Genomic DNA, 65,700 nt, shown 5'->3' on the forward strand with positions numbered 1-65,700 from the left:
TGGAACAAGTGATGACATGTGATTTCTGAGGGTTGGTTATGAAAATAATACGCGCTTCTTTCTTATTCTCTTGCTGAGATGTCTTCTCTTGGAACCCAGACACCACGCTGCAAGGAAGCCAAGACCACTTGAAGAAACCGTGTGACATTATTCTGGCTTTGAGTGAAGTTGCCTTCATGTGACATTAGCTCCGACCGACATTGTACTGCAAACTCATGAGGTCCCAAGAGGGAACCACTTAGCAGAGTCCAGTCTACTCTCATAACTCTGAGAGGAAATAATAAAATGATTCTTTTTGTTCTAAGCTACCTACTTTTGGAATGAGTTTGCTATGCAGTCAGACAGCCAGAATATACTTAGTACACTGAAGTAGGGTGCTAACAAAAACTGAAAACGTGTGGCTTTGCCTGTGGGAGCAGGTGGCAGGCAGAAAAGAGGAAGGTCCCTATGTAGAGTGTTAGCGAAAGCCTACAAATGGTGACAGTGAGGGATTAAAGGAAAGTGAAAAAAAAGTGGAAGTTGGTGGTAAAGGGTCCTTGTTATGCAGTGCCAGAAATTGGTGACACTGTTATCTGTGCTAACATGACCTAAATGATCTTGGTCAGGAGTTGTCAAATTTGTTCTGTAAAGGGCCTAACAGTAAATATTTTGTTTCTGAGCTGTAACTCCTCACGTCTGCCATAATGGCCTGAAATTAGCATATAGATGTGGGTATGTTCTAATGAGAATGTTTATAAAAAATAGAAACCTGTCCATCAGCAGTACTTTTCTGACCCCTGCTCTAGCTAAGGAGATGAAGGTAGAATATTAGGAAGGCCATCTGGTTTCTTCTTACTGCCTTTGACAAAATGCAAGAAAAGAGAGATAAACTGAAGAAATGATCCCCTGAATATACAGGAGTTAGAACACGCTGCATTTGAAAAAGAAATTGTTTTTCTCATCCAAGCCTCTCCAGATGGTAAACAAGGTTAAAATTAAGAAATGGCTCTGGGAAAAGATTCAATATCAGGCATTGCTCAACACACATGGCCTTTTACAGGTCTTACTGGTATGTCTTGAAAAACTTCTCTGCTAAACAATTGGATACCCAAGAGTCTTAAGGGTCTTGTTCCACAGGAAATGCAAAGAAGCTGTGGCAGAAAAGGGCTTATCTCATGAAGAACTGTGGTTGTGGCTTTTGTCTGATAGAGTGAATTATGTACTGACTTGCCAAAAGCCTGAAACATTGTTAAAGTATTATGTCAACTGAAACTGAAGGGCACAGAGACAGCACAATATGGTAACAGGTCTTTGGACCCCTCAAAGATTACTGGAAGGAAGAAGGCTTTGGAAACTACTCAGCCACAAACATGGATTTACTGTTGAAAGAAACCAGATTATGTCCCCCAGATATGCCTCTTGGACATAGAAATTATATTGAGCTGAAGGCAATTAAGAAGCAACAAATAGAGAAAAAGCTCTCTCCACCCTCTTCTTCTTTTTAAAAAAATATATTTTATTGATTATGCCATTACAGTTGTCCTATTCCCCCCCTCCATTCCCCTCCACCATGCACACCCCCTCCCTCACCATTCCCCCTCTTTAGTTTATGTCCATGAGTCACAAGTTCTTTAGATTCTATATTTCCCCTACTATTCTTACCCTCCCCCCTATCTATTTTCTACCTACCATCTATGCTACTTATTTTCTGTACCTTCTCCCCCCTTCTCCTTCTCCCACTCCCCTGTTGCTAACCCTCCATGTGATCTTCATTTCTATGGTTCTGCTCCTGATCTAGCTGTCCTCTTAGATTACTTTTGTTTTAGGTGTGGTTGTTAATAACTGTGAGTTTGCTGTCCTTTCACTGTTTATATTTTTTATCTTCTTTTTCTTAGATAAGTCCCTTTAACATTTCATATAATAAGGGCTTGATGATGAACTCTTTGAACTTGACCTTATCCGAGAAGCACTTTATCTGCTCTTCCATTCTAAATGAAAGCTTTGCTGGATAGAGCAATCTTGGATGTAGGTCCTTGCCTTTCATGACTTGGAATACTTTTTTCCAGCCCCTTCTTGCCTGTAAGGCTTCTTTTGAGAAATCCACTGACAGTCTGATGGGAACTCCTTTGTAGGTGACTGTCCTCTTATCTCTTGCTGCTTCTCCGATTCTTCCCTTCATTTTAATCTTGGCTAATGTAATAATGATGTGCCTTGGTGTGGTCCAACTTCTTTGGGACTCTCTGAGCTTCCTGGATTTCCTGGAAGTCTATTGCCTTTGCCGGATTGGGGAAATTCTCCTTTATTATTTGTTCAAATAAGTTTTCCACTTGTCGCTGTTCCTCTTCCCCTCTGGTACCCCTATATATCAGATGTTGGAGCGTTTAAAGATGTCCTGGAGGTTCCTGAGCCTCTCCTCATTTTTTTGAATTCTTGTTTCTTCATCCTTTTCTGTTTGGTCATTTTTTTCTTCCTTCTGGTTCACTCCATTGATTTGAGTCCCAGTTTCCTTTCCATCACTGTTGGTTTCCTGTGCATTTCCCTTTATTTCAATTAGTTTAGCCTTCATATGTTCCTCTAATCTGTGACTAAAATCAACCAGTTCTGTGAGCATCCTGTTCACCAGTGTTTTAAACTGTGCGTCTGAGAGTTTTGCTATTTCTTCATCACTTAGATTTATAGGCTCTGGGGCTTTGAGATCTTCTTGAGCCATTTTTGGTCTGTTCTTGCCCCTTAAATATGAGTAGTGGAGCCTTGAACTCTCAGGTCGCTGGGTTGTGATGCTATATGTGGGGGCATGGTCAGAGTGGGGAAATGGCGACCTATCTCTGCTGTTTCTCGCCGCTGGGTGAGGAGCAGTGCCTTATGTGGTTCACCAGGGCGGGGCCACTCAGGTCGCTGGGTTATGACGCTATATGTGGAGGCGGGGTTAGAGCAGGGAAATGGCGGTGCCCTGTGCTGCCGCTGGCCGTGGGGCCTGCTCAGTCCCGTAGTCTCACTCCCTTGCTTGTCGATCTGAGCAGGAAAGCACGACCACAGTCAACCCGCAGCCCTGCTCCCTCGCTGTTTCTCCGTGGTCGCTCGCTGAGTCGCTTACTAGGTCCAACCCTGCGCCTGGGTTCCACGCGCCCGAGTCCGTCTGACAGAGTTTTCCTGTGCAACCTCACTCTGACAGATGCTCGTTTAGCCCCTCTTACTGGTCAGGCTGAAGAATTTGTTGTTATCAGACTTTCGAAAAGTTCAATTTTCTGTGTTCTGGCTGTGTTTTCTGTTGCTAATATTTAGTTGTCTCTAAACTTGGTTGTGAGAGAAGGCACAGCATTTCCACCTATGCCTCCATCTTGGCGGAAGGCCCCCATCCTCAGCATTTTGATGACGTCTCCCTCTCAGGCTCTTACTTCATGGCTACAAGATGGCTGCATCAACTCCTCCCATCACATTGTAACGCCACAGTATCCAAAAGCAAGACAAAAGGTAAGAAGACAAAAAAGGTTTATTTTTATGTGCCTTTCTTTACTAAGGAAATGCATATTTTTAACACCCCCTCCCAGATTTTCCCTTCTGTTTCATTGGCTAGAAATTGATCACATGCTCTCTGACTTGAGAAATTATTACTAAGGGGGGAAGGGATTGTTGTGATTGGCTAAGGCCATCCTGATTCATCCTCTGGAACTGAACACATTGGTGCCCAAACCAGGTCAGCAAAAGAGGGAAGACAGCTGGCAACAAAGTGTCTGCCACAACAAACATGAACAGAAACAAGGAAGAGCTTCTGGATGGCAGTGTCCATAAGCTTTTTGAAGGGCATGGGTCTAAGATAACTCCTTCAAATATAACTTCAGTACTTTCACCCACAACCCCATCCATAACGGATACTTAGGTTGTTTCTAGTCCTTGGCTATTTGAATAACGCTGCAAAGAACATGCAAGTGCAGATATCTCTTCGAGATAGTGATTTCATCTCTTTTGGACATTCACCCAGAAGCGGACTTGCTAGACCATGTGGTAGTTCTATTTCTAGTTACTTTAAGAACTTCTACACTATTTTTTATAGCGGCTGTACCAGTTTACATTCCCACCAGCGTCCATTGTCTCTTGCCTTTTGGTTGTAGAGATCACAAGTCGTGAGGGAATAGCTCACTGTGGTTCTGGTTTGCACTTCACTGGCGATCAGTGATGTCCGTTGCCTTTTTCTGTACTTGACCATTTGCTTGTCTTCTTTGGGAAAATCTCTGCTTGGATCTATTGGCCCTTAATTAGATATGTGGTTTGCAACTATTTTCTTCCTTTCCATCACTTGCCTTTCCTCTGAAGTTTAATCTGATTTCACTTGTTCATTTTTGCTTTTGGTGTCAAATCCCCCCAAATCTGGCTCACTCTCCATTATGTGACAACACAGTCAGAAGGCGGCCAGAAACCCAAACGTGCCGGCTGCCTCCCAAGCTCACACTTCCGGCTTCCAGAACTGTGTGAAAATACATTTCTATTGTTTAAGCCACCAAGTAGGTGGTATTTACTATGGCAGCTCAAGCTACTCTAGTACTGATCTGATTATAGGATGAGAACAGTTCACATGGAATTATCAATGGTCAGGTTGTTTTTTGTTTGTTTGCTTTTTGTGTGTTTTTTTTTTGCAGGGACATTTGCATTTTAAAAGAGAAGGTGGTTAAAATAATGGACTCATTAATTGGCAGGTGGTGCGATACATACAATATTTGTTCCTCTTTACCAAGAAACTGAACTTTCCTAAGCCTCAGTAATTGGGTACAGTGATACCCATGTTCCAGAGCTGTGAGGATTGTTCCCATTCTTTTTTGGTGATGTGCTTTCTGGTGCTTTCAGAAAGCTCTGGTTCTTTTTCTTCTCGCCATCACCTCTCTCCCACTACTTCCTGTGTTATTTGGCTTGGGGGCCCATACAGAGAATTGCTACTGAAACGATCACTGCTGCACGTACATTTCACTTGCTCAACATCTCCAGGGTGATGAAACAGAGAGTGGAGACTTGGCTTAGGGAGAGAGTATAGGCTGACACAGCACCAAAGGTATTAGAAGCCCAGGAACCATAGACACCCAATGCAGAGGAATGCCTGAATCGAAACATACCAAAGGAGATCGCAACATCTTTCTTTGAAGGTGGGTGGGAGGGTAAGGAAACGTCCAGGATGACTTGGTTCAGGTGCTAATGGAGAGCCAAGGGGATCAACAGAGCACAGTCTAGAGTGTGCTTCTCTGCTGTTAGCTTGGTGTGGCACTTTCCTGATTCATATTAAATGCTCGATATTCTAAACTGTGTCAGCAGGTGGCTCCAAAGGCAGCTATTTGGTGAGATTGCAGCAAAATGTAAATTACGCTGCAGAGAAACCCAACCTTGTATTCTGATCGAAACGAATCATGAAGCAAACATGAAGTGATATTGTACCCATTCGATTTGACAAGAACAAACCTGGGTATCATAGAGGATTATGAGCATGAATACTCTGTAACTTGAACCATTTGGAATTAATTACTAGAGAAAGAGAAAAAACAAAAACAAAAAACAGAGGCTATTGTCCCAAGTGCCACACCAGCCTCCAGAATGTTAGGAGTCCGTTTTCTGCCGGGCCACAGATTTTCTCTGAGCTTAGTTGTCTCCAGATGTTCTCATTTTGGTACCCACCAAGGTGCAAGCCAATCTTCCTCCAGAAGACAAGAGGTAAAGTTTACGCAGGCTTCATTCCCGGCTACACTGTGGGAGAGTTCTAGTCCTTGGAGACACAAGCTGCAGAAACCTATAAAACCGGTCTGAAGTTTAGAAACCTAGAAGGGGGGGGATACTGTTTGGAGATGGGAGGTCTCAGTACGTGTCATGAAGCATGACGTGCTTCGAAGCGAACAAAGGGCCCTCACCTGACTTGTAAATCTGCCAAATGCTGGAAAGAAGGGTGCTTACCAGCCAAAACTGAAAACAGCAAAATTTCTCTAGGACATCTTTCCAATTCCTCTTTTGGATTCCAACCCTCTGCCTCTGCCCTGCCCTCCAGTTTCAGACCCATCTATCATCAGTGAGCCCCTACCAATTGTTACCTCTTTCTGTCCCTACATTTTATCCTCTGTCTCTTTTGTTATTGAATTTATTGGGTGACATTGGTTAATAAAATTATGTAGTTTTCAGGTGTACAATTCCACAACACATCATCTGTATATTGTATTGTGTGTTCACCGCCCCAAGTCAAGTCTCCTTCCATCACCATGTATCCCCCCCTTTACTCTCTCCTACCTGCCCCCTACCCCAATCCTTTGTCTCTTGACCCATGCTTGTGGGTACTGGTATTCTGTAGAATCAGGGTGCACAGTATCTGTGGAATCACAGACCAAGAGTAGACGGGGGAAGGAAGGTAAAGAAGAGTAGCCTTGGTCAGTGCCTTAAACGGCCCAGACACTGTCATGTCTGTCCTCTCACCTCATCCTTACAACCATCCCCAAGCGTCTGAAGGAATTCCTCTACTCGCAGAGGAAATCCTAAGAACTGGCTTCATAAAGCTGCATCCTGAAAGACCTAAGGATAGGCGCATCTCTGACTTAGTGTCCGTTGTTCTGCACTTTGTGTTTGCTTCCTTTGTATTCGTTTGCAAAATTTATGGTGTGACAGATGACTTCTGTAATGGCACAGAGCCACTAATTGTTCAGGAAGGTACACAGGGAAAATAGAGAGGATGACCTGGGCACTTGCCTGCTTCTGGCAAGTAAACCTCATAATGTTTTCCATGAATGGTGACCCCCTTCCCAGCAGTGGGACCTCATGGGTATTAGGTCTGGGTGGAGCCGAGCAGAGAAGGATGTCATGTCCCTGAAGGAAGTCACACCTACTGGTCCATCATCTCTGTGTGAAAAGGTGGAGATAAGATTCTGCATTAGAAAACAATTCTATCGGGAAATTCTGTGCATTCAGAACACTGAGTTTTGGCGATTGGTATTGGGACTTTTCTTTGCCACAAAAGAATAAATGTCCCAGGAAACACCAGGTTCAGGGATCAAGAATGTACATGTTCACAAAGGATGGGGACCATCAAGTTCTTTGTTTATTAATATCCAGAAAGATCAACCATGTTCCTTTGGGGTGAATTCCATGGTGACTCATTACTAGGGTGGGAAAGGGGAGGGAGGAGGGAGAATCCACAATGGGTGTGGCACCTTACAGTGTGGCATCTGCTTAAGGCCAAGTTCACTTGCAGAACGAGTCATTTATTCCATTTGACAGTCCCTGTTATAAAATGGACTCTCCTCACCTGCATAAAAGAGAAGCCTCCTTATAAGCTATTGGTCATAGGACAAAACAATGAGCTCCTGATCTACACTGTCATCGCAAAAACCCACTTTCATCTGTTTAGTGATGCAAAGGTGGTTGAGTACTTTCACACAGTCTGCCACATGCTCCTCGGAACAAGTCTGTGAAGAGAACAGAGCAGGAGCCATGTCCATTTTGCAGACAGGGAGACTGAGGATATGAGGGAGGTAGTGAGTTGCCTAAGCCCTTGGAGCTGGGGGAGGAACCAGCCTAGGGTCCTGGCCTCCCAGCCACGCCGTAGTAGTGTGTCTTCTACTACCCCTGGGTGCAGCCCTCCCCCATGGCTCATAAGTGCTGTGACCATATGACCTGTCACGCACTTTGAACAGTGAAAGAGGCTCCGCAAATAATTGTTCTGAGACAACAGCTGGAAACCAGGGCTAGCTACGGGATATTTGGATGAATGGTCTCCTCCATCACTGGGCAGAAGCAGAGGAGACAGGTCCCCTGCATACTGCCCTGTTCACCTCTTTTCTTTGGCAGGAGACATATTTTTATCTTATTTGTTTGGAAGGGAGTGACTTTTGAGTCCTGAGAATAGGGGTCAATGAACAGATTCAACTGGGTCAAGTAGGGAAGAACGAGTTCTTTGTTTTATGTCACCGTATCTGACCAGTTTGAACCACAAAGCTCCAGAAATATGACCAGTGCTGGGAAGACACCCTCAAGAATAAATGAAGGAAAGTGATGTTTTTTCTGCAGGACACTGAGTAAGAGGCTGATGAGAAGAGTCAAAAGGACACCCTGGGCAACTTATGGTCTGCCGGCTGGGCAGCGAGCAGTGTGGGTGTTATTATCAGTGTCCGTGAGTTTCTGCTGGAAAAGGCAAATTCTACCAAATGGATAAGATCGTGAGGGCTTCATAGTGTGGCCATAGACTGCCCCTCCTGGCTGGCTAGTTCGTTTATTTGCTGGTCACTGTTACTATCTCACTGGTGATTACAATATCTACTTTGGCAAACACCTGCTTCTGGGGATAGTCTCTCAGGCAAAAGTGCATGATAGCAATCATTAGAATTATGCTTCTAATAATACCACCTAATCTTTGCAGAATGCTTTTATAGTTCTTAATGTTTTCTCCACTGTTATGTGTTCATACATGTAAAGTGCTTAAGACAGTGCCTGGCACAAAGTAAGTGCAATATATTTTCTGTTATTATTATTGTTATGATTTCCTGTGACTCTCATAAAACTCCACACAGTAAGTTAAACAGAGATGACAAAGAAGAAAACGAATCCCAGGTTGGCTAGCTTTATTTCCACTGTTACTCAGCCTGTTTCAACAGCATGACCCTGGTCGGAATTCTCTGCGATCTGCTAAGAACAATGTCTTCAATGCTATGATCCCATAATTTCAGCACGTCGGAATTCTCTGCGATCTGCTAAGAACAATGTCTTCAATGCTATGATCCCATAATTTCAGCACGTCTGTCCAGACTTGCTCCTGGCCCATGTCACAAGGTAACAGATACTCTGGGAACCCTTAAATATTTGGAATCTTGAAGCAGGTCTGCATACCCCTGAAAGCTCATTTACATCCTCCGGCTGCAGTGCGGCTGGGGGATTGGCTGTGTCAGTGAGCGCTGGGTCCTGTCTGACTCACTCTCCATCACCAGCTCAGGAGAGCCGGTCGTGGCACAGGCACAGTCTCCTGGAGCCCACTCTGCATGGCTGTGCCTGCAAAGGCACTGAGGGACCCAAAGGCAATCTGTCACAAAACGTTTCTGCTGCTTTTCAAAAAAACCACTCATCAGTCTACGGACTAGGCAAGAGTTGTCCTCTCTCAACCACACAGCAGGGCATTGCTGATCTCTATCAGCTCCTCACCCGAAAGTGGAGAAGTGAAGTCAACACAAAGGCAAGTTCAAGTCGTTTCTAGGTTATCCACACACACATATATGAATATACACACATATATGAATATATATACATATATGAATGCATATGAATATCGATATTCAAATTGTGCCCTTACAGTAAAAGAAGAAGCTAAGGGAAAGGTCACTGTGGGTTTACCTGTTGAGAAAGGTCATAGCTGAGTAAGGATAAGCAACAGGGTGGGTCAGCCCAAGGTCAAAGCTATTTGAGAATTAGGTGTGGAAACGAGAGTGGTTGGTCCTTGTGTTTGATTCTGTTGAATTTACAAGGCTAGTGACATCTTACTCTGGACCTGGACATCTTAATCTGGAAAATTCCAGTCCTTGGGCCTAGAGGTTAACCTTTGCTGGTATATTTTCCAGAGAAAAAGAACCAACAGGATGTGTGTGTGTGTGTGTGTGTGTCTGTGTATTACAAATAAACAGGATAAAATAGATACACAGTTGTGAATACATGAAATAGAGCTTGTTGTATTATTATTTATTGATTATTGTATTATTTTCCATACAAACAACTGTAAACCAACTTTTGTCCCACCCTGTATATATATATATATATATATATATATATACATATGTGTGTATGTATGTGTATACATATATATCCTATCAGTTCTATTTCTCTATATAAATAGACTTATTACAAGGAATTGGCTCCTATGGTTATGGTGACTGGCAAGTTCAAAGGTCTGCAGAATAAGTTGGCAAGAAGGATAGACACACCCAGGTGAGCCAATGGTTGAGTTTCAGTCCAAGTCCAAAGCCATGAGACACAGTAAGAGCCCATGTTTCACTTCTAGTCCAAAGGCAAGATAAATGCCAATGTCCACGGACAAAGTTGTGGGGCAGGAAAATTCTGTTCTAGGCAGGCGACAGTCAGCTGTTCTGTTCTATTCGGGCCTTCAATGGATTGGATGAGGCCGACATAGTATGGAGGGCAATCTCCTTTTCTCAGTGTGGTGAGTTCCAAATATTAATCTCATCCCCAAAACACCCTCACAGAAACACCCAGACTAACATTGTCCAAATTTTGGGCACTGCATGGCCCAGTCAACTTGACACATAAAGTTGACCATCAAGGCTGTATCAACGTTGTATTAAAATTACACAGAGAGTCATCTGGGAACTGTTATAGGAAGAAGTCAGTGATCTTTGACACATACCTGTAGGGAGACGTACAGCCGGCAGAGGCCTGTTTGTGGGGTGCTAGGTATCAGGGGAGACATACAGGAAATTGCCCCTGACATCAGCCCACCGGGGGACATGGCAGTACCAGAGAGCACTGCTGGTATTCCTGGGCTGAGAGCCGTTCCTATACCTGACTCTTTAGAAAGCACATCTCTAAAAAGGGCGTGCTGACTGCTAAAACCACTAGAAAATCTGAGAATGGAAACTGCAACCAAAATTTCACCGATAATCAAAGAAAGTGCTGTTTCCTCATTGTGTTTTTTAATTTTTATCTGTGTGTATACAGCTTTTTATATAGTTGTAGTCACACTATGTATGGAATATTGTGTTACGTGTTAAACAAGTGTTATCCTTGACCAAAGGGCAAATTCACCCCCCAGGGGACATTTGGCAATGTGTGGGGACATTCTTGGTTGTTAAATCTGCAGGGGGTGTGCTACTGGCCAGCTGGTAGAGGCCAAGGTTGCCTCCAAACATCCTGCAGTGCCCAGAACCAACTCCTACTCCCAGACACAGAATGATCTGATCCAAAATGTCAGCAGTTGAGAAACATTTTATACTTTTTACAATGAATTTTATTTCATCTGCAGTGTTCAGTATTACTGCATTGTCTTTGAATTGTAATTCAGTCTATGTGTTAGGTTGTTGGAACATTTGTAGATACTGATGAAATGTATTAGTGAATGCGTAATGTCCCATTGAGTTAATATAAAGAAATTTTCATAACTGTACCCCTATCGTTAGACATTAAGGCGAAGAGATTTTGCTACTGAAAATAGCACTGCAATGAACATGGTGCACATTTTTTAATTTGGAATACTTCTTTTGGATTAATTCCCAATTGTGAAGTTGAAAATCTACTGCAGAAAAGGCAAATGATGATGCTTTGTGAGTAATAGTGTATGTTTTAGGTCCTTCAGAGTAGGGACTTACCTTATTTAGTGTTCTAATCCCTCAAACTTAATATAGTACCTTGCATATGCTATATCTCAATTAGAGTTCGTTTAACATAAATCTTAATGTTAATAAAGTATCTCTCCAGATCCAGTTTACTAAATTTTTTTTAAAAACTAGGATGGTTCTGGCTGCTGTGGGTCAGTGGATTGAGTGCCAGCCTGCAAACCAAAGGGTCACCAGTTTAACTCCTGGTCAGGGCATATGCCTGGGTTGCAGGCCAGGTCCCCAGTAGGGGGTGTGCGAGAGGTAACCACACATCGATGTTTCTCTCACTCCCTTTCTTCCTCCCTCCTCTTCTCTCTAAAAATAAATAAAATATTTTTTAAAAACCTAGAATGATAATATTTTTCTTTTGACCTGTGAAGCATAGTTTATTAATATTAATTTCCTAATATTATTTTACCATTATAATCTTAAAATTAATATTACTTGATCGTGAGTATTATTCTTTTTTATGAGTGTTATTCTTATTATATACATTGCTTAATTTGAGCTGTTGATATTTCATCTAAGTTTCATTTGCAAAAGAGCTTAGATTATAAATTTATTTTTTGTGTTACCTTTGTCTAGGCAGACATAAAAAGGAAAAAGATGGGAAAATGTCTACATAGCTAAAGTGGAGAAGTTACAGAAGGAAGCAGAGGAGAAAATCACACAGAGGGATAAATGTATGGGGTGGAAAGGCAATAAGTCATTGGAAATAGAGTATGATGCCAGACCAACATAAATCTCTCTAATAAATGAATGAATAAATAAATAGCCTTTCATCCTTGGAAAATGTATTCAATGTTCTTCCATACATCAATAATTCGGCAAATATTAAGCACCTATTAAGCACCTACAACATCCAGCCATTGTGTTGGATACAATGGGTAGCACAATAAATACTTTATTCTGTCCAGAGAATACAGCCATATCTTGGGATGTACACTCTAGGCGATTGTACCCTTCACCCAAAGTGCTGGGGAAAAAGAAATGATTTCTTTAATTACAAACTTAACGTATGCTTAATGCAAAAAAAAAAAACCAAACCACTAAGAAGCTTATGTATATCCATATACAGCTGCTGTTCTCGCTGTATATAAATGTGTAACAAAGGTCCCCAAAACTTAGTCATTCAAACAACAGTTTGTTATTATATTTCAGAATTCTGGGTCTGATGGGCTCAGTGGGGCAGTTCTTACTTGCGGAGCCTCAGACAGTGACAGCCAAAAGACATCGGCCTCTCCAAGTGGCGGCTTGAGCTTCCTCCCAGAGTGGTGGCTCTAGGGTGCTGAGCCTTCTTGCAAAGCGGTTGCTTTCCCTCTTCGGTACGTGTTCTAACAGACATAGTCAGCTGCCGGTCTTCTTAGGACCTAGCCTCAGCAGTTGCCCAGCATGACGCTGGTAGTATTCTGTTGATCAAAGCCATCATAAGCCAGGTCACACTCAAGGGAGCAATTGAACAGATGGCAACTTTGGTTTGTGTGTGTAGGGGAGTAGGAATCCATGGTGCCCAGCCATCTTGGAGACAAGCTACCACGATTGCTTATCTGTGTCAATATGACTTTTTCTGATACTAATTTTTCTACATAACCAAGATTTAGCCCTTAAAATAAAAAAATTAACATTGACAATCACTACTATCTAATCCTTAGAACTCGTTCAAGTGTCAGTGATTCCAACAGTGATTCCAGTTCAAAATCACACATTGCATTTAGTTGTCAATTTAGTCTTTCTTAGCTTGGCACAATTCTTCAGTACTTTGTGTTTTTCACTTGTGTGACCTTGACATCCTTGAAGAGTGCAGGCCAGTTCATACACAGAATGCCCCTTAGTGTGCATTTTATATGATATTTCTCCATGATTAGATACCTTGGGTAAAAATATCCTGTGTTCTTCTGTCAATTTATTTATTTTTTTAAAAGATTTTACTTATTTATCTTTAGAGGGGAAGGGAAGGAGAGAGGGAGAGAAACATCAATGTATGGCTGCCTTTCATGCGCCCCCTGCTGGGAACTGGCCTGCAACCCAGGCATGTGCACTGACTGGGAATTGAACCGAGATTGTCTGGTTCGCGGGCCCGCGCTCAATCCACTGAGCTACACCAGCCAGGTCTCTTCTGTCAGTTTAAATCAGTGGTTGACAATAAATCCCTCCAATAAATTTTTCAGTTCAGTTGTACTTTTCAACTCCACATTTTCTTCTTGGTTCTTTATAATAATTTCTATCTATTAATAGTTTCTATTTGATGTGACGTTGACATCACACCTTCCTTTACTTCTTTAATCATAGTTTCGGTTACTTCTTTGAAAGTGTTTTTAATGGCTACTTCAAAGTCTTTGTTGAATCTAACATCTGGTCCCTCTCATAGACAATTTCTGCTGCTTTGCCTTTTCCCCTGGGCATGGGTCACACTTTATTTCTCTATGTCTCATGATTCTTTGTTGATAAATGGCCATTTCAGAATGTGTACTGTAGCAGTTCTGAATCTGCCCCTCTCCTGAGCTGTCTATTGTTTGCTTATGACTGGTTGCTCTGACTTAGTGAATTCTATTTCCCCCTAAGTATGGAGGCTTTTCAAGGGACTCAGCCTTGGGCATGTGCACTGCCATCCCGGGTGAGTAACTTGTTGTTCAGATCGCTCTTTGATTGTCTCTTTCTCTGACCACACCCAGCTTTTAGGCTCCACTGGTAGCCAGTTGAGTGCTCTGTTTGTTTGTTTTTTGGCATTGTCCTCAGGTGTAATTGCTCCACAATTATCCAATTATCCAGTTCAACTTGGGCTCTCTTGGTGGGGGTGGTAGGTCATTGTTGAATTTGTTCTGATCCCAGGTAGGCCCTTTTTAGCTATGGCTTCCCCAGGTTTTCTCTGATAAACTAGCTGGCCTGTGCTTTGTTTTGCTTGTATCTCTCAGGAAGCTACCAGCCTCCTCTGTCGGGGTCCAGCCTCACCAGGGTTCAGAGTCCCTGAAGGATGGACGGCACAGGTGACGAATGAAGAGTCAGATACCCAGTTGGATGCTGGAGAACAGCCAGCCTCTGTGGGTCTGACCAAACTCGCAGAGTTTGGTTTAAGCTTTATTTTTTATAGAGATTGATACATAACATTAAGGGAGCAGGTGCATGGCATGAAGTTATGTTAAACAAAGGTTATTTTGACCAGGAGAGTCATTAGTCAGACAATTAGAACTAGCTGTATGAACAGAGCTTTTGATGTCCTGTTTTTCTTATCTAATTCTATTCCTAGAATTAGGAATAGAATAGAATTCTATTCCTAGGAATAGGAATAGAATTCTAGGAATAGAATTCCTAGAATTAGGAATAGAATTAGACAGATAGAGGAGGGTAGAGGAGGGGCTGTTACTCTAACAACTTTCAGATATTCAGGGGCTACCTCATTAGGGGGGAATTTGTTCTCTGGCCAAGAAATTATTTTGTGCAACTTCATTGGAATTATGTGGATCATTGACCCTGAAATACAGGTGTCTAAAAATCTCAGCACCTACTAATCACAAAGACAAACATGCAAGGAAAATAGACAAAAAATCCAGCCACAGTTGCCTCTGCTGTGCAGATGCGTCTCATCCCTCCCGACTGTGTCAAGGGACAGCTGCTGGTTGGCTCTGGACACTCCTCTTAATTGCTTTCCACCGAAACATCATTGTTTTTGAGCATGCCCTTGGGCTTCAACTTCCTCGCACTCTGTTTCACATCAATCCTGGTAGACTAGCTTTGGATCTCTCTGATGGCCTACCTTCCTGCCTGAGAAAAATCTCTGTGCCATGGCTACAGAATTAGAGGTGGGAACAATGGTGCTAGTCTTTCTAAATGGCACCTGTGTTTTTAAGCAGGTGCTGGGTGGAGGTGGCCGCCTCTGTTCTTCTTGGCTTGCCAGGTGGAATAGAATCTCTATTCTGTGACTGAGCCGTGGAGGACACTGTGCCCCCAGTGTCCCCAGCATGCTGCACCTGAGGTAAAGCCTCTGCTATGACTGCAGCCAGGTGGAAGCAGGGAGCACCAGACCTCTCCATTGCACTCACCTGGAATTCAGCCTTTGCAACAGGTAGCTTGGAGGAGTAACAAAATGCTGGTGGGCTGCCTCCTCAGGGAATATACCAAAGCCCTTGACTGGGAGCATCATCAATATCCTCTTGATTGTCCACAGTGTACATATGTCCACCTTCACCTCCACCCAGTCCTGACCCCACCTTCTACTTGGACCATTACAGTAGTCTCCTACCTTTGTTCCTGCTGATTCTTCGCTAGCAATGAGTTTACTTCCTTCAAAAATCTCCATCGAGGGTCTTCCAGAAGGTATGCACACTGTCTTCATTTATCGCTCCTCAACCCCATTAATGTTTCACGTCCATTGTTACACAGTCCAATCCTCTGTGTGTGGCAGCATGGAGGAGGGCATACTACACAACAGGCCATGTAGTAATTGCTCCTGATGTCACAGCTCATTTACTGCTCATAAAATTCCTATAAATTTGATACTTTCCTCATTTTACAGATGATAAAATGGAAACTTAGTAAAGTAACTAGACCACTGTCTTACAGCTAGAAAGTGGGAGACTGGATTAAATAAAAATAAAATACAGGGTCTTCAACCTTGAACTTGGCATGTGATTGTGTCGAGACCAACACATATGAAACGATTAGCAAATAAAATAAGATCCTGTGTTTAACTGGTTTGTCCTCCTCGTTTTATTGCAGCATATACTCTCCCTTCCCAAATTATAATTGCATCCAGAGCAAAGATTCCATTGCCCACTAAGTGTATCTTTTAGGACACTTAGTAGTGCAATGCCAGGCATAAAGCGAGCACCCAGGAAATTGGTGTTAGGGGACAGTGAGTGTAAAGACTGAATAATTACGTAATAAGTGGAAAGTCTGAAACATTCAGAGAAGTTCAGATTTCACCAAATGGCAGCCAGAGAAAATCCGAAACTCAGAGTGGAGGTGACCCAATCAAGATCACTCAGAGAGAGACTAGGCAGAAACCAGTTCCCCCAGCTCCCTGCCCTGCAGTCCTTCCCCAGAGCCCATTGCCCGCTCAGAGCAGCTCAGCACACGTGGTGTCCACACCCTAGTTTGCTAGTTCAAGGCACTAAATGGCCCCACCTTCTTCATCCCCCCACACATGCCTTTTTGCCTGACTCTTGCCTATAGAAACCTAGCTCAAGAGTCATTTCTTGGAAGCCTCGCCAGATTTTGACGCCCCTCTAATCTGTCCCTGGCACTTGGGGTATTCCTCTATCATAGCATCTCGGCAGGGATGGCCCTCATGCATTTACCTGCCTGTTCTCCCATTGGATTTGTAACTTTCTGAAGACAGGGACCATTCCTCCTTTGACTTGTGAAACCACTGCCCAACACAGCATCTGATACATGGCCTTCTAATGGAGACAGTGGATGAGTGAAGGTCATGGTCAATGATGGCTTCTTGGAGCAGGATACAATTGACCCAAAATGATGGATGAGTCCTGTTAACCAGATAGTGGCAGGTGAAATAATGCAACATATTCCTTTGCTTTAGAAATATTTGAAGGCATCCATGTGAAAGCTTGCTTCTGGGGGAAAAAAATAGCTGTAAAGACATACACAATCTTTGTCCTCATGTGGACCCTGCAGTTTAGCAACAAACATAGACAAGAGGCAAAACATGGGAATAAGATAACTTCTGGTAGTGGTCAAGTGCTTTGAAGAAAATAAATAAGGGAAATGTGATAGAGAATGGCTGGGCTGAGGGTCTCTTCAGATAAAGTGATCAAAAGGGCCTCTGTGAGGAGGGAACATTTTAGCTGAGACCCACAAGATGAGAAGGAGCCGGCCTTCTAGGTGGGACAGACACTTGGAGACATACAAAGCGAGGGGACCAGATGGGGCTGCAGCAGAGGATGAGGAAGAGAGCGGGAGAGATAAGGCTGGAGAAGCAAAGATCTGATCGTGGGAGACCTAGAGGCCCAAGTAAGGAGCCTGGAGGTTCCTCTAAGTACTATGGGAAGCCAGGAGAGGGTTTTGGGTGGGGGAGGTGATGTGCTCAGATTTGTATGTTGAAAAGTGAGCCAGGGTGTCAGTCAAGGGATGAGAGAGGAGAACGGGTTAGCTCCACCTTCAGAGCTGAGTCCTGGTACCCAGTGGCGCCTCCAATCAACATTGCAGAGGGATCCAGGGGTTAAGGACAAGGAGCTATGTCTGTAAGAAATTTGTAGGCTTTTTATCTTCCTTATGTTTGCTGTTTTTGTAACCTTATGTTCTGTAAAATTCTTAAGCCTCATGGATCGGGCGGAGCTGAGGATAAGCAACCCCCAGGTGTAGAGTAGGAGGAGGCAGCTGGCTGAGGAGAAGAACTCCAGCCAAGTTCCCAGGGCCTGCAGCAAAAAATGGAAACGCCAGAACCAGCAGGTTTGGACTTGAGAACAGAAAGAGAGTGAGCAAGGGAGCTCTTACATCTAATTATATTATTTAGTTATATAGGCAGCCCCTTTATCACATAGAATGTTATAGCCAGTTCTTTTGACAGTATCTAATTACTTTGTCTAATTAACACCTACGTCACTTACCAGCGTTGAACTTGCTCTTCCCCTGACTTCCGCAGCCAGACCCTGCATGGGCGGTGGGTTTTGTTGGTAATAAGAAACCAACCTTAAGTACCTAAGATGTGATGATGAAAAGCAGGAGGGAGAGTTTTACCCTATTAGGTCGTAGAAATTTCTGGATGTAGAGAAACCAGCTGGAAAGTTGGTCCAGCCATCTGGGCCCCAATTGCCAGTGATTTAGAGCAGCTGTTGTGTAAAGGCAACCGGAAGGCAGGGAAAGGGCAGGTCTGAGACTCTGCTTAACTTTCTTTCTGGTCTTTCTGCCTAGATCACAAATAATGCTCTGCACAATTTGAAGGGGCATTTTTTTTTTTCATCTCCAAGTTCATGAATGCTGTGCTCAGCATGTGATAGTTATTCGGCACAGCTATGAAATAATTCTTCAGGAAAGAAATAGGCCATTGAGCTAACTGGGTGAGCAAAAATAGGTCATGGCATGAGCATAGAAGGGCTGCGGGCCAAGGCTGGAGCCAGAAGGGGGCCACCTGCACGGACACCTCAGTGCCCAGCCTCACTGGACAGGTTTATTTCCACTTCCTGCCACGAGCCCGTGCTGGCTCCATTGTACTGCAAACAACCACTGCTTCTTATCTTCCTCTGTTTAGCCACTTTCAAAGGTGGAATTCCATCTCAGCATTCAAATCCTGGCCTACCAGCTCTGCGGCATTGGTAAGTCACTTCAGGTTTTTTTTTTGTTTTTTTTTTGAGTCCCGGTTTTCTGGCCTGTAAAATAGGAGGTGATAATACTCCTATTACAGTGAGTAAAACTTTGAGGGTTTTTGAGAGTCCCACTAGAGAACTAAGTACCTAAGTACTCAATGAATATTACTTTCCATATAGCAAATGATACTCAGCTGTGCTACTTTGCAACCATCTGGCAAACTTGCCACTTGAGAAAACATTTTAACACCTATGCGTTTCAGTTTCCTCATCAGCAAAATGAAGGTGATGATAATAAAACTTATCTCATGGGCTTGCTGGAGAATGAAAAGAGTTACTCTGTGGAAAGTGCTGGGTACAGAGTCTAGCACACAGTACACGTATCAGGTTTGCTTCTTCCTGTGCACAGAGTGCCAGACACATGCAGCATGCACGTTGGGACTTCTCCGTGTTTCTAAGAACTAAATCACTCGAAAATGTTCAAGCAGAAACAAGTCATGGAGTTCCCTTTCTTAGAACTGCCTTTTGCATTTGTGTTTTCGTTTTCTCAGAAAAACCCTGCCATGAATCAACATTTCCAATGAAGTCACTGGAAATTTAAGTTGAGCAAGCTTTATAAAAACAGACTTGTGTTAGGCCACCAGCCCTACCTCTTGTGCTCTCTTAGGCTTCTCCATCCCATTCCCCCCCCTGCCCCCACCACTTCCCAATCTGTGGCATGACTCCCCACAGCTTCTTAAATGGGGACGGGGGAGGTATTCACTGAAAAGGCAGTGAACCTCTTACCCAGCTGGAAGTCACAGGGAATGTCCACATGGATATGACCATTGGGAGGATGTCAAGACAGAGCTAGAGGATGAGGTTCCAGTATGGGGCAACCTATAAGGTACCTTGTAGGAAGAGCTTCCTCATACACTGGAAACTTGGTGGAACCACCTCAGGGAAGGAGTCAAGTCTGAGGATCTTAATGCCAACTTTAGGTTATGATGTCAAACCATGGAGAACACCTTGGCACTGTGCTGTTTGGGTACATCATTTCATGTATGTCATGTCAACAACAGTCCTCGGAGGAAGGAAATGGTTGAGTCCAAAGATGGCTATGACTTAGAACAAAGATCAATAGGAGAAAAAGGTGCTGAAACTTGACCATTCTGAGGCAAGGAAGAAAAGGATGAAGTGAGTGATAACTTCTGCTTCCCTAGGAACCACAGACACAGTTGTACAGGTCATGGTGGGTGCCAAGGATAAAAAGTTTCTGATGACTCTGAAGGACTTTTATGATCTAGCAGGTGACCGATGACATATCCTGACAGTTTCAGGTCAGGTTTTTCATGGCAGATTCTGGAAAAATGCATTGGTCTCTTGTCAGAGCTGAAAGAGGAGCAAGAGGAGAAGGCTCATGCTAGAGTTTGAATTTGTCAATTCTAGCTCTGGGGCCGTGGGCTAGCCTGTTTCCTGAGCTCAGGGTCACAGCCAACATGCTGCTCTTCAGAAAAGCTGGACGTGTGACTAGGGGTTTAGAGAGGAGAAAAGGGTTCAAGAAATGGCTCTTTCTGCACTAGCCTGCATCTAATGCCTGACTGTTGTGAGGGATAGGAAGTCCTGGTCATCTCAACTTGGGACGATAGTGAAGGACCATTCTAATCCTAGAGTTCCTCGTGGTATCAATGCCATGTGAGTAGTGTCATCAAGATTTGATCAAGATTTTTCTGACTCTGGAGAGTGTACTCTTAACTACTGTGTCACTTGTGCTAGAATAAAACCATACAGAAAATAGCAGGAGGTCAAAGAAGGAAGAGCCATCACAGTATCTTCTTGGCAAACACTTGGACCACCAGCTGTTGTCTGCATCTGCCTTTCTCCGCTCCTAAGAGCATAGTGGGTGGGAGAGTGGGCCATATTTATTGATTGGGGACAGGGCAGAAAGCTATTGTGTTTTTCCTATTGAGTTTTCCCTGTTAGTCAACAGATGTTGCTGACTGGTAGAGACACAAATACTAAGACCCAGACACGATGTTTTAGAAAGTGTGCATTTCAGTGGTGGGTAATAGAATATTACTATGTGAGGTAATCAGCCATGTCCTACATGATTATTTGGATAGCAGTGAAATTGATAAAATTTGGAAAAGAGTGGTATCCATGTGAGCTTTACCAGTGCATGGTTCTAAAAATTTATGCTCCATTTTGAACTCATAGTATCATTCTAAGATCCTGCTGGTCTTCCCTTCCTCCTTCCATCCATCCAGAGAGCCACTGAGGATTCATTTGTTACCTATTGTACGCCAGGGATTCTGTGAAGTTCTGGGATTAAGAGATAGTTAAAGAAGGGTACCTGCTCGTGTGAGCTTCATGTCCTATGGAGTTGCCAAATGTTTTCAATACAATCGCATGGTTGCTTGAATCTGTTGGCTTAGGATAAGTTATGTTGCAATAACAAATGATCTCCAAAATCTGAGTGGCTTTATAACAATGAAGATTTATCTCCCCCTCACATTACTTGATTTTTATAGGTTGGCTGAGGCTCTTTGCATTATGGGTCCAAACTATGGGAAGAGCCTCCATGCAGAATATGATTATCTCATGACGGAGGGAAGAGAGAGAGGGTGGACATACTGACTAGCTGTGCAGCTTTGAAAGCTCCTCTGTGGACACATGACACAGGGTACTTCCATTTACATTTCATTGGCTAAAGCAAGTCATGTGACAATGCACGACATCAAGAGGCAACCTTGGGCAGCTAACAGTTATCAGTTGGCAGTTAACAGTTGAGAGGAAATGGCAGTTACCACTGTGCTATATAAGACTTAAGCTCCGGGCACAGGCAGTGGGCAGAAAGGCATCAATACTTTGGAATTCTTTTTAGTTTTCTCTTGATTGATCAATCGATTTTAAATTGAACCCACAGATTTTTTTCTGTCCAAACTTTAGAAATAACTTCTGCCAGAGCTAAATAGTGCAGAGAAGGTACCGGAATTAATGTTACTCTGTAATACTGGGGATCTGCATAAACATTTTAAAGCTGAGAGGCAGCTTCATGGCAAGCTTTGAGGGTCCGTAGATGTTGATGGGCACCAGGGGTATTTTTGTGGAAAAGCCATTGGGTCTGAAGTGAGACATACCTGGGTTAGAGTCCTGCACTACCTCTTACCAGCTGGGATTCTGAAGCATTTGGCCGCTTCAATTTTTAATTCCTTCATCTGTAAAGCCAGGGTCGTTGGGCGAAAAGAAAATTGTAAACAGTGAAAAACTATTCAAATGTTCTGCTTTTATAAAAATTCAATGGAAAATGTCATAAGCAGTGGGCAGTTCTGTTTTTTTTTTCCCCCATTGTGGTAGGAAGCTGGTACACAGAATTAGAAAGTTTACTGATAGCCGCTGAGATGTGCTGAAGCTGCAAATTATCTCCGAGACGGGCTGAGCTTTGATTGTCTGCCAGGCAAACCTATCAACGAGACATGTGCCTTGATGAGATGCTGACAATCTAATGACACAGAAGGAGCTGTGATATTATAAAAGAATGAAAGGCATGCTGGAGGTCAAGTTGTTGTGGGGGAAATGACTTCCATTTATCTGTGTGTTTGATTGTTTGAAGATGGTAAAAATCTGGTAGATTCATGAGCAAAAGAGTTCCTGAATTTTAATAATAATGTGATATCTTAGAGATGGATGAAACCTTAGAATGACTGAGTCTAATCCCTTCTCTGTTTATTTAAGGAAACTGAGACCTGTAGAAGTCATAAACTAGCTTTTATATTGCTCATTCTTAGCTAGGCATAGCATTAATGTCTGAGTAGCTATTAATCCAGAGAGGAAAACTCACCTGTCTTTGATTTAATGAATGTGCTAGCTCATTCTCTGAAACATCTTTTCCAATATTTAGCTTCACATTTCTAAATATTTATTCGGTATTTACACATAATCAACCAAAGCATAAAAGCTTATCTTTAAATTTCCCTGGACAATTCAACACTGATTACGAAATTGTAATCAAGCTCTTATATAAACAAATAATTAAAACTGCAAGTCTAATAAATCAGATTCTTCTGCATGCACTAAACACTTTAAGAAGTACACTGAGTAAACAGAACCTCACTTTGATTACAAAATAATTGTACTACGGGGAAATGGTTTCTGAGACACTGGAAAGCCAGAGGGAAGATATCATTGCTCACGGAGACCAGGGAAGCCAGTCTGTTTTCTGCTTTTATTTTTTTTAAGAGTTTATTTATTTTTAGAGAGAGGGAAGGGAGGGTGGAAGAGAGGAAGAGAAACACTGATGTGTGAGAGAAACATGAATCGGTTGCTTCTCACACACCCCCAACCAGGGACCTGGCCTGCAACCCAGGCATGTGCCCTGACCAGGAATCAACTCGCAACCTTTTACTTTGCTAAACAGCATCAGTTCACTGAGCCACACCAGCCAGGGCTGTTTTCTCCTCCTCTTGTTCTGGTGCCGTGGGATTCAAAAACCAGGAGGTGGTCTAGGAGCATATTTCCTGTTAAGCGCACGAATTGCTGGCACAAATTCTTCCTAAAATCATGATCTAGGCCTGCAGCACACGCTGTAGTGGGGACTGTGATGCATGGGAAATGAGCTCCTTACCTCTCTGTCGGTCCCCTACACCAAGGGCAGCCCTTGCAGAGGGGCATATTTTGGCGGGGAGCTGGCGGCCCCAGGGCTCTGCACTATGGGTGTATTTAGCGACTCCAGCTCTTTAGGGCCCACACTTCCGGTAACATTCTGTGTTCCCGGCAGCTAATTCTATCGGGAACCCAACAGGGAGAGCAAGAGTAGGAAGGAGAGTCTCTTCACTAACCACATAGCCCACCCGAACAGCTGCATCCGCTCACACAACCGAAAACCCGCCATGCAAGTGCTAATGCCATGAACTTAAACTTCTTTGTTGTCTTTGTTCCGATCTCTACTCTTAATTTTATAGCTTCCCAAGGTTACTACTTTTAAACCTTTCCAGTATTAGTCATTTTATAGGGTGTGATTTCTCAGGGGTGAATTGATCAAATCCTGAAAAAAAAGGAAAAGCTGACAACTTCCATCCAGCTGCGTTTCCAGGTTCAGCAGTTTTGACGTAGAATCCGCCATTGCCAGGATCCCTCGTGGCTGCATGGTCCCACATGGTTCCCCAGCACATCTGAATTCCACCAGCAGGGGAAAGGGAAGGAAGGGATGCCCCTTCCTTTTAAGGGTTTTGACTCAGAGGTTGTTTATATCACTTCCACTGTTTTCATTTGGGCACTTGGCCAGCAACAGAGGCTGGAAGTGTCCTGGCGGGGGGCCCAGATGGAAAACCCAGTCCGATTAGTCTAACGGAAGGGAAGAAGCAGCACTGGGTGGTACCTAGCAGTGCCCATCACTTCCACGCTTTTGGCCACCCAGTGTTTGTGTGCACTCCTGCCCTCTCTCCGAGGGAAACAAGCTCCAGGTGCCAAATGCTCCGATTCAGCTCGAAGACCCAAGCGATTAGCAATCGGGCCTGGGCATAAGTTGTAAATCCTGCTGGTGGCAAGTTAAAGAAGTGATGCCCCCACCCACACCACCTACAGCTCTTCCCAAGAAAACTGTCATAAAAATTCCATTCATAAGAATAAAAAGAAAACACACAAGTTACTGGCCTGTAGCAATGATCAAATCCCACTAGGCAGGAACTGACCCCATCCCCCCACCCCCACCCATTCCCTTACCCAAGGCAACGTCCCTCGGCTGACATGCTCTATGGCTTTTGACTTTTCCCTTTGGGTGGTTCTGCCTTGTCTAGTTGAAATAGCAGGTCAAGGTTATGCCCCCAGTTGGGGCTGCAGTGCTTATACAGTCCCTCCCTGTGGATGGGATGCTGCAGCCTAGAACCCGCTAATGGGTTGAACCTGCTTTTGGGTCTAACCTGCTTTGTTAGGTCAGCTTTGCAGTTTCCCAGACGATAAAATTCCCCAGGAAAACCTGAGTAAGCTAAATCTATTTACTTCCACTCCATTTTCCCTGTGCAAATGATGACAGTAGAGATCTGGTTTGACACAGGTTTAGCCTAAAAACTTCCTTTTCTGCCCCCCATGCTCTGCCTAGCCCCCAGGTCTCAGTCTGGGTTTGGTTGTCCTGGGCCTGCCTCAAAAGAACAGGCTTGAGTGGGAAGCTGAGTTCTGTCTTTGCTGTGCCGTCTGGCAGAGGACTCTGGATAGCGGTGAATGAGAAAGGCTTGGGGACACAGTCTGCGTTTTTGCTAAAGGTCCTTAAAGCTCCTTTGAAGGACTTAAATGGTGCCATCAGATCTCTCACTTTCTCATCATCCCCTGTCGTGCTGTCCTTGTTGTCCTTTCCTCACTTGGGCTTATTCTTACTCAGGCAAGCTCCACCCAAGTGTACAGAGCCCTGGTTTCAGAGGAGGACCAATCCCAGCATCCAGAGATTAAAGTCTGAGGGAAGTTCCTGACTGGCTGATCCCACCCTGACTGAACCAGTCAGAAGCCCCATTTGCAGCCACTGGTGGGAAGACTGGACCCTGCCACCTGTGGTTGTGTTTTCCAAAGTTGGCCAGACAGCATCTCTCATCCTGCATTCTTTTATTTTTTTTAATTTTAAGATTTTATATTTAGAGAGAGGGAAAGGGAAGGAAAAAGAGAGGGAAAGAAAATGGATGTGAGAAGCCTCCACCCTTGTGCCCCAACCTACGTTCCCTGATCAGAAGGAACTGGTGTCCTTTCATTTCCAGAGGACTTCAGGGCCCGCATGCTCTTTTGCATGTGACCTTGCCACTCTTCATCAAGAGGCGGAGTTTCCTCCACCCTCCCCACCCACCCCAGTGAAGCCAGGAGGCCCTGGGGCTGCTTTGACTAGGAGACAAAGGAGTTGCTGCTGTGCACTCTGGCACAGCCCCTGACTGGCCCGGGGCTTTGCTTTCCGCCTTAGAGAAGCCAGCAGGTACCTAAGAATGTCTCTGTGCTGAGACCACTCTGCTGCTCACAGCAGAGAAGCCTACTTGGCGAGATCCTGGGGCATGAAAATGCCCCATAGAAGGGACAAAGGACAAGGAGCATGGAGCCCCCGGAAGCAGAAACACCCAAGACGATAGGAATTTCACTTAATTTCTCTGATTTTACACTTGAATCTCTTTTATGCTCAAAATCTTGAATCCTAAGGACATTAACATGATCAGTTATTTGCTTTATCTTACAATATCCCCATAAACCTTCCAAATAACAGTAAGGACAATGCCAACCTTGTTAGAATATCAAGAGCGGGATCTTGAAAAGATAATTTTCAGTTCCTTTTGTCTTTACAATACCTCCCTTTAGGGCAGGGCTTCACATCTGGGGCTGGCTGATTCTTCATTGCGGGAGCACCTCTGGGCCTTGTGGCCTCTACCCTCCACCCATTTAGGTGCCAGTAGCAACACTCCAGTTGAGGCAAGCAAAAATGACCCCAGACACTGCCAAATGTGGACTGGGGAGCAAGACTGCCCCCCTAAAGACTGCTGCTCCAGGGATATGCAGTCAAAATGCTGGACTTCGATTTGTTGGAGGTCGTTCTGTCCGTACCGTGATGCCACCAGCTGGGGGTGTACTTAGGCTCACTTGTTTCAGAGGTTGAAAGGGTTTAGGGATTGCTTTACATGCGCCTAATTTTTGAAAAATGTGTGTAAGACATTTATATCATTCTGAAATGAAAATTGGCCTCCAGGTATTTTTTTAGTTTAATTTTCTTGTTTTTTAATCATGTGAAACATAACATAGAATAGCAGTGCTGGCCAAGAACTTCTCACATATCCACCCTGCTCCCTGTACGGTAGCCATTTTGATTAGTTTGGGGATTATCCTACCACTTAAAAAACTAAGTATGTATTTAAATATACTTATATGCATATTTACTTTATTTATTACTGCCTTTCTTACACAGAAGTCCCCATGCTATAGACCTGTTGCACCTCCCTGAAAGCAAGGATTTCCATCGGTTATAACTGAAGTGATCAAGTGGCTACTGCCTGCAAAGCTCTGTGGCAGGCGCCTGGAGTCTTGTCTTCACTGGGGAAGACAGACTAGTACAGAAGCCATTTCCATTACTCGGTGCCAAATTTCCGAGTTGTCCAATCGCGTGCCTGATTTCTGCCACGTGATTGGGCGTCCTCCTACTTCTGCCCTCTGATAACACACTGAGTGAGGAGCCTTCGTGTGACCTTGAATGAGGACATTCTTGATTAAAGAAACGATTGGAGTGAGGTGGTTTGCTTGGGACAAAGTTCCCTTAGAGCAGGTTCCCGACTTGCCTGAGATGTGTTCACAAAAAACGCCAACTGAGCAAGTGTTAAAAACGAGGGGTGTGACCTAGCCAGGGACCCCTGTCTTTACACTTGTATTATTTAGCTACTGGATTCTCTGATGTGAGCCCTCAGGAAATCTGCATCAACTTTAGCCCCTTTACCTCTGCATTCCTCAATTGTCAAAATATCAATGAGAAAAGTTGCATGCGAATAAATTTGTTAATTTTTATTATAAAAATGTCCAAATATAAACAAAAATAGAGAATGCAAGGGACTGCTTAGCCATCACCCAGTTTCAACAACCACCAGCCTGTTGCCATGCTTGGTTCATTTCTCCTCACCTGTTTTTTTCTGAAGTATTTCAAATCAGACTCCACTTAAGTCATTTCACTCTGAAAGTCATTTTTGAAAAAAATTAGGTGGTGGTGAGGTGGGGGCAGGGCATTTTCTTACATAACTGCAATGTGGGAATCACACCTATTGAAAATACCGACTTGTTAATGGCCGCCAATATTGGGTCCAAATTTAGAATTCTCTGACTTTCCGAAACAAAAAACGAAGCCTCCATTGTCTTTACTGTTAGATTAAACCAGAGTCTAAAGAAAGTTCACTCACTGTATTTGGGGAGCCTGCAATGGGTCGTAGGCTGACAACAACTGAGCCCAAAACATTCTGGGGTGGGTGAAAAATTTTCAAGTGTCAAACGATATTAGCTCCTGGTTGGTCTGACCCCAGAGCTGCAGGGTTGTGTTCCCGTCAGAGTTCAAGTTGGGCATTCTCTGTTCCCACCACGGTCTCTCCGTTCCCGCCATGGTTCCTTCCTTCCTTCCCATTCCTTCCCTCTTGGCGTGTTCCAGTTGGTTAGTGTGTGGAGTAGACTTAAGGAGCTGTATCCCCAATTATAAATCATCAAATCGGGATTGATGTCCCTGCTTTAACAATAAAGAAGCTCATCACTTAGAGGGTGGGTGACCTTGTCTTGAGCTCAGTATTAGTTGTAAATTCCAGATCTAGGCCAACCATTCATAGCTTTGCCTGATTCTTCTTTCACAGAAAAGCTGTGTAAGTTCTGTTCACCCTTTGGTTCCTCGTAAAGGCCCATTTCACCCATCAGTCATTTGGAAATACCCAGGGGCCCGTCATGGTTAGAGCACAACATGGTTAGAGCGTGCATCCTGGACAGAGTACAGCTTCATCATGAGATACATAGATTTTGCAGCCAGGCTTTCCAAGTTCAAATCCCAGGTCTGCCCAATATGACCTGAGAAAATTGGGTAAATCATTTGACCTCTTTCTTCGTTTCTCTGTAAAATGGGAATGATAATACCTACTTCGTCAGGTCGTCACGAGGATTAAATGCATTAACACACAGAAAGCCCGTGAAATGTGGCCCACCACAGTGTTACATGTATTTGTTATTGTTATTATTCTGCACCTACCACTTAGATGATGTGAGACTTTCAGCAAGTCCCAAGCTAAAATCTCTCCCGTTCCTTATCTCTAACTTGGGGAACTTACTAACAGAAATAACTTAAAGATTAAAAGGCAAATCACCAAAAGCTGAAAGAAAGGACAGTGTTTGCTACACAATAAGCACTCAATAAATGTTAACTATTGTTAATCTGGCACTTCGTATTTACCATGTACAGATCCTAGTCAGAAAGGCAGATGTCAGAAACATGGGCATCTCTTTATTTTCAACACACCACCTCGGTTTTGTCTCCAGCTTCTTACTGCCTCAGTCTTTCTTAGACTTCTTTTCCCTGGCTCTTTTGGGACAGTCTGTGCCAGAGATCTGAGACCTAACATAATGACCAGGTTTCTGGACAGTCTTGTTAGTCATTGGGCCCCCATCCACTCAGATGTCCCTAATCTTCGTCCTGGAGGTCTCTGCCAGACCTGTGCCACACTTGGGACTCAGGTCTTGGCCAAGCCTATGGGCCCTTGCACAGTCTCCTGGTGCATCCTTTCTATCCACAGCCTTAGAAGACTCCTGGGATCTACAGACCTTTCTCTTACATCTTGCCCAAGTCTATGGAAATTTCTTATTAATCCAGAAGATTCTTTTGTTCTCTCACCTTGTTCACCTCAGTGGATTTTTGGAAACAAGAACCTGGCACAAGTCTCTCCACAAGAGACAGAGAAGCTCAGGGCCTTGAGTGGGAGGAGGCAAGAGAGGAGCATCATGCTTCACCATCTGACAAAGCTCTGCCTGCCACGTGTACTGGCATGACCATCACGCAGAAGGGACTTCATCCCACAGTCACCGGATGGCCACCTACAAGTGCCAGGCACGGAAAAAAAATGCCCGAACTAGGAACCACCCTCACCCTCAAAGAGTGTTTCTTGAGCACTGGTCCTCAAATAGCGGTGATTTGGGTCCCCAAGGGACACTTGGCAATGTCTGGAGACATTTTTTAATTGTCATAGCTGGATGGGGTCACGCTACTGGCATCTGGTGGACAGAGGCAGAGGTGTTGCTAAATGCCCTACAATTCACAGGAACGGCCCCTTATAGCAAAGAATGAGTTTGCCTACGATGATGTGTAGATCATGTCATGGATGGGGCAGGAGCTGTCATGCAGGGCAGAAGAAAATGACTGGCCAATGGTGCCAGAGGCTTGTCGGACAAAGATTACTAAAGGGAAAAGTTTCTGGACAGATAAAATTTTTCCTGGGGGGTTTTCTTTTTCTTTAATCACAGAGGAGTAATAACCTGGGATAAGGAGGAACTGAGACTTTAACTCATAGTGCTTTCCACACAGTCTTAAACATCAGTTGTCTAGAAAAAGTGCAAAGAGCTCAACAGCCAGCTCCCTCTGTTTTAAATGTGAACTTGCCCTCTGGTAAAGTGAACTTGCACAGGCTGTGGTCATTGCAGTCCACGGCCAGGTAACTGCCTTGTCCATGGGAGCTGGCGGGGTGCAGCTGGCAGCTGCCCTCGTTTACGCCCGTCTGTGGTGTTGTCATCCCTCCAGGGACCACTGACCACGCTACGGGTGTGTGGTGGTTCTCAGTCCTGGCCTTGGGGCAAATCCCCCCAGGATTCTGATAGTTTACCAGAAAGGGACCAGGACCTAGGCCGTGTGGCCCAGCATGGTCTAGAATGTGGGGGTGGGGTGGGTTCTTGACTTCATGCGGGAAAGATTTCACGATGCGAATCCAGGGGATTTTGAGAGTACATTTTAGTTACCTGAGGTGGCTAAGAAAGGACCAGGAGCCAAAAATAAGGGACGAAGGGCTTTTATTCAAGGTGGGACACTAGGATCAGGTGGGCTGAGTCCAAGCAGACGGCAGCAACAGGGGAAAGGGTGGAAGAGTTTTTAAGGGTGTTTAGCAGACCCCCAGGTAGGGTGGGTCACCCTGCTGATCTGTCCCAGGTGTCCTGGGTATAGGTGTTTGCAAGACAATGTCCTCTGGTCAGGGATAGCTGCTTTGGGAACAGAATGTCTGGGAGATTTATGGGCCTTGTTTCTGGGAAACCTTGAGGGAGCGGGGAGGGGAAATACGGATCCAACCAGTTTCCAGCAGGACGCAGACAGCTACGCCTCAGTGGCTTCCAGTAAGAGGGAATTTTGCGGTCGGGCATTCAGCTGGCAACACATACCTTCTTCGTTCCAGCACAGGTGGTGGCTTAGGCCCTCCGTGTCTCAGTACATCCTAACACATTTAAAGGTAGGGACAATGAAACAAAGGAAGGGCTTAGGATAGAAGAGGCAAGATCACAGCAACAGGAGTGAGCCTAAGTGGAGTGACTCTTCGATTCACTGAAAAGTTAGGCAATAGAAGGGCCCTCGGAGACAGGTTTAGGGGCTACCCCGAGATGAGCTGCCACTGCCTGCTTCTTCCTGGGTTGCAAGTCTCACTGGGACCCTTAGAGTTTAGAGCTTAGGAGAAAGACAGCGAAGACACAATCCTGAGGGAGGAAGGGGTGGGGGAAGGCACAGGAATTTTAGGGGAGGTCTCGGGAGGATCTCAATAGAATATTCATCAGCTGTCCAGATGTCCAGGAGCCTTTGACATGCTAATGCATGAAAATGAATGTATAGAGGGGTCAGGGTTATTCTCTGGTCAGTTTCACAGGAAAGGGACTGAGGTGGATCTGCCTGAGCCTGGTCTGGAATGTGTAAACCAACTCCTAGGTGTCCTTGGTTCAGGAGGATAAGACCTTGTGACTTATTAGCTGGCTGTAAATCGCTCAGACTTGTTGAACAGTCTCATTTTCCCCACTCCACCTGCCAAAGAATTTTTCTAGCTTCTTAGTAATCTAGCTTCTTACTCATCCAGTGGGAGTGCTTTTTATGATTAAAAACATTTCAAATTTAATAAATGAACAGGAGGTTAAAAGCCATTGCGTTATGAGAAAACATGTTTTTAGTGTAAAAGTTCGCCAAGCAAGCATTCCAGGTTTATGTTCATTCAAAACAGGGTGAGACATTTAAAAGCGTGATATTGTGAGGGCCAGCTGAGCCCAGCGGTCTAGAGTGTGTGTGATGTCGTGGTCCAAATTCTCAAGGGTAGAAAGGTGCATCCCATTTTCCACATGGAACGCCTGGTACATATTCTTAAGCCTACAGGTGGCTGCAAACCAGGACCAAATGGTGGAGGAAATGTTCCCAGAGGACCTCAGACTCGAGGTCCACATTGAATGGGTGGTGGTATAGGGGGTTCTGGAAAAGCAGGGGGCCCTTCTGCAGCCATCCTTCCCTTGCCCACATCCATCACCTCAGAAGGGAAAGGCCTTCTTGGGCTGCTGTTCATCATCGGAGCTGCAGCAGATCCTGGAGCAAATTCACTTCTGGGGGCATCTCTTCGATGGAGCTTCTTGCTTGGCAGGAAGAGGTCTTCATGGGAGGTTTTGCACATGGGGTCTTCCTGGCACTGGCTTTACAATCACAGGTTTTTACAGCATTGCTATCTTTCGGTTCACTTCCAGCAATTTTCTCAGGGTGGCTGTTTCCCTTGTCTCTTCAGCCATAGCTCTTTCTGCAGCATGAGCTCTCAGCCAGTTATCACGAGCTTTCTTCTCTTGAGTAAAAAGCTGGGTTTTAAAGGAGCACTCTGTTTTCTGTAAGGCAGTTTGAAAAAAAAATCCGCAGTTAATTCAAACATTCAGGCAGAGCTGAGAAATTTGTTTTACCAAAAATCACGTCTCATCGCTATTGCTGTGGAGGGTCATTCAGGACTATTTCCCATGGGCAGCCTTGGTTGGGGGGCGGGGGGAAGAGCAGGCAGAGGAAGTGGTATTTGTTTCAGGTCTAGAAAGACGGGTGGGCTTGGGCTCAGCAGAGTTGAAGCACTTCTGTGATGACCTTGGCTGCAGAAGGAGTAGGGTTCAAACCACAAAAGGAAGTCAGACTCTCCTTCAGAGTTCAAATGATAAAGTGGTTCTGCAACCCACGTTATGAAGATCTGTATTCAAACAATTGGCCAGATCCAAAGTTAATTATTCACTTTGATTTTCAACCACAACTAGAGCATGGAAAATAAAGTTTAATTTACAGAAGACCCAGAATTCACACTGGCCAATTTAACCAAGAACCTCAAGGCTCTCTGTATTCCCTGCACTGGTTGTAGGCGAGGGGAGGCCTCAGCCCACCCCCTTGCGTATTTCGGCAAGGTTCTGCCTGAGGCTACGCCCAGCCCTGAGGCTATGCCTGGCCCTGAGCCATCTCCTCTTCTGTGATGGCTCCAGCTCCAGCTCTGTGCTGCTCCCTCTCGCCTCTAGTCTCTGGGTGACCTTAGTTGGTACCTCAAACTCATCATGGCAACCACCACTGTGTGAATCCCTCTTTTGGTCTCCCAAGTTGTATTTCCAATCTCAGTGACCAGCAGGCAAATCCATACTCCTTCTCTCCCTCACCACCCCTACTTCCCAAGAGTAACCCATTCCAGAAGGTTCTCTGTTCTTGACATCTTCCATTTCCCTCCTTGCAGGCCTTCCCTAAAGCCTCTGTGTTAGCTCAAGCCACCATCACTGCACCCCCTGGTCCATTCTTGCTCATCTCTGCTTTTTTTTCACTACCTGGAAACTAGAATGATCTTTCTAGAACGTACTAATGATAATGTAAACTTGTGGAGCATTTACTATATATGTTAGTCACTGTGCTGAGCTCTTTACATTTTAATCTCCTTTCAAGTTTCCCTAAAAAACCCCTGTGGAAAGATATACTCTCATTATCCCCATTTCACAGATGTAGAAGCTGAGGCATAGAGAGGTTAAGTATCTTGTCTGGGGTAACATAGCCATTAAAAGGAAGAGCCTGTTCCAAATGGTTACTCCCTTTGATAACTCCCCAAATCTTGATCTCCAGGGCAAAACGCACACTTTCAGCTTGGCTCGCAGAGTTGGCCAGGCCTGCCTGCCTGTCCAGATTTATCATTCATTGTGCCCCACTCTGACACCTGAGGATCAAGCCGTGGGGAGCTGTCTCCAGCTGCCCAAAGGTCCTCGTACATCGTGCTATTCTTTGTTCAAATTGTTTCTTTTCCCAAGTTGCCTTCCCCATCCAGTCTGTCTAGTAAACACACCTCCCAAGATTCGAGTGAAAAGATGCCTCCTCCACAAAGCCTTTCCGGACTTTGTCCCCCCAACCCCTTGGAGAAGTAACCTCTTCCTCCCTTTGGGCTTTGCTGTATGTACCTGGGCCTACATGTTGTGATTTTGTTTGTCGCCAAGGGTGAGGGCAGGAGTCTGCTTCCTCTCCCTGTGGTGGTGCTATCTGGGTGTTATAACTACAGGTGTTGTGGCCTGACTAATTCATGCCTACGGGCACTGCTTCTCACTCTCTCCGAGGTGTGGGCAATAATGATCTGCTGTGAAGTTCACGTCCTTAGTGTACAGAAGAATGCATCGGTGGCTGACTGCTGTCGCTGGGCTGTGGCATGGCCTGGGGAGCAGGGAGGCCCTCAGAGCCCGGGGAGTGGCTTCCCTGGGACCGCAGACAGATCTGGAAAGGTGGGGAGAGCTGCTGCTGTCTTTGGGTCTTAAATATCTCAAATTCCTTAAGGGGCCTTGTGAGACTAGAGGCAGCCCCAGGAAGCAGTGGAGGCTGCCCGACTGGGAATCAGCTCGGGTGTGACTCCTCTAATGCTCTGCGGCCTTGGCCAGCCCTGTCCTTGTGGGCAGGAGCCATTCAAGTCCTTCCTCAGGCTCTTCCTTTGGGACTCTGTTCCAGGCCATGGCTGAAGACCTTTCCTGCCCCCAACCCCCAAGTCTGGTGGGCTGAAGCCCTACAAGGGCAAGTCTGTTACTGCCTCCCAGCTTCAACGCCCTTTATTTGTTAAATGGAGCAATTACTTGCTTCTCCTCTCATTGCACTTGGCAATGGGTGCCAAGGGAGACCATGTAAGAAGTACTTTCATTTCCTTAGGACTAAGAATGTGGAGGAAACCCCATGGAGAAGAACTAATATTAAGTAATAATTTAAGCCTGAGCTGTCAGGAGCTGGAGCTTGGAGAGTGTGGCTGCCCACACTTCCACAGCGGAAGGACACCAATGGGCTGGAGGAGTGTCCTGACCCCCACATCCTTCCCCTTGCCACTGACACCAGTGATCTTTGCCCAGAGCTCCCAGGTGAACCTGGCGGTTCATGGAGGCAGGCAGGAAGGGTACTGAAAAAGAACTATAGGTCTATACAAAAAAACAGTATCTTTGTTGACAGTGAGTCAGATTGGACTCAAAGATTATTTTCAGGCCTCTTTGTATACCTAGTTCTTCCTCCAAGTGGCTGCAACTGCGCCCTCTCTTGGCCTCCTGAGCCCTTGCTACGCACCTCTCCAAGGAACTTGCATTTCTCTGATACCTACATCGTGATTGGTGTAGTGTCTTTGTCCACTCCCTCATATCCTCCACTGCTTATAGACAAAGGCCATCTCTGTTATTAATCTCTGCATTTCAGCACTGGGAGCCTGGCCCCCAGTAGGTGTTCCACGTGTGTTGAATAGAAACGACGCTGAGATAATGAAACTCAACGCATCATTTGGCATTTGTTTTCAATTCTTCCCTTATTTTATATCATTATACTATTATATTAGTACTTTATATGGTATTTTATTACTAATATATAATATTAATAATAATACTACCATAGGCAAAGGCACTAATGGAAGTCTTATGTATGTAAAAGGCAAATAAACAAACTTTGATCAAACATATCTCTGTCTTCACCTTCCTTTTGCTGATGGACCCCTTTCTTTCTTTGGGCCTTTGCATAATCAGTTTCCCCTTCTTTGTGTTAAAGAGCAAAATTCTACTGAGTAAATCTGAGGATCTATTTGGATTTATTAAGCGATTCATGAATTCAGGCAGCGCTCCAAGGGGTTGATGGAATGGAAGGTTTTTATAGTAAGAAGGATGTGATAGGAATTATTAGAAAAAGAAGAGGATTATTTTTATCTTTCGTGGGGAGAGGGAATGGCCAGAGTTTTCATCATGCAGATTGCCTCTCCTTTCTGTGGGTGGGCAGATCTCATTGGCTTTGTCTGGACTGGTTGATTAAGATTACATTTCCAGGGAAGGTAAAAAATGCAGTGGATCAGATGTTACGTCTGGTTTGGTATCTTGGGCTTTAGCACATGTGACGCCATTTCAGGACTGCATTTTCCTTTTTGAACCACCCCTTCATTGGATGGGATCCTTAAGAGAGTTATACAAAGTGAAGGCATTAACATCCCTCTGGGGCTACCAACTGCATCTCTGTTGCTCTTTGGCGTGGTGTGACATTTTTATTTAATCTCCATGACATGGACAGGTCACAGTTTCAGGTTAATAACCCCTAAGTTGGTCATTCTCTGCATCCTTTTTTTGACATTCCAGTCTTAGGGAGATCATCTGCCTGGCACTTGGCAGCTGCAAGCATGCATTTAAACCTTCTGAGAGACCAGCACACTAGGGAGACTATTATGACAACTAGAAGCAGGATAATTCCCAGTGTTCGGAGTGCATTTTAGAGCCATATTCCCCAAGACCCAAAGCAGTTGAAGAAGAACTCCTAGGGTCTTCCTTTGCTCAACGATCTTATATATTTGAGTTTCTTGCTCAGTGATTGTATGTAATTGACCTTCAGCTTCTACAGGAGCATTGAATCAGGTCCAACAGGTGGTATTGGCCACAGCGTAGACACCTCCTTGCCCAGCCAGTGATAACCACGAACAATTTTGGCTGGAGAGTCTAAGGATTTTTTCTGGGCAGTTAATGTCTCATAGCAACAAGATGTGCAATGTCTTTATGAGTTCAGGAGAAGTTCCTGATCATATTTATTCACTGGCACCTGTTCCCTACCACTTAAACATGTCATTGCCCATGGAGGCAATTCCTGAGTTACAAATGCCCTGGTGTTAACATTTGATGAGTTACCCTGTGGTAGCCATTCCCTACGATGGCCCCCAATGAGTCTCGGCTACTGGTGTTCATGCCTGATGAGGTTTCCTCCCACCTAAGTCAGGATTGTAGGTCGTTTCTACAAGAGGGAGGGACACAGATAATCCAAGTGGCGTTGACCTGCTGGGCACCAGCAATCTAAGCAGTCATAGGAGTATAATAAGTGCCACAAAGATAAATAGCTATTCAAGCCAGGGGTCAGTTAGGTTTTTCTCCTAGCTGGAAATAAAAAGTTGTTCTATATTCCAGAGTTTAATACTCTGGTTTCTCTTCAGACCATATAAATCTTTCACCTTTTTACTATTTTCCCAGAGTTTACTCCCACTCAACAGTGGCCTTGAAAACATGGGAAAGGAAAGAAGGGTTTTTACGTTTAGATAAGGTAGGAAGTCTCGCTGGGCTGTCTTGGGTGGATGCGGTCTACGTGAGAGTCAGTGACTGCTCTTCTTAGTTTGATTTGAGAGTCTCCAGCATTTCTACAGGATCAGACAGGTGGGGCCGTCTTTAGCCGTAGGACGTGCATCCAAAGCTCTGTGCCTTCTAGGTCTGCAGCAGTGTCAGTGGTCAGGAGCGTCTGACAAAGTCCCTTTCAACAGGGTTCAAGGGCTGTCATCCTCTACGACACTTCCAGAACACCCGGCCGGCAGTCTCTATACTGTATAACCAAGAGGATTCCTAGACCGGGGTCTTGGGAAGCTTCCTTAACCTGTTAACGGTATCTTTGAGCACAAGACTTAGTGTAGCTGGTCATACTAGTGTGAGGCAACAAGGGAGCAGCAGAAGGTTACATACCCACAGGCATTTGCCTTCCTGCGCTGAAATTGTGGGGAGTGAAAACGCAGTTTTTCTAACAGTTTCTTTGCCACAGTGAGGTCACCAGCCCTGTGGCAGGGGAAGGTTGCCACCCATCTGGAAAACACACACACACGGGACAAGAACAACATTTTGGTAATCCATACTAAGTGGAAACTGAAAGAGGGCCAGCGGCATGTGCTCCAAGGGTTCTGAGGTCTCTGGGGACAGAAAGAGCTTTTGTGTACTGTGCTGGACTATGAAGGAACACAAAAGCCGGAAAATAGGGATTGCTGGGGAGCCCGTTAGAACCCAGCAGTGGTCTTGGGTTTCCCAAGGCCCCCACGACTCCTGTAATTTATGGCCATTGTTTGCCCATCTCAAGTTTTCTAGTTTAGAAGCAGGCTGTCGCCATGCCACAGGGACATCAGGAGGGCAAAAATGTGGCAAGCGGGATCATTTTTGCGGAAGCAAACTTCATCCATGTGTGCCACGGTCCTTACAGAGTCCGTTGTGGCTACGTCTGCCTCAAAGTCAGCTCGGGCATTCCCCGGACCCTCGGGTTCTGTCCTTTCGGGGTGAACCCCAGTTTTGACAACAGACAGCATTGTTATGCCAGGACATATCGGACTTCCAGGAATTTCATATAATTTCTAGAGCACTGCAATGAGGTCAGAAACTAAGCCTGGATTTCATATCAGGGGCTTTAGCACGTGTGATGCCATTTGGGGCCTGCGGTTTTCTCTCTAACACTTGGAACTTCATTCCCCCCCCCCCCCTTGCTACTTTTTCACCCATCAGAACTCAGCTCACATGTCAGCCACTTAAGGAAATCTTCCCTGATCTCCTCTTCTGGCAGGAGGAGGAGATGTTCATGCTCAAACACGAACATCCCTTCCTAGAACTGTCAGGCCGTTTTCTGCTCTAAGACACTGAATTTCAAATGTCTATGTGCCTGTCTCTTCCACTGGAACGATAGCTCCTCAAAGGCAAGGCCTGAGTGCCTTACTTATGTCTTCATTCATGGATTCCCCAAACCCTTTTTGGATGCCGATCACGCACCAGGCCCTGGTGTTAACATCGATGAGTTACCCCGTGGTAGCCGTTCCCCACGATGGCCCCCAGTGAGTCTCAGCTACTGGTGTTCATGCCTGATGAGGCTTCCCCCCACTGGAGTCAGGACTGGCCTGTTTGACTGGTAGTACATGGCCGAAGGGATGGTATGTGATTCCAATGCCCTGTGGCATGAAACCTAAAGGCATTTCTGGCTTTCTTTGGTGTCTCTTGGGTGGTTTGCTCTCAGGGAAGCAAGCTGTCATGTCAGGGACTGTCACTGCAGCCCTAACAAGTGTCCACAGGGACAGGAACCAGCCTGGCAGCGCCTGGCAGCCCCATGAGTGAGCCCCCTTGGAAATGGGCCCTCCGGGCTCTGCCGAGCTTGCTGATGACCAGCCCCACTGGCACCTGAGGTGCCGCATTTAAAGCCCCTGGACTAGAACTTGCCCTGCTGGGCTTCTCCCAAATTCCTGAGCCCCCAATGCCACGATTTTTGTTGTTTTAAACATTTTATTTATTTTTAGGGAGTGGGGAAGAGGGGGAGAGAAATGTTGATTGGTTGCCTCTCACACACCCCCAACCAGGAACCTGACCCACAACCCAGGCCCTGACTGGGAATCAAACTGGTGACCCTTAGGTCTGAGGGACAACGTGCAAGCCAGAGCCACGCCAGTTAGGGGCCTTGTTGTTTTGAGCCACTACATTTGGGGAGCTGCTATGAAGTAATAGGTAACTGAAGCAATTCTATTTTTACAAAGTTTGCATTCTGGTGGCAGAGATGAGATGAATAGAGTTTATTTCTTCATGTATTCAGTGTGACCAGGTACTGCTGGGTCCTGGGGTTAGAGTGGCAAACCAGACACGACACAAAGTCCCCGATCTCAAGTGAATTCTACAAAATACTAGGTCACAAGTGCTAGAATAAAGAAAACCAGCAAGTTGGATAAAAAAGAGGCGGTTGCCATTCAGACTGTCTAGTCTGTACTAAACGCGTTCACCTTTATCTCAATTAATGTTCCCAAATCCTTTGAAGTAGGTAGTTTATCCCCATTTTACAGAGGACAAAACTGAAATCTGGAAAAGTGAAATGACGCAGCTATTGTCACACAGATGGTGCTTGGCTCACCCAGAGTGCAACTGAGGCAGCTCGAATCCCGAAGGCTCCCGGCCTCGGCAGCACCCGCGGCCCACAGTGAGGGTCTTCCTGTTCAGCCCTCCCTCTGGGGCTTACCCTTTAGCCGCACCAGTACCCGGCATCAATCTGGTGCTAGTAACGTGTCCGTGGAAGCAGCTGGGGAAATGACCTTCAGGTAGGATTGCCTCAGGCTCAGACGGGGTGGGCCGAGCTAGATCTCCAGTTTCTCTGGCTGTAGAGAAGACCTTGGTGCACCCAGCTCTACCAGCAGGCTGGGAATATCCAGCCAAGCCCCAAACCCTTGGCAGACCTAGTCATGGTTTAAAATACGGTGACACACACCCCTTCCCCCCCACTACTTCCTGCCCGCATTCCCTTTCTGTCTTTCTGTGCTGCTTCGTTTGCTTTGCACTCCAGGAGCTATTGTTCTTTCCCTGGGCTAAGCTCACACTGTCTGCTGCTCCTCATCCCTCCTCACAGAGTCCCTGGTGCCTCCTGCCCCTTAGCATCTTCTTTGTGCCTTCTTGTGTCCACACCACTAGATGGAGATATATTAATATTTACTGGATGCTGTGTGCCAAGCACCCACCATTCTATGTGCCCTTTCTGCATGATTTTGTTGATTCCTCATGACAACCCTTTCTCCATCTTGTTAAAGTTCCTTTTTAAGGTGAAGGCTCAAGGTCATTTGGCTACCAGGTGGCAGAGCTGGGATTCAAACCCAAGTCTTTTTGAATCCAGACTTCATTCTTTAGCCAAAATCACACACTGAGCTGGAAGAATTCCAAAGATAGATGATTTCAGAGGTCACTTGGCCGCCCTTTTGCCCTGGGCAGGTCCAAAACCAGATTACCTCCAGAAGATTACCAACAATACTATCTTAAATCAGTGCTAGAGCAAAGGGGAAAAAAAAAATCCTTTAGCAGGTCATTATAGCTTGTACAAGGATTTGCAAGTTTAACATCCCCATCAATGCCCAGCACAAATGATTCATTGGGTAAACATTAAGTTCCTGCTCTGTGCTAAGCCCTGTGCTGTGACAGTTGGGCACGGGTTACCGTGGAAGCAGAGAGGTGCACGGAGCACCCTGGGAAGTAGGGATGTCCGAAGGTGAGGCTGAGCTCTGAACCCTGGCCATCACGTGGGTGTCAGGCCGCACAGAGGCCCCCCTGACAGGTGGAAAAGTGTGCACAGCCAAGGAGAGACAACAGAGAACCTCCTGTCTTCAGCATATATGGTTGAGCTTCCTTCATGTGCTGGGGCGGGATAAACAACGGGATTCTGGCAATTGGTGCCAAGTATTCTTTATCTAGAAAGCAATGGGAAGCAATTGAAGGTTTTTGGTAAGGTGTGGATATAACCAGATTTGCATAGTAGAAAAACTCTTCTGTTCATGGTGTGGAAGATGAATGGGAAGTGCCAATTAAGGAAGCTATTGCAACGGTTTAGGCCAGAGAGGATGAGCAGAGAAGAGAGAGGTGGACGAGATCCGTGGGAGAGAGTTATGAGTAGACTGGTTAAGACTTGGCAACTGGCCTGGGTGTGGGGCGGTGAGGAAGGAAGGCACAGGCTGATGGACCGATCCAGGTTCCTGGTGGGGTGAGTGGGATGTGGTTACCACACGCACTGAGATGGGGGTCAGGAGCACCAGGTTTGAGGGAGAGGTGCTGGTATCGCATTATCCCCAGGCTCCTGAGGGCAGTCCTTATTTCAGACGATGAGATAGAGACAAGAGAGTGGTGTGATCTGCTCACACTCACTCGGCCTGTGGTGTCAGAGGAGGACTCAAACCGAGGTCTTTCCATATGGAATTATTCTTCTACGCCCATACTCATCATCATCATTCATTCATTCATTCATTCATTCATTCAGTGAGACGTACTGAGCCCCCCTGCACTGTGCCATGCATGTGGGGATGCAGTTGTGAACAAGATAGGAAAGAATCCTACCCACATGGAGCCTGCAGTCTAGTTATGGAGACAGACGATACACAAATAAGCAGATGCACATATAATACACTGTTAGAGTAAAGGGAGAGGGGGCAAGAGTGAGAGAACGGGTGCTATTTTGGTTAGAGGGATCAAAAAGGCCTGTCTATAACATATTTGATCAAGACCAAGTGGTGAGGGGACATCATGCAGAGACCTGGGAAAAGAAAATTCCCAGCAGAGGAAAGGTCAAATGCAAAGGCCCTGAGGGAGGAACAAGCTTGGACAGTGAAGGAATCACAAGGTAGCCGGTGTTGCAAGGAAGAGAGTGGTGAGAGGTGAAACTGAAGGGAGCGGTGAGACCCTGAGTCCTTGTCAAGCACGATCAGTGGTTTAGATTCAGTCTAAACATGCTGGGAAACCCTCGGAGGTCTGGAGAAGGGCTGTGACAACGTCTGTTTCTAAATTATGTTTCTCCCCCAAGATACTTGCAGGTTCACATAAGCTGTAATAACAGGGACCCTGTGCACCCGTTCCCCATCTCCCCCCCGATTGTAACATTTTGCCAGACTACAGCACAATATCACAAACAAAGTATCTCATTGTGGTTTGAGCTTGCATTTCCTTGTGGTAATAATGTTGAAAGGTGGTCATATTCTTCATTACCCTCTCTATAGCCTTTCCAGTGAAATGTTTATCAGTGTCTTTTGCTCATTTTCTAATTTTTGTTTCTAACAGTTTTTTGGCTGTTCACTTTTGAGGGGTCTTTATATTTTCTAGACACGAGTCCTTCGTCAGATGTGAGACTTAGTGTACAGCTTGTCTTTGTATTCTAACAAGGTCTTTCATACAGAGCAAAGGCTTTTTAGTTTGATAATATGCAGTTTATCAATTTTTCCTTTTATGGATTGTGGTTTTGGTTGGGCCCCTGGAGCCCCGAGCTCTTCCTCTGTGGTTGTCTGGGAAAGTTGAAGAGTAAACTAACTACAGAAATGTAGTGTTGCCGGGCAGAACTGAGTGGGTGGGTGAGGGAAGAGGCTCCCAGGCACTTTCTACTCCCTGGCGGAGACACTGCAGGGTAGGAGCTCCTTCCCCCTCTGACTTGAGTTACATGGGCCCAGCAAATGGTCATCCCGGCAATATAACCAGAAACTCAAGCTTCCCTTCTTCATAAAGACTCGTAGACCTGGAAAGAATTATTTATCCCCCTTTATAGAAGATACTGCTGTGGCCCAGAGAAGGGCTGGATCCAAACACAGACTTCCTGCTTTCCAGAGCAGTGATTATTCTCCTTTACTGGTGAACTTGGATTTCTGCCACTAGTTATTGCATGAGATCAGTGGTTCTCAAACGATGGCCCATTGATGCCCAGGGATCCCCAAGGCCTTTTCAGAAGGTCTTCAAGGTCAAAGCTATTTCCCTAATAATACTAAGAGAGTAGTTGCCTTTTTATTGTGTTGACAGTTTAACTAGTTGTGTCAAAGCGAGGGTGGGTAAAACCACTGATAGCATGAATTAAGAAAGTGGCCACCAGCCTGTAGTGGGTCCTGTACCCCCAACTACTCATGGCAGGGGGAGAGAGCTAATTGCACACTAGTATGTGATTAAATACAAACAAAAAAGTCTTTCTGCTGTATTCCAGAATAAGATGGTTGTCTTGAGGGAAAGTGCTTCTGCAATTATTAGCCAGCTAAACTATCCTCCCCACCACCACCACCACCACCACCACCACCACCACCACCCCCCCCCCCCCCCCCGCCGATAGAGTACAAGAGAACAACCAACAAACTGTAGTTTTTAGACCAGGGTACCTGGCAGATATTTTCTTAACAAATGAACAAAGTGAGCCTGTCAGGTAAAGAAAGCAACTGACATTTGTTGCAAATGATACAATTTGAGCTTTCAAGTGAAAATTAGAATTTTGAGGGGAAAATTCATTTGCCACTCTGAACCTGACTGCTACCCAGCTTTCTAACACTTCAGGAAGACTTTTCCAATGATACTAGTAGTGATGTTAATAAGTGTGACTTGTTTGAGATTGCGTGAACAAAAGTGCTTACACTGCAAAGAGCCGCATAACTCAGCAAACCAGGAATTTGCAAGTGACCAGTGCATGATAGTCCAAGTCAGCAAGGGTCAAAGGTCCATTCAAAGTGTAAGAGTCATCAAGTGGTTTTCATTATGACAGAGTATAAACATTTCATTGATATGCTTTCAGATTTCACATTGCAAGTAATCTTGAAACTTCCCACTTGTCAGGTTTGGTGGAGTATCAAAAAAGAATATCCACACTTATCTAAAGAGGCTGTTAAGATACGTCTCCCTTTCCCCACTCCCCAGCTGTGAGAGGCTGGGCATGCCACATGGAACGTAGAGAGCTGGGGGAGGCTGAGCGCAGAGACGGATTAGAGTCCATCTTTCTTCCTTGAAGCCAGACAACTTAGCGGACACCTGAGCGCCAGCCAGCCTTGGCCCCTCTCACTCACAGCTCTTGTCAGGGGTACTTAAAGTTTCCTCACTCTCTTAGCCACTCTCTCCACGAAGAAGGGTGCCAGCCCTTCTGACCTAAAATCTCTAGCATCTTCTAGGGGCAAGAATCATCCTCCCCTAGTTTTTACATTCTTACCGGATTCTTACTGGGTCGGCCTCCCCCTGACCCTGCCGCACACTCTACTGCTCCCAGAGGCTTGTGCCCGAACAGGTGAAATCTAACCCACCCAGAGGGTGCGTGTTCTCCAAATATGGCTCACACCACACGAGGGTGGGTCTGAACCTGAACTCTGCCCCCAGTACCCTCCCTTTAGCTCCCCAAGTGGGTGCCGGGCCTTTTCACATGGAGCCTACTTCCCACGTGGGATGGACTGATGCTGTTGCTGACTGCAGACAAAATAAAAACAGAATGAAACTAGCAAGACCAACAAGCGTCTGTTACTGTAAAGATGTAAAAATGTAAAATGACCTCTACACTAAATATTTTTATATTAATAAACATGTAAAATGCTCAGTTCTAAGTCTGGTTATTGCAAAACTCAACAGGGATAACCCACATAAACAAAAGCTCTTTGAGGTCCTCAGTAATTTGTAAGGATGCAACGGGGACCCAATAGTTGGAGAACTTTTGCTTTTTGTGTTAAAATGGTGAAGGGTCCTGTTAACCACTGTGACAAAGTGACACATGACCCAGCATTAGCATCTTTTTCTAGATTATTCTCCAATTCCAGGGCTTCATTAGGGAAGTCCCTTAAATAAGGGACTTTACTCCAAAGGTCATCTGAGCAGGTTCACAGACGACCCACCCTCCAGTGATGGCACACGCCCTGTCCCTGTCCTGCTCTCCCTCCTGATGTTGAAGCCAGCAGACCTTGGTCCCATTCTCAGCTTTGCTTTTAGCAGCTAAGGGACCCTAGACAAGTATCCTGATTCTCTGATCTCCATAAAATAAAAAATAATGCCTGTCCTTTTGTAACGAGATTGTTTTGAGGAGTGAACGAAGTCATGGAGACAAACCTGTAAAGTGCTCCCAAGTGTAAGGATCATTTTCCAATGAATTCCCATACACACTTGTGGCCGTTCACTTAATAACTCTGCACCCAAACTGTGGTCCAGTGCAGGTCCTGAATGCAAAAACAGTAATGCACAGTCATATCCAGCAAGAAGCTTTCAGTCTGATGAGGGAGGTGAGGACCAATACTTCACTTGCAAGTCTATGATGTAGTAGGAGATCTTTGAAAGCTTAATGGTTACTTTCCTCCAATCACCCACTGGAGATGGCTGGAGGGTGTTGCATCTGTGCCTCAGCAAAGGGATGATGCAGAGGAATTAGAGAAAAGGTTTTGAGTGTTTTGTCAAAAGCTCAAATTGGGGAAGACTGAAGGTATAGAAATTACAAAGTAAGGCAGACTAAAGCTTCCCTCCTCCCTCATCCAAGGCTAGAAACAAGGCTCTGTGGGCACCGTGAAGGGGAGATGTAAATGGGGCCCGTGGGGCCCAAGATGCAAGGTTCCAACCTAGAGAAACTAGGTAGAGAGGAGCCTGCAGAATCAGTATTCATGGAACCACCTGGTCTCACTGCAGCCGTCGTCATTCAGCATCAGAACCTGGGGGTTTCCTCTGTGCTTGGCATTTACTTGCAGCCTGTTTTCTTTCTATACATCTGAGCGGCACAGACTGCTGGTGCAGGGGAACTCTACTGCTTGTCTTTGGCATTTGACCTTGCCATCGGCAACCAGCAGGTTTTACAATGTTAATCAGCAAATGGGGCACCATGTGTGCACTCTGGGTTTTGCTCAATCCCATTCTGACTCATCTGGCACAGACAACCTTTTTAATGCCTTCAGGCTCTGAGTCGTTAAGCGGCAGAAGGACAAGTTTCATGGGCTTGCGCTTGGGCAATACCAGATGGAACCAGCCTGAGATCTCCCCGTTACCAGGGCAGTGAACCGGGCAGGGAGCAGCAAGGTTCCAGAGGAAGTGACTCATTCTACCAGGCCTTCCTGGGCTGGAAGTGAACGGGAGGAAGAGGAACGGGAGGGCTTCACAGAAGAGGTGACATTTGAACTGGGTGTGAGCGCTGAGCCTCTGAACCAGGTGCCAGTCATTGCCACAAAACTCAGCCTGCCCTTCCAGGAAGAAGAGGCTGTTTGTTGCCTGGGAAAGAGGAGCATACGGAGAAGGACCCACTCGGAACTGGAAGGCGGGCAGCCATCCAGCAGACACCAACTGTCCCCCAGAAAATGTGTGGTGGTCTTCAAAGCATAGAGATTTCCCCAGTCATATACCTATCCACCAACAAATACTGATTGATACTCCCTGCTCTAGATTCAAGGATGGTTAAAGGGCTACACAGCAGTATAGGAGCCACAGTTGATTCATTGGGCTATCTGTCTATCTATCTATCTATCTATCTATCTATCTATCTATCTATCTATATCTGTATCTATCATCAGGCAAAGTGCTAAGCATTTACCTTTATGTGGTATTTTAATCCTCAGTTTTCCTGAGGCCAAAGTTCCTACAGCTATTTAAATGTCAGAAACAGTATTTGAACCCATAATTATATTCTTCCTGAACTTCTACGTTGAATAGCTTAGAATTTCGTTGGACAGGTAAGGGAAAAAAAATCTTGTAAACAATACAAGAGGAAAACTGACATTTAGGTGGAAGTACCCTTCCCATAGACACATGTGCTTATCCCTATTGGCAAGTCCTGTATCCCAAACCTGCCCACTTTAGTAAATTCCCACTGTCATCTAACCCATCTCTCACCTAGACCAAGCACTAGACTTGACCCTGATACAAGATCTTGACAGTAAGAAAGTTGGTTCCTGCAGTCGTGTTTCCTATCTCCAGAGAAGATGGTAGGCAGAGGCTGCTATCGGTCCCCCACCACTCACTTGCTCTTCTGCAAACAGCAGTAGAATCTCTGGTTTTTTGCTGGGTAAATAGATGCTCAGAATAACGAGTGCATTTCCTGGCCTTTTTTGTAGCGGCAATGCAGTCATGTCACCAGGGGCTGACCAAGGTGACTTGAGTGCAAGTGACACAGGCACCTTTTTGGCTCCAGGCCTTAAAGAGAAAGGGTGTGGCTCTCCCCCCTCCCCGCCAACTTCTACTGGCAGGCAGGAGGCTATTGCAATTTGCTATTTTGGACCTTGAATGTGAAGCAACATCTTAGGAAGGGCAAAACGGGTGCCTCTGGAACAGAGCCAGCCTACCAGCTCCACATTTTATATAGGAGAAGAAAACATTGAACAAGTCCTCTCTCAAGTTCATTATAATTTGTATAAGTACAAATTATAATTAATAGAACAAAAGAAATATAGAATTTTTCCAGAGAGAACAGAATTGGGAGGGCACCAATTGTCGGTTCAGGAAATTTCTGTCCTAGTTGTTTGAGGCTACTATAATAACTAAATATCATAGACTGGGTAGCTTAAACGACCAGCATTTCTCGCAGTCCTAGAGGCTGGAAGTCCAAGATGAAGGTGCTGGCTTGCGGATGGCTGCTGTACTGCTGGGCCTTCCACAGGACAGAGGAGCAAGGGCCCTGGCCTTTCCTCTTCCTGTAAGAGCGTCAGTCTCATCCTGTGAGTCCCATCCCCGGTACCTCATCGAAACTCATTTACTTCCCAAAGGCCCCGCCTCCAAATATTATCCCTTTGTGAGTTCGGGCTTCAGGGTAAGGATGTTGGGGAGTGGGGGTGGAGGACACAAACAGTGACTCCTAACAGCTTCTCTGAAAAAGGGGTGCTTATGCTGAGACTGATGCATGGGTAGGATTTGCTCAGGGGAAAAGAAGAGGAGCAAAGGAAGAGCATCTGTGAAGATCCCGAGACCACAGAGAATTCGGCGGCTCCCGGAAGCCCAAGAGGGGCTGGGAACAGAGCCCCTCTGTACCACATCTGCAGTCAGTTCTCAACCTCGCAGTCTTCTCCCCAGCTGATAAGGGATGCAGCTCGGCACCTCAGAACTCAGACTTCAGGGGACACAACTACTTTTAGTCCAGATGTCTCTCAAAGAGACGGCCCAGGTTCCCCGAGAGGTCTGGAGGACAGATGCGGACCTTCCTCCAGAAAGTAGCCCCAGAGTCAAGCCAGAGAAGTGAATCTATAGTTAGGGCCCAGGAGTGATGTGGGCCCAGGAGGGAAAGGAAGCTGGGGGTCAGAGTGTGAGGGACCTGGGAATGGATCAGGCGGTGAGGAACCAGACAGCTGTGCAAGCTGAGACTCAGGTTTAGACATGAGCCAGGCAGATGCCCAGAGCTGCCTTGTACTGGGGGCTTGATGTGTGAGCATGGCGTGTGGGTCGCTGCCACTTCAAAAGGGCGCCGGGGTGGTGGCAAGTGTTCCCAAAGTAAAATCTCACCAAATCCTCACCCATTGAGTTTATAAGGTGGGAATTATCTCCATTTTACAGATGAGAAGACTGAGACTCAGAGGGGAAGGTAATTGTCCAAAGTCACCAAGTGGGTAGTGCTGGTGTGGGGTAGGGGTTAGACTCAGGGCTTGTCTGACCACCTCCCAGGGCCATAGGGGTGGGGAACACGGCACATCCAGCCCGTCCAGAGGGCCACCTGGGCGGGGCGTTGCAAACTTGGCTTAGAAGCTAAAGACGGCCCACAGCTGTGTTTGGTTTGGCTGGTCAGCAGTTTAAAAACAAACAAGTGAATTTGAATGCCTGTAGACATAGAATGGATTTTGTCATTTGTCATTATCTCCCCCACTTATTGTCTCATTTATTCCCTGCCTGGTCGGCCCCAAAGGCACTGAAGTGTTCATGTGGTCTCCCTTGTGGAAAAGCCCTCACTTAGCACCAGAAGTCCAGTTACTCTGGGAACCCATCCGAAACTTGGCGCCTGAGTACTCACCTAGTGTCTGCGATAATTGGACTCCAATGCATATACGACACAAATCTCTCTCCTACAGGAAGGTGACGCATGTAGGCAAGGATCCTGCTTTGTGAAGGAGGCTTCACGCACACAACCCGAGAAAGCGAAGGAAGACTGACCTGGCTGAGTCCTGTCCCGGAGTTCGGCTGGCTCGGGAGGCAGCTGCACACCTCAGAGCTGGGACCTAGCAGGTGGGCTACTGGGACACGTTGAGGTAGAAAGTCCCAGGTTGCTGGCTGTCTTAAGAATTCCTGTGTCTTCTCCTGGCACGTTGCCAAGCTTGCTGGCTCCCAGGTGGCCAAACACATGATTTTTACCTCTGGGTTCCCTGTGGTGTACCCTCTCTGTCGGGTCTGCAGTTACACCAGACACACCATCGGCCCCAGAGTTTCCATTGCAAAGTGCTGGCTCCTGAATCCCTGCAGTATGTGGAAGCACAATTTGTGGACCCCCGTCTTTGTCATTTAGACAAAGGGACACTGGATGGTTTAAAGGGTTGTGAGTTCCTTTGGTTGCAAGTTGCCACAGGCAAGGGAAGTCGTGTTCCTGAACTCAAAATAGCCAACTGGTAACTGCTATTTTTAGATGAAAGCAACTATATTTTTTCAAAAACCAAGATAAATTTAAGTCGTTCATGGTATGTCTAGTGAAAAGTTATAATCGAGGGTTTTATGTTCCATGAGTGCCTTGAAAATGAAAGTTTAGCAAAAAGGATGGGATGTCGGGGTGGGGGCCAGCGAGACCGTGGAGAAGAAAGACAGCACTCCCCTCCGTTAACTCGAGCTTGCAGGAAAGGGGAAGCACTCACCCTTAACCCAAACGTCCCCCCCTTAGAAGTGATTTATGCTCCAATGAAATAGACAGGAAGGGGTGAGGCTCCCAGGCTTATGAAATTTCATTTCATTCAAACAATAACAGCAAAGTGAAACACAATTTGCCTAGGGTCATAGTCCAATGGCTTCTGAGTAAGTAGGTTCCCAACATGCTATTCTTCAAAATCCCCAACCTGCTTCCTGGTGCCTTTTTTGAATTTCCTATTCTCTAACATATTTATATCCTGCCTGTTACAAGCTGGCAAGAACAATCACTAGCATTATCTGTTTCCTTTCAGATCCTGGTGTAATTTGCTTACCTTTTTCCCACGGCTTTTTTTTTTCCTTGCTACTAAACCAGACTGTCTTATAAAAGTCAAGGCAGGAGAGAGGGTGCACCTTTGGACTTTATTTAAAAACATACCAAAAGCACAAGGCTGTTTGGTCCTGAGTACATATAGTACGTGTACTCATTAATTTGTTCACTACAGCAGGAATACCTGAGAGGCTACTATGTATCAGCCAAGTACAGGCAGCAGCAGTGAAATAAAGAACAAGATGTGGTCTTTCTCCTTAAGAAACTCAGTCTAGTAGACAACATTCCCAACTCCCAGGTAGTTAGAAGCCGGGGGAGTGTGAATAGCTTAATTATGATTGTTGAAAAGTACATTTTCTGGTTTTAGGCTAAAGAAAGAGGCTAGGATGATTTCTGTTGTTTTGGTCTGATTGACTGTCAAGGCATTCTCATTACTAACAGTAATGGTTTTTTTTTTCACTGATCTTTACTGGGTATATGCATACATACAACCTATTTTAAGATGGACTTTACAATACATAGTTTTTATCACCTGGTTTACAACTTAAATACATTGGAAACATTTCCTCTTTCACAATAGTTAACTGCCTGGTATGGAAAAAACGCCTGCTTAAGCACTCTTGTTGGGGTTATTTGTTTGTTTGTTTATTTATTTAAAAATATGTTGTATATTTTTAGAGAGGGGAAGGGAGGGAGATGGAGAGGGAGAGAAACATCGATGTGCAAAGAGAAACATTGATCAGTTGTCTCTCCGGCGCCCCCCTGCTAGGGACCTACCTGGTGACCTTTCTGTTTGCAGAATGACACCCAACCCACTGAGCCACAACAGTCAGGGCTGCTGGGGAAATTTAGATATATTTTTTTTTCCCCAAGGAGACTTTACTCACTTTATAATGCCTTTAGAAAAAAGGGGTGTCCTTGTCTTCTGTAGTTTCCTATAGAAACTTGCCCTTTGTCTTAGCTTTTTAACTTGCTTCTCTGCCCATTGGATCGTCAATCAAGTAATCCATTTTATTATTTCTGCTCTCTTCCATTTGCTTCCTCTCCCTACCTGGTTTCCCTGGCCACAGGAACCCTTTGCTGCTGCAGCCTCTGCCTCCAGTCCTTCACCTCTAATACTTGCCCGCTCCCCTCTCATTGGCTCCCTGTTCAGAGGCTCCCATGTAGGTTCTAGATACTGTCTTCATTGACCACGATCGACCCTACCTACTCAGAGCTTTATCCTCAGTTCCACATTAGATCAGCTCTTTAATCATCTGAAGATAGAATTCAACTTTTTAAAGCGAAATAGGAACAAGAAGCTCTTGGCAGAGTTACATGTATCAAGAAACAGGACTTGGGCACATTGTAGAAAAGGCTGAGTTGTTTTGTTTTTTAAGTAGCTTTTTGGAGAGGGCAGAGCAGAGATGAGTAGTTGGTTCAGGTGCACCTCATTTATTGCACTTTACTTTATTGTGTTTCACAGATACTGCGTTATTTTACAAATTGAGGGTAGGACCCTTTACCCACAGAAAGATTATGACTTGCCAAAGGCTCAGATGGTGGTTAACATTTTTTAGAAGCAAAATATTTTTAATTAAGGTGTATACATTGTTTTAGACATAATACTATTGCACATGTAATAGGTGACAATCTAGTGTAAATGTAACTTTTGTATGCACTGGGAAACGAAAACAATGTGTGTGACTCACTTTGTTGTGATAGTTGCCTCAATGCCGTGGGTTGGAACCAAACCCGAGATATCTCTGAGGTGGGCCTGCAAGATAAGGAGTGTCAGGGACCATCATGGAAAGGTATTCCCTACTTTGAGGCAACTAACGAATGATCATCCCTCGGGATGTTGGAGGGACCGGCTTTACAGATCATGAAATTTGCATGACACATGTTGCATGCAAATGTCCTCCTTGGAGGGTGGAGGAGAATGAGAACCTAAGTAGTCCAAGTCAGAATCTTCTTAAATGAGGGGGGGGGGATAAATAAGAGCACTCATATTCAATCATTATTACCCTATTATCACATAGCTAAGAAAAAAACCCGAAACTGAAACTAATTTTGAACTGATGGTCACTCCAACTCTATGCCACAAAGCATGGGAACTATATATGTTGCAGCCAGACTTAGTCTGCATTTTCTGGGGCCAGCACCTGTCCGATGATCTAGTGAAGTGAACTAGACAGACGGAGGAAGGCAGGCCTAGCATTGGGGTTATTCCATGCCAGCAACTCCCACGCTGAATGGCAGGGACTGTCAACAAAGAGGCCCTTCCTCGAGTGGGGGCATCTTCAGAACAGAGCCTAAGAATCTGCAAACAGAGCCCCTACGAACAGAGCCACAGCTCACCGAGCTGAGGCTGCCGCGTTCAGCAGTCCCGTCTGAACCAGCTAGAGCTAACAATCAAGAAACATTCCGAATCACAGCAGCGGTGCCCAAATCGATTTCTCAGTGCCTACCCACTCACAGAAACTGCTGTTCAAGGTGGTGGCTGAGCTAGTCTGTGTTAGGCAGTTTGCATGCATTTCCTTTCATTTCTTCACCCACCCACCCTGTGAATTAGGTATGGTTATGCTCTTATAGGTGATGGAACTAAGCCATGGAAAAATTAAATGACTTAACCCAAACTTACCTAGCTTTTAAGTTGTAGAGCAAGGATTTGAACCTGGGTCTCTCTGACTGTCAACCCAAGCCTCTTACAGATATTGGTGGGTGGGTTCAGAATTTCTCTGGATTCAAGCCTTGACCACTGGGCAAAGGCCCACTACAGTAAATCTGATGTGTGTTAAAGTCTGTGGCCTTGCCACTTTGGGCTTGTAGCTTAAGAAAGCTGGTCCCCAAGGACTTTAATTTTTTTAGAAAAGTCCTCATCAGTTATTTCTCATTATGAAAGCAGTATGTTAAAGTTTGCATGCTTTTTATAACCAGGAAAACAAAACAGAGATGTATAAAGAAAAAGCATTATCCTTTTTCTACTTTATATTTTATTCAGTCTCTTGAAGGAACTAACGTTCATGGCTGGATACAGGTTGTTCTGGGATTTTCTCCTTCCATCTAAAAGCACAGACACCTACAGACACAGTGTTTAGTTTGTTTGTTCACTGTGAATGAAATAGAATGACATCGCAATATTTTTGTGAACAATTACATATCTATCATCCCACCTACACATCAGTAAATATGAATATAAACTTTGCCGCATATCCACCTCCCTATTACACCTACATCACCCCCGCCCAAACACACGCGTACATATAGAAATCCAGGTTTACCATCATTGCAATTCTTTCCATACTTTCCTCCGTTTTCAAATAAATCATTTTTAAATATGTAAAGTACCCATACAGAGGTTTTTGTTATTGTCCTTTTGCAGAAATGAGCTGAATTATACACATTTCTTTACATACGGCTTTTCTCAGCAGTATCTCAAAGACACCCCTCTAAATCTACTGACGTGGCTCCTGCTTGTTTCTTAAAGTGTCTGCATTGCAGGGCGGACCATGCCACAGCTCACTTGACCATCCTCATAGCGATGGACACAGTTGTTTCTATTTCAGTTCCTGTAAACATAACTAAAATAAACCTCTGCATTTAGTATTCTTGTACAGATGAGCTTACATATTTGTTCTTTTCTAAGTTGAAACACACTTCTGTGTAAAGAGAGCCAAGCACGTTTGATATTGAAGAAAGGTTATACAGTCTGGCATTACTGGCAATAGAACATAAATTATGTGACTCAATTATAACAAAAAAACCCACCAGTGCTTTTGCTAAAGTAAAGGTGAGAAAAATAAGTAAATGCTGTAGATTAGCTACATAATCATTTTTTAATTATGTATGTCTTTATTTTATTATTTGCCCCAACATCATCAGCCTCTCAACAGAATAGAATACCTAATTATTTGCACTGTTATTAATTAGACTTGGACATCTTTGATATTTTGCCATCTTTAAGTCACCCAAAATATATAATTTTCATGAATCTCTTGACTTTTTGTTATAAAGATGTATTTATGAAGGTAGGAAGAGACAACAGCGTGGTATCTAACATGGTATCTAACAGCTTGTTTTGTACCTTAAATTATTTGGACACCCTGGCAAGTGGGTCTCCTCTTGTTCTCTTACTCAGGCCCCGCAGTGTTCACAAGGGTCTGATCCGCCGGGGGCTCCAGACTGTGTTCATCTGTTCCTTCTTCATTCATTTAATGCATATTTGCTTAACATTTTCTATGAGCCAGATATTGTACTAATTTTCATCATTCAACAGACATTTGAGTGCTGAGCATCAGACACTCAAAAGGTACTAATGAAATTCCAATTCGACTGTAATCAGAGAGAGCTCAGTCCAATGAAAAAGATTTAAGAAACAGAGAAACAATGCAGATGCTTTGGTAAGGGTTTAATAAAGGGTCGTGCACGGTTTCAGGAAGTGCAGAGAGGGGAGGACACCTTGGTCTAGGGGAGCATCTTCACGGAGGAGCAAGGGACGTGTTAGGGAGCACTACCTGGCTGAGTTTGGCTGAGTGCTGGCACTGGGTCCCCCCAAATTTACAATATGTATTCTACATATAAATATATATTTATAATATGCTGCTTATAAGTAATACATTTGGACTATAATTTATAAAATGCAATTTATAATTATGATCTAATATTATAGAATAAATGTAAATATATAATACATTATACAAACTGATAATAAATATATACATAATCTATATTATATATAAGTTTGGGACTATAAAAAATAAGCAGAAAGTAAAGCCTTTGCTCTTAGAGTCTTATCACTCTATTTAAATGCTGATGAGACCCGTGGAGAGGGTCAGGGATTTGGGGCGGTGGAGGCAGGATAGCACCGAAGAAATCAGCAGCTGGAAGAAAGGGACACTCACTGGGGTGTCAGACCTGTTGACTGATTATAGCAGGAGCTCCAGTCTCTTGGATGAGAAGCAAGGCTTGTCTGTGTTGGCAAAATGCAGCTGAGGCCTGAGCTCTTAGCTGATGAACTTGGCCTTAGTTGCTGGTTCCAGCCATTGAGATGATTTACCCCCAAGCAAAACTCAGCAGAGGTTGGTGAGACCAGCATCACGTCACCCCAACGCCTCCTGCTTTCCTGGCCGAGGCTTTCCAATGCTCCATCCGGCCCCACTGACTATTGGAGATGTTGCCGGCACATGCAGGAAAGAGCGTTTGCCTCCGGGTGTTTTCCTGACCCCACTACCTCAAACCAGAACATTCTCCAAAGCTGTTGTTATCCACAGAACCTAACTCTCTCACACCCCCACTGTTCAGTGATCTCACCTGCCCGAGATGACAGCCAAGATGACCAGCAACAGGCCTGCTCCAGGGATAAGCAAATGACAAAGGGGGAAACAGAAGCTTTTGGCCAGTTCTCCTCACCAGAGGCGACTTTCCTACACCTCTCCCTGTAAGATTGTATTTCCCCACATGAGGAGTCAGAATGAAACAAGCTGAAACTCACAAGAGGCTGAACCCCCTTCGCCCACTAGTCCAGCAGAATTTTTCAGCTTTGAGTAAAATGATAGAAAACAACTTGAAATGGCTCTAGGGAGAATCCAAACTGAATCAATGATGAAAATTCAAATAGAAAATCTAAGCCAATAATTGGATTTTCCTCAGTGGCAATGAGGAATCCACATTCTGGCTTTCATTCTTTTCCTCTTTTTGCATGGACAGCCAAGGAAGGTGTTGTTCAACCTACAAAGAGAAGGCATCAAAAGTGGGCCGTCAGGAGGCTAAGGGCAGCTACTCCAATGAAAACGAAAACTTCTTGCTCAGTTTCCAGTCCTGAGCCCACTTTCAAACTCAGAGTGCATTGCCTGAGGGAGATGATGTGTCCTTGGGAAGAAGTCCCTGTAACACTCCAGCAAATGTGAGTGGCAGTGATTTCTCTAGACCTTTGCCAGAGAGACCCATGGTCTTTAACTCAGGTAATCCTGCCCCAGGGAAAAGCATTCCATTATTTCAAGGACTGTTGGACACAGGGTCTAAGTTGTCACTGATTTTGTTTTATAGAAATGTACTTTCAACAAATATGTGTGGGACATATAAATTTTACATGATAAATGATATTTCTAAAAATATGGCCTCATATTTATATATGTAACTTAAATATGAAATAGAAACATTATATAATATACATGTCTTGTGACATTTAATGAGAGCTTACTGAGTGCAAGGCACTGTTCTAAAGTGTGAGAACTCATTTAATCCTCACAACAACCCCATGAGATGAGAATTTAATTATGTTTTACAGATGAGGGGACTACAGTGCTTTGTGAACCATGAGCGTATGGACAATGAGTGGAGCAACTGGGTTTCAAACTCAGGCCCTCTGGCTCCAGGGGCCTCTACGCTCGGTGTGACGTGAATTGAACAAAGGAGAAAGGGCATAGTCCTCCTCCTTGGTTTTCTCCTTCTGTCTTCATCCTCAACATTTGCTTCCAGCCCATCGGGGATTATTTGTGTATGTGCGTGTATGTATGTGTGTGTGTGACAGGTTGAACTATGCAGAGACTTTGAACTTGTCTATTCATAGCCCCAGGGAATTATTTTACCAACAATAGTGAGACAAACCCACAGGCAAGTGTTCAGTCAAGTCTGTGTCTGGGGGAATTTCAGATATTTCCAGTGACTCATATGCCTACAGGTGTCAGGCAGGTGACCCCAGTGAGCGGAACAGCTGGGCGGAGGCTGTGGCAAATGGGGTGCTCACACCTGTCTAAAAGGGGCAGCTGCTCAACTGCAGGAGCAGAATGACCCAGTATAGGCAGACCTTCCCACTTTTTCCCCAAGAGAATTCAGAAATATAGATAAAAATCTCTTGACTTTCAAACATTAGTGTTTTGTGTTAAGAAATATTAGTTTTATTTAACCAGTTTTCACGGCTGAATACCCTATAAAGAAACTTTACAGACTCTGCAGTTTATATATACGTCAAACTACTGAATGAAAAAGTAGGTCCCACAGATGGAAAAATACTGAGCCAGCCAGTCTAAGGAAAAAGTCGATTTGGACACTGTACAGCTCTCCGTGCAGCTGGGAGGTGGTTAGTTCTAAGGATAAACTTCAAAACTGTACAAAAGTAAAGTTTTGATTTTATTTCACTCTTCATACATTCAATATGATTGCTAGTCAGAAACCTAACTAGTAATAGGCATCTGTAATCATGGATCAGTCCCCACTCCTGAAAGGAGCGAGACTCCCTGTTTGTACAGGGCACTCTGGGACACCATACTGCACTCAGAGTATTGTGTAGATGGGAAGGCGGAGACCGAGAACGTTACACATCAAAGATAAGGTAGTTCTTTCACCGAAAAAAGGAGTTTCTGCATTTAATAGTGTGTCCAAAGAGTGTTAGCTTATTAAATGAACCTAACAATAACTTTATAAACATAAAGTGCTATTTTTGGTGTAATATATCAATCATATCTGCAAGTAGAAATCCAAAATGATTTGTAAAGTAGTATTTCCCACCCAGCAACAAGAAGCATGGTGGTTATTTTTTCAAAAGGATCAGAGAAACTATTTAAACCCCGCTGAGACTAACTTATAACTTGATATTCATACTTAAGCTCTTCAGTGATTCACTAACACAGCAAAAAAAAGAAGCTTTCTTCTAGAGAGACAGCGGCTTCTTCATGTTAACTGTGTAAGAAATGGACATTTTTTTTTTAAAAAAAGGAAAAAACAATTGCTTTTTTTTTCAGCATAAATCCTAAGTGTACTTTAGTTTGGGGCATGTTCATCAGTGGGTTTTTCATCAGGAATATCCTAAAAGATGAGTCTCACTTTTGATTTGGACTTTTCGACGGAAGTATCTGTACCTCCTTAGAGACAATAGCACAGCTCAGCTCTTTCTACATCTCTCTTTGGGGCAGCGGGGCTGAGGCTGTCTAGCACCTTTTTAGAGTCTGTTCTAGAAGAAAAAAACAAGGAAAACAAACATAATTCCACACTTTTCTCCCACCCCAAACCAGCAAAACACACTTCTCTCTTCTATGCAGTACAAGCCAAAGATGACAAAAATTAAAGCTTCCCAGAGCAGTCCAGAGCTCACCATCATACTTTCAAACTTGCAAGCATATTAAGTATAAAATAGTGATATTTGGAAAAAAGGAGCTTTGTAGTATTTGATTTTGTTTTATTTTATTTTAATATTTTATTTATTTTTAGAGAGGGGAAGGGAGGGAGAAACATCAGTGTGTAGTTGCCTCTCACACGCCCCTTACTGGGGACCTGGCCTGCAACCCAGGCATGTGTCCTGACTAGGAATGGAACTGGTGACCCTTTGGTTCACAGTCTGGCGCTCAATCCACTGAGCCACACCAGCCAGGGCTGTTTTTATTTATTTTAAAGTTACAGTACTTAAAATCTTTTTGATAATAAACGCCATGGGTGTTTCAAGTCCTGCTTCCAAGCGTGAGCTGAGGGTGAACTTGTCTCAGGCTGTAAGGTAGATTAGGGCAGCGGGAGCCGCAGATGTCCAGCTCACAATTCCGGTGTCATCAGAAGACATCCAGACAATCAAAACTCATCAATCTTCCTTCTCCAGTATTTCAACATGGAGTCCATCCTTGGGCAGAGGCCCAGATTTTCTTGAGCACTTCACACTCCTCTAATGGGCCCACTCCAACTCTATCTTCATGTTACAGCACACAAGAGCTTTGGATTCCTCAAACACAACTGGATTGTGTGAGGCACGGCCCTCAGTGTGAACCATGACTTCCTGGATGAAGGTCCCTGATTAAAATACCTGGGAGGCCAGGCCTTTGCCACACACCTCCTGCGTTGTCAGGCTGCTGAGCATCATTTCACTTGCAGATGCTCCTCCCGTAATCTTGGGGAACACAATGGTGGAATAGCAACTGGACTCTGTCCGAAGGTAATATAGGGTGTTTGAAACCAATCCTTTTCATTGGCCAAAACAAAGAGACAATAAGTATGGACACTCCTAGTCCAATAGATGGGCCATTTACTGCTACAGTAATAGCTTCTTAAATGGAATGAAAGTACTCATGAAGTTTCTGATGGCCTCTGCCATCTTAGTGCTTTCTCCTTTTCTGCAGCCAGCGTGTTTCAGCTGGGTCCCTGTGTGACCTGCGCTTCCTGCCCCTGCTCCTGTCATGGGGAGCTCAGCAGGAACAAGCCTTTCACACTCACCGCCCACCTGTGGGCCAGACCAGGCTTAGGCGGCCGGGTGGCAGTGCATCTTGGCGCAACTGGCTCCATGCATTAGAGATGTTTATAAATGGCAATATTTTGCGAGCCATACAGAATCTACCTATAGGCCAGCTATGGTTCATGGGCCACCATTTTGTGACTTGTGACCGGAATGAAAGTCAAGAGGGAGGTCTCCCGAGTGCTGCGATTTGAGTAGCATTTGGAAAGTGACCTCATTTCCCTGGAGACAATATCTTCCTGAGCGTGACCTGAACTTCCACTATTATTGATTTACCTTCCAAGTTAAAATTGAGTTCTCTACATCCACTTAAAAATATGGCAGAGAAATTTAACCTGCTAAAACCAATCATGGTACTATGAAAAAAACAATCGGATACTTCAAACCCTCTTGCTAGAAGGAGACATAGTTCATTTAAAAAACTACCTAAACTGGTTGGACTGGGGGGCCCAACAGAACCAGATTCTGCCTCCGGCTGTGGTGCTTCCGACTCCCCTCGGCAGAGACCTCTCCTGGGCCATCTTCCTTATTAGCCTTCCTCCTTGAGTCCACCTGCCTGTACCAGTTTTTTTTTTGTGTGTGTGTGTGTGTGTGTGTGTGAAAGATGATTTTATTAATATTTTTTAGCTGCAAGTGACAAAAAGACCTAAAAATGGCCTAAACAAGAAAGAGATATAATGTGTTGGTTCCAGAAACTGGAAATTGATCTCTGGGGAATGTGGGTCGGATTATGGCTGGATCCAGAACTCTAGCACTGTCTCCCTGCCTCCTAGCTCCATGTTCCCCTGGGTTGGCTTCATTATTTGGCAGGGTCTCTCGATGAGGAGATCCTAAACCAATCGCCATGGTGATTGGTCTCCCAATTTAGGTGATCATAAACCAATCACCATGGTGGGGATGGGGGTGTGGCAGACTCCTATTGGCCAAATCTGGGTTACAGGGCACCACCCTCCTTCCCCAGAAGGCAAAATGTAGGGTCAACACCTTCTAAAAATTCTTGGACTTAAAGTCTGATGGGTCTATCATCGGGGAAGGGGGTGCCTTCAAAGTTAAAAAAAAAATGAGGAACAGTTACCATGGAAAGTAGAAATGAATGTTGGGCAGGTAAATACTACCCCAGATTTCCAGGGAGGCCTGGACAGTCACCTGGTTGCCTTGAATTTGGCTAATATGGAAGAGCAAATCCAGTGGCAAATGAAGACACTTAAAAGCTTTTCTTCCCCATGAAGCCGATCTCATTACTTAACTGTCCTCTGCCACTGGGTTCCTGCAGGGCCATCAGACCCGGGCTGTGCTCCAGAATTTGATCTCACAGGGACGAAGTCCTTCCTGCCTTCCACTGGCTGTGCTCCCTCATATTCTTCAACATGCTCCCATAGTTTTCACTGGTATTGTGACAGCGCCGCCAGCCCCCATGCAAGCATTCAGAGAAAACAGGTTAGAAACACAGCCTCAACCTAATCTTCTCTCCCAGGCATGACTACTTAGTTTCTCCAAAGACTTCTGTGGCTACAGCATAAGGTCTAGACTTTTAATTGTGGCATTTCTAAGACCCGTGATTTTGTCTTTCAGTATAACTCTTTCTGTTGTGCACCATGATCTGATGGCACTAACCTGTCTTCCATTCCCTCCATAACCCCGAACTTGTTTCCTCCTCTACCTGTGCAGATTCTGTTCTGTCCCTAGCATGCCTTTCCTTCTTTACTGCCTACTGTTGGAATTCTACAGTACTTATCACAGAGGACCTTTGGGCTCCATTTGCTGTCCAATACCCAACATCATTTCCTTCCTATTAGAATGTTGATCTCCTAAAGGAATTCACTGTGTGAATCATAGTGTGAAAATTAATAAAGGATATCTCAACTAACATTGGACTCAAGAGGGTTTGTAGGGGGAACTCTCACACCCTATTACTTATCATCAATTACCCCAAACAGGAAGAGAGGTACTTTGAATCTCTAATAGGAAGATGTTTTCTACTTTACCACCACAGCAGAATGGAAGATTTTCTCCTCACCTGGCAACAGTTCAGCCAATGAGAGACTGCAGTGACTCAGCCAGTGAAAACAGACTGCACATCAAACTTCCAGTTTCCTCCAATAAGCTCTTTGTTTGTATCAATCCTTCCTAACTTCCCCCTTCCCTCTACAAAAAAAAGTTCTCCAAACTCACCTATGGTTTTGTCATAACTTGCATGTCCTGAATTGTAATTCTTTGCTATTACTAAATAAATCAATTTTTTTCTAGTACAATAACTAGTATTTTTTAAGGGAAATGAATGACCAACTCCTGACAAAGAAGTCGAATGTACTAGATCTTTATACTCCTCACCTTCACTTGGCCAGTGACTGATCACATGGCTTTCTTTGCTCAGCTCGTCATACATTCTGTCCTGGACTTTGAAAACTAACAAAAAATATTATCAGCAGCAACAATGCCAAACACGCTTATTTCTTCTGCGTGATCTCTGCTGGAATTTTTATTCTTTACCCACAGCTTCCTTTATTCTGCCCATTTTCTAAATCTGGTCATTTCAACCTCCTGACAATTCCTTGAGCTCTTGATATTCTTCCCACACCTTGCCCCTTTTAAAAATTATATTTTATTGATTATGCTATTACAGTTGTCCTAATTTTTCCTCCTTCGCCCCTCCACCCAGCATCTCCCACTCCCTCAGGCAATCTCTGCACTATCCCTCATGTCCTTGAGTCCTGGGTATAAATTCTTTGGCTACCCCATTTCCTACACTGTACTTTACATCCCCATGGCTATTTTATAACTATCTATTTGTACTTATTAATCCCCTCACCTCTTTACCCATTCCCCTACCCCCCCTCCCATCTGGCAACCATCAAAATGCTCTCTGTATCCATAATCCTGTGTCTGTTCTTATTTGCTTAGTTTGTTTTGTAGAGTCAATTGTTGATAGATATGTATTTATTGCCATCTTACTGTTCATAGTTTTTATCTTCTTTTTCTTATATAAGTCTCCTTAACATTTCATATAATAATGGTTTGGTGATGATGAACTCCTTTAGTTTTTTCTTGTCTGGGAAGCTCTTTATCTGTTCTTTGATTCTAAAAGATATCTATGCTGGGTAGAGCAATCTTGGCTATAGGTCCCTGCATTTCATGATTTTAAATATTTCTTACCAGTTCCTTCTAGCCTGCAAAGTTTCTTTTGAGAACTCAGCTGATTGTCTAGTGGGAACTCCCCTGGAGGTGACTAAATGCTTTTCTCCTGCTGCTTTTAAAATTCTTCATCTATAACTTTTGGCATTTTAATTATGATGTGTCTTGGAGCGGGTCTCTTTGCATCCATCTTGTTAGGGACTTTCTGTTCTTCCTGGACTTGTATGTCTATTTCCTTCACCAAATTAGGGAAGTTTTCTTTCATAATTTTTTCAAGTAGATTTCCAATTTCTTGTTCTTTATCTTCTCCTTCTGGCACCCCTATGATATGAATGTTGGGATGCTTGAAGTTATCCCAGAGGCTGCTTACACTATGCTCAATTTTGGGGGATTCTCTTTTCTCCTTACTCTTCTAATTGGCTGGGTTTTTTTGCTTCCTTATGTTCCAAATCATTGATTTAATTCTCAGCTTCATCCACTCTACTATTGTTTTCCTATAAGTTGTTCTTTATTTTGATTAGCCTATCCTGCATTTCCGACTGGATCTTTTTAATGCTGTTGAGGTCCTCACCAAGTTCCTTGAGCATTCTTATAACCAGTGTCTTGAACTCTGCATCTTATTTATTGCTTATCTCAATTTTGTTTAGTTCTTTTTCTGGAGTTTTGACCTGTTCTTTCATTTGGGCCTCTCCTACCAGTCTGGATGGATGTGATTTTTTTAATTCTGTAGTTGTCAGACTTCCATTCAACTTGATTTCTGGCAGTTCTTAGTGATGGTGGTTGTATATATTGGTTGTAATTTTGATGTTGTCCTTTTTTTGTTTGTTTAAACTAGCTGGAGAAGCTTTCTGTTGCTTGCAACCAAGAACTCTGACTGACATGTACCCCCTGCCTCTTTAAGGCCCAGCTCAGATCTTACTTCTCAAGCAAAGCTTTCCTTCAAGCCCTCCTCTCTTCCACAGTCCCATAAATTCTCTAATAGAAAAGCAAATCCTTGGAATTGGCTATTTTGTTATTCATTTATAGGTCAATTCTCCACGCCAGACTGAGAACTCCTTGTGGATAGATACTGTGTCTTAGGTGGCTTTGTAACTTCAAAACTAGCTCAGTGCCTGGCACATAGTAGATACTTCATAATTTCTGCACTGAGTAGGTTAATATGGGTTTAGTTAAATTTACACAATTGTTTCTTTCAGGGCATTGCACTGCTTCAGATATTTTTCTCCTATTTCTATTTATTTAAGAAGGTATTGAAGACTGAAGGAAAAAGAAAATTATGCGGCTTTTACTATAACCACGCCTTAGATAAGCTGCTTTACATGCAGTTTGAGGTCACTAAGTATGATTATAACCCTATTTTATGGTTGAGGAAACAGATTCTGGAAACTCAAGTGACTTTCCTAAAGTCACAGAACTGGTAAGAGATGGAGTTGCTATGACTCAATATGCTTTTCATCATTCTCTTTCTTCTTGTGGTGATTCTCTCAAGTCATGAAATGTCTAAAAGTTTAGAAGAAATGGAAGAAAAAACAGGAGTTTGAATAATCCTTAAGAGAAAACAAGCCCTTGTATGGAGAAGAATTATGTAAATTGGGGGGGGGGCTTAAGTTAAAGCTTTCATGAAGGGTCTTACCAAGACTCTCTTCAAGGGTTTATTCATTATGGCACCTTTTAATTCATCAAATTTCATTTCATTTTAGCACACATGTGTTTCACATCTCCAGTGTTTAAAACACCAGGAAAGGATCTGGAAGTGAGAATGCTATGGATGCAAAGATAAACACACCAAATTCCAGTCCATACAGAGCTCCCCATTGGTAGGGGACCAAGGCTAGTAAAAACCCCACTCAAAGACAAAGGAATTTCAGATGGACCAGCAAAGGGCTCTGGATACACAGAGCAGGATAAGGGCAATTCCCAAAATACGTATCAGGAGTGACTTCACAGGGCAAGAGACTGAAAGGATGAGTAGGACAGAAGCAACGCAGGGTGGTTAGGAGGGTAAACTCTGGAGCCTGCTGCCTGGATTAGAATTTTGCCCCCAGAACTAGTCAGCTCTGGAATCTTGAGCAAGTTTCTGTGCCTTCATTTCTTCAGCTGTAAAATGTGACAATAGTAATGGTACCTACATGATTAGGTTCTGGTGAAGATTAAATAAGATGACATTTGTACTCTTAAACAGTAACCCAGCACCAAGTGAGCACTCTGTAAATGACTGATAAACTAAAGTATAGGATGAACAGGTAGAGAAAGGTGCAGGAAGGTATTTCAGCCATGAGATCACTGCTCCAAGTTAGGAGGTATACACAGCAAATGGGGACACAGTCCACAACCCTGGTCGGGGGTGGCTGGAGCACCACATGCACCGAGGGCAGAATGGGAAGCAGCAGCAGTGAGCTGAGGTGGGATCGAGAAGGCTGCCAAGGATGGAAATGAGCTAAACCTTGGAGGGAAGGCATGTTCGCAATACAGTGACTTTTCCAAGCAGTAGCCCCAAGCTGGAGCCAGGGACGACTGCAGATGCGCAATGAATCTGGTTTCCTCGTTTAGGACATGGTTTGAAAAAGCCTATGGAAGAGAACCTTGGGTGTTTTTAAAAGGAAAATCCCAGAGAAATTTATTTTTACATGACTTTTGTGAATAGACTCATAGAAGGGGCGGGTTGGGGTGGGGGGAGGGAGTCTGGTGCTGTTTGAGGTAGCCTGCTGGACACATCTGAAGCAGGCCTAGTACAAAGAGACTGGCACCTGGACAGGTGCAGAGACAAACACCATAAATCACAGCTCACTTCTCACTGTGCACCCCTCAGTGAGTCACCTAAGATGTCTGGACCCACAGCTTCTCCGCCCTCAAAGTGCAGACAAACCCGCCTTTCTCTGCTAGAAAACTCCTGATGTAAAACATTTAGCAGTGAAGAGGGTGCTGTGTGCCTGCTGGATATCACATAAATATCCCCAAAGTCCCTCCCTCACCACGTGCAATTCCCAAAGCCCTGATTAATCCCTTTTGAAAGCTCTGTATATGGGCATCATTGGGCCTGCTCCTCTCCCAAGAGGGCACAGTTGATTAATTTTGAAATTCTCCACAGCCTTAAGGCTGTTTAAACTTGTAAATGGAGATTCCATGACTCTAACTGGTTCAAGGTTGTGAGGCCTGACACACCCAGGAACCACAAACCCACAGAACAGGCTCACCCAGCCCCAGACACCCTGAAAGATGTCAGGAGGGGCCTGGAGAATTCAATGCTCCGATCATGGGCGTGTCACAGAAGGGCTTTTTTTACTCATTTGGGGAACCTCCTTTAAAAAAATGAATAACCTACATACATTGTAAAAACATTCAATAATATTTCAAAAAAATAGTAGAAAGTATATATCACTACAGCCCTACCACCCTAGAAATTCAGAGTTGAGTTATGTAGCATATGTAACTGTTAATATACATCTTTTGCTAATCTATTGTCATATAGCCTTCCAGACTTTTATATATATTTACAAAATAGAATATTATTCTCATTCTTCTTGGTATCTTGCTATTCTCTAAGTTGTTTCATTCCACTAAAAATATTAAATAGGCACCTTTCTGAGTCCTAACATTGCTTCCTCTCACCATTTTTATTTTATTTCATTTATTTATTTTTAGAGAGAGGGGAAGGGAAGGAGAAAGAAAGGGAGAGAAACATCAATGTGTGGTTGCTTCTCATGTGTCTCGTACTAGGGACCTGGCCTGCAACCC

At 44.6% G+C, this 65,700-nt stretch overlaps 1 long non-coding RNA gene and 1 pseudogene across 1 annotated transcript; both read right to left on the minus strand.

Annotated features, from left to right (window-relative positions):
• Positions 1–30,079: 30,079 nt before the first annotated feature.
• LOC128626755 (uncharacterized) lies at positions 30,080–49,230 on the minus strand. The gene is made up of 3 exons (XR_008390805.1): positions 48,632–49,230; positions 37,007–37,123; positions 30,080–31,900 (listed from the first exon to the last, which is right to left on the minus strand). It is a non-coding gene; the product is annotated as an uncharacterized LOC128626755 (long non-coding RNA).
• An 8,948-nt stretch (positions 49,231–58,178) lies between these two features.
• Positions 58,179–58,779, minus strand: LOC119064667 (chromodomain Y-like protein; annotated as a pseudogene).
• Positions 58,780–65,700: the final 6,921 nt, after the last annotated feature.

The sequence above is a fragment of the Artibeus jamaicensis genome, unplaced genomic scaffold (genome assembly GCF_021234435.1).
Source record: "Artibeus jamaicensis isolate MK-2021 breed Jamaican fruit bat unplaced genomic scaffold, CSHL_Jam_final scaffold_916, whole genome shotgun sequence".
NCBI classification, from domain to species: Eukaryota; Metazoa; Chordata; class Mammalia; order Chiroptera; family Phyllostomidae; genus Artibeus; species Artibeus jamaicensis.